This window comes from Mercenaria mercenaria, unplaced genomic scaffold (genome assembly GCF_021730395.1).
Source record: "Mercenaria mercenaria strain notata unplaced genomic scaffold, MADL_Memer_1 contig_927, whole genome shotgun sequence".
Taxonomy (NCBI): domain Eukaryota; kingdom Metazoa; phylum Mollusca; class Bivalvia; order Venerida; family Veneridae; genus Mercenaria; species Mercenaria mercenaria.
In genome coordinates, this window is record NW_026463843.1 from 1 (window position 1) to 63,205 (window position 63,205).

Below are 63,205 nucleotides of genomic sequence, written 5' to 3' on the forward strand. Positions count from 1 at the left end.
GATCAAGCAAAAAATGTGGCCTCTTCAGTGTTACCAAGGCTTATCTATGATTTGACCTAGTTGCCTATTTTTAGACCTTTGTAACTTTGTATTCACCCAATATAGATACATTTCATAGGGATAAATAACATTCTTGGAAAGTTTTTTGAAGGTCAAGGAGAAAGTTAGACCGCTATAGTGTTGACAATGTTTTTCTATGATTTGACATAGTGACCTAGATTTTGACCTCAAATAACCCTGTTTCAAACAATGAATGATAAAAAAACATGGGCAATTACAACAGCTCACCTTGACTGCTTTGTTCTCAGGTGAGCTAATGAACCAAAGACTGAACATGATTAACATTGTAAATTCTTTTTACATCACAGCCACAACTAATACATTCATTCAATATTTTCTCAGCTTCAGCCTAGTCCACAGAACTCCAGTCCCATCAGCTTCTTATATTCATATCATTCCTTAGGCAATATATGGTTATTAAACTTAATACATATGCTAAAATAGCTACCTTGGTTGCAGAGAAAATTAAAAGTGTATATGATCAGTTGTTGAAGGTTCAAACAAATCCATTACTTGACTAAAATCTGATTGACCATCTTGAACAGCTCGTCACCTCAGTGCAAAGTGACAAGCTGCTCATTTCAACTTTTCAAAATTGATTTCTTAAAGGTGTCATGTCGCATAGCAAATTTTACACGAAGAATCCTGATAAATCAAGAACAAAATAAATGTGACTAAAACCATTCCTTCAATTTCATTTTGCTTCAATAATAATGTTATTATAATTTAACATAAGTTATTAAGTACACTATATGAAAGAATAAATATCATGCTAATTAAAAAAATTCCAGGAAATACATCAACACTGATGATTCATTTTTGTACTTGTATTGCATGCATCATTTCTTTCATGTGTGGGTGGTTTTATTCATTCATAATCAAGTGTAATTATCATTTGTTCAAGTGCAGTCATCAATCTTTAAACACACCTAACATGCCTATTCAATTAACAGAAAGTGTATATATAACAAACTCCAACTGAATGTGTAGTAATGAAAAGCAAAACAAGAGTGATTCTCTTCAATTAAGAGCAAGTGTGAAGATATTTGCTTAATCAACAAGTGTTACTGTTTGATCCACATAATCTATAACAAACTTTTTCCTGAAATGCAGCCTCACTTTGCAAGATCCATGTATGCAGATCATTCTATACATCAATGTAAAGACCTCCAGGAGTGATAGTATGATCTGGGTTGTTTTTTAATTTTAAGAAATAATGTCACACCGACACAATTTTTTTTAGGTCATATGGCGACTTTCCAGCTTTGATGGTGGAGGAAGACCCCAGGTGCCCCTCTGTGTATTATTTCATCACCGGCGGGCACCTGGGTAGAACCACCAACCTTACGTAAGCCAGCTGGATGGCTTCCTCACATGAAGAATGCAACGCCCAGAGTAAGGCTCGAACCGGTGAGGGGCAAGTGATTTGAAGTCAGCGACCTTAACCACTAAGCCGTGGAGGCCCCTATACTTATAACGAGTCTCTCATGATTATTAATTCAAGAGCAAGTACAACTTTCAATAAAATATGGCTGCACAATCATCTCCTAACCAACATCAAATTATAAGACTACCAGTTTCTATCCAAAATAGTTTTTTTTACTAAGATGGGAGGAGCATGGGCCTGTTATGGGGGAGGGAAGCAGGGGAACAGCTTTGATCCTGGGCCTGTTATAGGGAAGGAGAGGAGGGGAACAGCTCTGTATTTGGGCAAAAGGGAATAAAGATCATGATGTAAAGTCAATTTTCAGAGAAAACTGCACGATTCGAAAGAGATTTCTGAGGGGATGAGAACAGAGCTTTGCCAATTCTAATGACCTTGCTATATGAATTGACAGGTCTTGTCTTTAGAAGAACACTTAAAAAAAATCTAAACTAACACATGGTGAGCAAATAAAGGCAACAAAAATTATCAACAAAATGCATTAATTAAAACAATTTTTGAGGAAGTTATAGAGCAATTTAATACATGTACATAGGACTAAAAATGACTAAATGACTGAAAATAATATATTATTTCATAACAAATAATCAGCGAAGTTTAGGCTGCAGTGCAGTGGTATTAAATGCAGTTGAGTGTTTTAGCCGACTTCAGTCAAACTAAACCTCCAACAAGTAGCAATCATTCTTAGTACCGTATGTACTGCTGATTGTAAAATTAGAAATTTTCATGAGCGATTTATTTTTTGCTTTATCTGATATTCCCAACTGTATTTGTATTCGCAAAATGAATACTCGTGAAAATGATATCTTTGTTAAAAATAACTCATGTTTAACAAGATGGCCATTTATCGAGCGTATTCTACCATACAAAATAATTCAAATTTCAAATATAGCAAATTTGTCAACCCGCAAAAATATATGATTTTACAGCATGGCAAAACAGGATTTCATTTTCACTCATCATAATGAATATGGCAACAATTTATGTAAACATTCTACCATTTATATATTTATACCAAAATAAGAACTGTCCCACAATGCATCTTCAGCCCAGTGTTATAATTACAATTTATTGCTCAATTTGTTTTTCTAATCCTACTGGGTTGTGATGCTATTTCCAGCTAGAAAACATAACCACAAACAAAATAAAACTTTCAAATAAATAAAACTGTTTGATGCTATAAAATAAATTGATCATCCTTCCCGAATTCAAACTGTACATTTAAGTCTAAATAATTTCAAAATGAAGTTGCAAGTCTGCCCACTGATTTTAGATCAAACAACAGTTAATATATACATGTATGCCAGATACTTAAAGATGTACTATGCCCATTTTTAATAAAAATATTTTCTCATCAGACAGTGATTTAAAGCGTTTAATTAACACATTTTAGGGGGAAAAGTTTCATAATGTGGGTAATACGACAGTCCCAAACTTCATAATCCTAGAAAATAACCAAAAATATTGTGCAGAAGGGAGTAATAGGGAAAATCAACATTTTTCTTGTCATTTTATCGTATCTTTATACTTTTTTTCACTCTCTTTATCATTTTTCAAAGTCATACATGTATATACATTGCCAAACTTGGTGGAAAAATTTCACCCCATACGTGGATGAGCAGCTTTAAATCTCAAAAATCTTCATGAGTATATTTAGTCTGGCTAAATATATAAACTGACTGTGTACCATGGCGTATGTACAGCAGAGCAGCAATCACTATTAAATGTCGCATCTTGTAACAGCCATTTGTTTAAAAAAAAAAAAAACTTCCAGTTTTTTAATAAAGTAAAATATTCATACTAAGTTAACTTATTAGTGTGTAGTATTTTTAACACACAGTACTGCTTATACACACAACTATGTTTACCTAACATCTACATATATATTGTGTAGTTATTGTTTTAGGCATAATATAACTTTAAATCATGAGACACAGTATGTTAATGAGCTATCTTGTAAAGACATTTTCTTCCAAAAAACTTACTTTACAGTAAATTCATGCAATAATTTACTATTTCATACCACTTTATGTACATTCTTATTCATATGTTTAAAGGGTAACTTTTTTTCAAAACATATGAATAGAGTTATTTTATCGAAAATACAAATGAATTATATTTTACAAGCATGCAACGAAATTTAAATCTCTCAACATAATCAAATGATTATTTTTTATGTGGTAACTCCCAGTTGTTTACTCATCTTAATAACTTTTAGACCTTGGAGTACGATAAAATGAGGAGAGTTTATTAAAATATATCAAGAACATGTCACACATTTTTCCTCCGTTTTCCCTGCTTAACTCCCTTTTAAACTCTCCAGACTATTCACATGTAACATGCACAGCTTTGTACAAATGAATTTATCCCTAAAATAACAAACTAGAACATAGTTTTGTTATCGTAACCATAACTTCAGTCTCAAAGCATCCACACCATTTAAATAATAACGGAATAGTCTTTTATCACGTACAAATCCCAAGTTTTCGTAAAGCCTCAGTGCTGCTTGATTTGTGATCTCTGTCTCTAATACAACCTGAAAATAAAGGTATAGAATATTGAAAATGTGGTTACTACTTAGTACTTCTGTAAATTATGTTTGATAGTGTGAAATAATTTGATTTTGTGGGTACTTTAGTCAACAATGAATACTATTACTAATAATTGGCCATTATCAAACTCTTTTATGGGGAAAAAATTTTTTTCCAAAAAAAGATTATTGAAATATACATGTACTATATAGTTTTACTCTAAAATCAGGTTTGATCAGATATCTTCTGCAAACCAGACAGATTTCCTTTCTCAATGGCAAGCTAAGGGACATGTGTTTTAAAGTTAGCTGAATGGCATGTGTTTCAAACTTAGCTGAAGGACATTTGTTTCAAAGTTTCCTGAGGGACCAATTGCATTTCAAGGCTAGCTGTGGGACAGATGTTTCAAAGTTAGCTGTGGGACATGTGTTTCAAAGTTAGCTGAGGGACATGTGTTTCAAAGTTAGCTGAGGGACATGTGTTTCAGTTAGTTGAATTACATGTTTCAAAGTTAGCTGAAGGACATTTGTTTCAAAGTTAGCTGAATGACATGTGTTTCAAAGTTTGCCAAATGACAGGTGTTTCAAAGTTAGCTGAATGACATTTGTTTTAAAGTTAGATGAATGACGGGTGTTTCAAAGTTTGCTGTGGGACATGTGTTTCAAAGCTAGCTGAGGGACAGGTGTTTCAAACTTAGCTGACTGATATGTGTTTCAAAGTTTGCTGAATGACAGGTGTTTTCAAAGTTTGCTGAATGACATTTGTTTCAAAGTTAGCTGACTGACATGTGTTTCAAAGTTTGCTGAATGACAGGTGTTTCAAAGTTTGCTGAATGACATTTGTTTTAAAGTTAGATGAATGATGGGTGTTTCAAAGTTTGCTGTGGGATATGTGTTTCGAAGCTAGCTGAGGGACAGGTGTTTCAAAGTTAGCTGAATTACATGCGTTTCAAAGTGAAGGACATTTGTTTCAAAGTTAGCTGAAGGACATGTGCTTCAAAGTTAGCTGAATGACATGTCTTTTCAAAGTTTGCTGAATGACATGTGTTTCAAAGTTAGCTGAGGGACAGTTTCAAGGTTTGCTGAAGAACATTTGTTTCAAAGTTTCCTAAGGGACCATGCATTTCAACGCTAGCTGAGGGACAGATGTTTCAAAGTTAGCTGAGGGACAGATGTTTCAAAGTTAGCTGAGGGACATGTGTTTCAACGTTAGCTGTATGACATGTGTTTCAAAGTTAGCTGAAGGACATGTGTTTCAAAGTGAAGGACATTTGTTTCAAAGTTTCCTGTGGTATCATAAATTTCAAAGATAGCTGAGGGACAGGTGTTTCAAAGTTAGCTGAGTGACATGTGTTTCAAAGTTAGCTAAATTACATGAGTTTCAAAGTTAGCTGAAGGAAATTTGTTTCAGTTTGCTGAAGGATATCTGGAATGACATGGATGACATTTGTTTCAAAGTTTGCTGAAGGACATTTGTTTCAATGTCAGCTGAAGGACATTTGTTTCAAAGTTAGCTTCAAAGTTAGCTAATGACAGGTTTTATAAAAGTTAGCTAAATGACATGTGTTTCAAAGTTTGCTAAATGACATCTGTTTCAATGTTAGCTATTGGACATTTGTTTCAAAGTTTGATGAAAGACATTTGTTTCAAAGTTAGCTGAAGGACATGTGTTTCAAAGTTAGCTGAATGACGTGTGTTATAAAGTTAGATGAATGACATGTGTTTCAAAATTTGCTGCTGGACATTTGCTTCAAAGTTAGTTGAAGTAACATTGAAGGATATTTGTTTCAAAGTTAGCTGAAGGACACGTGTTTCAAAGTAAGCTGAAGGACACGTGTTTCAAAGTTAACATGTGTTTAAAGTTAGCTATTTATTTCAAAGTTTCCTGAGGGATCATGCATTTCAAAGCTAGCTGAAGGACAGGTGTTTCCAAGTTAGTTAAGGGTCATGTGATTAAAAGTTAGCCAAGGGACTTGAGTTTCAAAGTTTGCCAAGGAACAGGTGTTTCAAAATTAGCAACACTGACTGCTTACCTAAGAAGCTTGTATGAGGTGAAACTCTACAGTTAACCCACAAATATAAATCCTTGAACAGATAAACTTTCAAGATAAACATTTTGTTTCACAATTTTTCCTGCATTTTCAAAAGAACAAGCGAAGTATGTAAAACACATATGCCCCCATGATGATGGCCTGTTGCATATGTAATTGTGAATGCTGTGACCTTGACCTCAGACTCAACAATTTCAACAAAATCTTGGGTCATTTAGTGACTACAGGCAGTCATTCTATGAAGTATTAAGGCCAAAGTGTTCTCCAGATAATGATTAAGGCTCTCACATTTACAGAATTTTGTAAACGTTTACAAGCTCTTTCAAACACAAAAGGATAACATTTAAACGGCCTTCAACCATAGTCTGCAGTCAATACTCTGGACGTTTTTTCCCTCTTCTATAACGGTTGCCCAAAATCGTAAATGCATCAATTTCTCAAATTAAACAGGAAAAAATATCAAGTTCAAGGTAATTTGTGGTAACAATTTTGCAAGTGTAACCTGTTTTGATGATTCCAAGCTATATTTGATGCAATTCCGTTGCATAATGGAACAATTTATTTTAATCAGATCAAATTTGGCATTTTCTAACTGCCTTCTTACACTGTAAAGGTCTGTCCCAATAACAGAATTTAGCCCTTATCAAATAAGTGCTCAAACAAGAGCTGTCCATAAGACAGTGCGCTCCACTATTCGGGAATTTGACAGTAAAATGAATATATGTCTGAATAAGAGACCTCTACTATAAAAGGAAGATACACCAAGTGGCATAAATCCATCAAATACACAAATTAGAGTTATTAGGATTGTTACAACAAATGCAGATGATGATGGTAAAGATATATTTTGAGTTTCAAGTCATTATCTTATATAGTACCAAAGTTATGTCCAGAAAATGAAGTTTGTTAAAAAAATTAAAGTGTAAAAGGGGCATAATTTGGTCAAAAATACAAATCAGAGTTATGGGGATTGTTACCACACATGCAGATGATGGAGATAAAGATACATTTTAAGTTTCAAGTTGTTATCTTATATTGCATTAAAGTAATATCCAGAAAGCAAAGATTGCAAAAAAAATGTAAGTACAAAAGGGGCATAATTCTGTCAAAAATACAATTAGAGTTATGGGGTATGTAACCACACATGCAGATGATGATTATAAACAAATATTTTTAATTTCAAGTCATTATCTTTTAAAGTACCAGAGATATGTCTATTAATAAAGCTTTCGAAAAAAATTTAACATGAAAATAATTCCAAGTATAACTCCTTGGTGACCTTGACCTTGGGTATAATAGGCCCAGCCCCTGCATATACTATGTTTGTACGCTGGACAATGTTTATGAGAACTTACAGTAAGGTATAAGCAAAAGTAACAAAGTTATGACAGAAAAACAAAGGTTGCCGAAAAACTTTAACCTCAAAAATAACCTAAGTATAAGACCTTGGTGACCTTGACCTTGGATAAAATGGGCCCAGTCCCTGTACATACTTTTTTCGCATACTGGACAATGTTTATGTGAAGTTACAGTAAGATATAAGCAATAGTAACAAAGATATGACAGAAAAAGGTTGCCAAAAAACTTTAACCTTAAAAATAACCTTGGGTATAATGGGCTCAACCCCTACACATATTTTGTTTGCATACTAGACAATGTTTATGTGAAGTTACAGTAAGATATAAGCAATATTAACAAAGATATGACAGAAAAACTTTAACCTTAAAAATAACCTAAGTATAACAGTTTGGTGACCTTGACCTTGGGTATAATGGGCTCAGCCCCTACATTGTTTGTATACTGGACAATGTTTATGTGAAGTTACAGTAAGATATAAGCAATAGTAACAAAGATATGACAGAAAAACAAAGGTTGCCGAAAAACTTTAACCAAGATGGGTCACGCCGACGCCGATGCCGGGGTGAGTAGTATAGCCCCCCTATTCTCTGAATAGTGGAGCTAAAAATGACAGCTTACTGTTTACCTTCTAATATATACAGGCAAGAAAGGCTAAAAGAATGATTGTTTTTGTTTAACTGGGGAAACGTTTAACTGTCAAACAAAACACAGACACAGACTCTAAAATTTGGGAGCTTTTAATAATGATCAGAAACTATCTTTAGTCTTGAGGACACTACATCTTTTTTGCTGAGTTTTAACATCACACTGACACAATTATAGGTCATATGGTGACTTTCAAGCTTCTGTTGATGGAGGAAGACCCCTGGTGCCACTCTGGGCATTATTTTCATCACAGGCATGCACCTTTTAAGAACTACTGATTTTCTGTAAGCAAGCTGGATGGCTTTCTCACATGAAAGAATTCAACACCCAAAGTGAGGTTTCAATTCCAAAAGTGACTGGCTCGAGATTCTGTGCCAGTGACCTAAGCTACTCAGCCAAGGAAGCCCCTTGAAGCATTCTCTAGTTATTGAGCGGAATCTGTTTTCATTGTCAAGACCTATGACCAACTGACCCCCAAAGCATTAAAGATCATGTACTGATCACAAGAAACCATCCTAGTTTGAAGGCATTAGGCCTACAGGTTCTTCAGTTATTGAGTGGTAACCATTTTAAATCTTTTGGTCATTCTGATACCAAACTTTGCCTTTCTAACCAAAAAGACAACAGGGGTCACCTAATGACTACTGGCAATCATTCTATAATGTTTGACAAATGTTGGCCAAACCTTTTAAGTTATTGAGTGGAAACCATTTTCAGTCTTTAGGTCACTATGACCTTGACCTACTGACACCCAAAACAATAAAGGTCATGGTTCTGCCCACCACAGGGATGTACCCTGATTCTACTGATCACAGGCAAGCAACCTATCATCTATGACCCTTGATGACTGTAGGCCTAGGCCAAAGCATTTCTAGTTAGAGCAGGAACAATTTTCAGTCTGGCCTTGACCTTAACCTACTCATCCCTTAAATTGTAGGGGTCATCTACTGACCACAAGCAATCATCCTATGATGTTTGACCACTGTAGACAGAAGCATTCTCTAGTTATTGATCAGAAACCAAATGGTCTACCGACCAACCGACAATGAGCAAAACAATATACCCCTTCTTCTGCAAAGTGTGGCACAATAAGTAGAACAAGATAAATATATGTATACCTCATCACAGTCATCAGCTATCATGGCTTTAATGGCTTTCAGAACAAGATGTGAACCTAAAAGAAGGTAAGGTATGTAATATTAACATCAAAATATGTTCGTCCCTTCACTGCATTGTAAATTCACTGTCATAACAGATAATTTGCATAAGAGTTATTGAAATTTTCTACCACAGGCACAGAAGAGAACTAATACCCTTTAATACTTTCTATTGGTAACTTTTTCTTGTTTTTTTTTATTTTCATAACTATCGGTAACTAAGATTTTTACCTTTCAACAATTTGACGTTTTACCGTTTAGTCACAATTTTCTGCAATTTCTATCATACCAGTACTAGTTGAAAACATTGGTACTGTGTCTAAATTATACAGAAATGCTATACAATGTATATTTGTTTCTTGCAAGTTCCCTATCTTCATTTGCATGCAGTATAAATCACTGCAAGTTTTCAAATTACAACCACATGCAATAACTTATCTACAACTTTATTCAATATTGTAACATTCCATCTGACTTTCATCTGGTAAAAATTCCAGCACTTCACCTGAGCTAAATTATCATACATTTTTAAAAAAAGTTCATATGCTTAACTTATTTTTAGTGTTCGTTCTTGTAATCCCTGGTTTATCCAATTAGATTACTGAAGTCAATATTTCTAAATAAAATGACTGACAGCAGGTGTCATACTACTTAAAAGCAAATTCAACTTTTGCTTCCGACTTTCTGTGAAATATAAACATTTATCCTATATCTATTTTATTTATCCAATCGTGAACGTTTATTTGCAACACGTGACAATACAATATATTACCGTATTGGACGCACATGTGTACAAAAAACCTTTATTTTTTCCGTATTTGGACGGTTCAACAGTCCCATGTTAAACATACGATAAAGCCTGAAACGCGTGAAAATGTTCCAAATGTAAATTGGGTGAAGTATGCGCTCTATGTACAGAGTTTGATTATGCGTCTTGAAATCAGAAAAGGCAGAAAAACAATATCCAGTGTATCATCTTTAATTTAAACTAAAATAAAATAGATTTAGAATAAAAAGGTTATTTAACATGGTACTGTACAATACGAGATATATTTGGACTTGTACCCAGCTGGGAAAACCATATTTGACTCGCCTAGCTGCTCGTCCAATATCATTTTTCTCAGCTGGGTACTTGTCCAAATATATCTCGTATTGTACAGAACAATGTTAAATAACCTAATAGTATGCAACCTTTGCCTCCGACTCACGGGTACTAAACAGTGCCTGTGGTACCGCCTGTGCCGACGAGGATTGAAGGCACTTCGCTTCCTGTACCGCAGGTACTTCGTCAATGTTTACAAAACGAGCGAGATCGGTGAGTGATTTTTGTCATTTTTGTCATTTGGTTACTGCATGAAGCATTTTTTCAAAAATCGGGGAATGTAGCGGGGTGTAGATGTATCTTATCTACATATCCATGCTAAAATTTGAGGCAACTGATCAATTTCCTAGAAACGTAAGGACATATAAGTTGGGAATGAAACGTGATTTTTTCACATCAGTGACTGTTTAGACTCATTTCTTTTCGCTGACCCAAACGATGCCGTCTCCGCCGTCGAAAATTGTATTTATAAATGACATGTGATCTGCTAAAACATAAAATGTGTCCAGAAAATTCCGAATTTGAACGTTATGCCAATTTTGGAAAAGTACCGCAGGCATTCCGACGATGCCGCAGTCCCTTTGAGGTGCCGCAGGCACTTTCAAAAAGTATCGGGACATAAATTTGGCCGAAACTATAGACAAACAGACAAATGGAAGAACAGAGAAACAGAAAGGCAAAAACTAAATGCCCCCACGATACTGTAATAAATTGACTTTATAGTATTGTAAAATAAAAGGGACCAAACCTTTGTTAAGCTTTAAATATCCATCCATTATGGTGGCATAGGCTATAAACCAATAAAAAATTTCATATAAAATTCAGCTACTTCAGAACAATTTTGTTACAGTTTCTAGATTTTCACTCCGTCGTAGACCTATTTTCCACAAGATATCCGTACATTTCCTTCGAGAAAACGAAAAGAAACAGGGGTGTTGAATAGTATGCAGTGAAATGCAAGTCAGGTACCCTCATATTGCCGCATTTCAGAAAGCGGTCCGCAGAACAAACACCCTACTTTCGTTTTCACGTAAACAACTTGAAAACATGCGAATATTAGCATGAAAAGTGTCCTATTTTATGTAACAATCATTCCACGAGTGAAATAATGCCCATTTGGCTAGGATCTATTTATTAGGGACATCTTTCGAAAGTCACGGAAGCACATTTCTGACCGAATGACTGCATTATAACCTATATTTCTGCCACGAGATAGGTAGGTAGTTGTCGCGATACCTCAAGAAATTATCGTGATAAAGCGAAGTTTTCTAATAAGAGTCTCAATAGTCAAAAGTTTTCTGTAAATATTATAATCTCGATACCATTTGTGTACGAGCCCATTGTGGACAGCTGACATTTACTACATGTAGCTAGACAGTTATTTCGGTATAAAGTCAGAAACTATATTGATATTTCGAAATTTTCTGTAGTTATTTTAATAGCCTAATGTTTCCTGGAAATATGAAGCATATCTACAAAAAAAAATATTGTGAAAATGTTTTCAGAAAAATGGAGAACTTAAAAAGTATAGCTCATAAACGATCAAACGGGAGAAATGTAATAGTTTTTACATGTGCGTAAAACCTATTTTCTTCCTGCAAACAAAACTTTGAGAACAAAAACATATCGAGCAGCATAGGACGGACAGAGAAGGCAATTTTCAAAAAGCATAATGTTTGGGAAATACAGTTTGCTTCAACTGACCGGAACAATCGCGTACTAGAGTTTAAGATTACCCGCGAAGATAAACCGATTGCTAAACTATTTGATATTAGTGAATATAATATATAATCGTGCGAATGCGAGTTATTGGAGATTTGGTTAGTTATGGGCCAAATTTATGAAACTTTTTGAAGTGCCTGCGGCATCGTCGAAATGCCTGCGGCACTTTTCCAAAATTGGCATAACGTTCAAATTCGGAATTTTCTGGACACATTTTATGTTTTAGCAACTCACATGTCATTTATATATATAATTTACGACGGCAGAGACGACATCGTTTGGGCCAGCGAAAAGAAATGAGTCTAAACAGTCACTGATGTGAAAAAAATCACGTTTCATTCCCAACTTATTTGTCCTTATGTTTCTAGGAAATTGATCATTTGCCACAAATTTTAGCATGGATATGTAGATAAGATACATCTACACCCCGCTACATTCCCTGATTTTTGAAAAAATGCTTCATGCAGTAACCAAATGACAAAAATCACTCACCGATCTCGCTCGTTTTGTAAACATTGACGAAGTACCTGCGGTACAGGAAGCGAAGTGCCTTCAATCCTCGTCGGCACAGGCGGTACCGCAGGCCCTGTTTAGTACCTGTGAACTGTAATGTTTTAGATTTGTAACGTTTTTAATCTGTTTCAGTTGATAGTTATTTTTTCTAAACAATGAACCCAATGAGTTTTATTTCCTCTAGGAAGGAAATATAAGTGTTTACGATCTTGGAATGCAGTAACCTACATTTTTCACGCATGAATGTACAAGTATATATATTCTCACCTATTTTCTTCCGTCTGTATTCAGAATCAACAGCTAACATAGCAATATAGCCTCTTCGTACCATCTTCTTGTGCAAGTCTAACTTGCAGACAATTGCCCCTACACATTTCGCTCCATCCATTGCCTGAAAGGTAATTAATTCAAATATAAAATGTCCCTTTCCTAATTACAGTAGACCTGCAACTGAAAAATATGCTGCATCTGTCAAAACTGCCACATACAGAACAAAATGAAAATAATATTATGTCTGGTACAATTTGTATTTTACAGTTAGGTGTATATCAAGTTAAATATCTGTGATATATTCATACCACATTACTCAGTAAATTAAAGAAACCAAACATGCAGAAAGAGGTTGTTTTATCAAACTAAATCCTGATATAATCATCACCATATGAATTTTGTGTTGCTGCAAAAACATCTGGCAAATTGAAGTTGTCCTAAGAATGCTCTAATTATCTTACTTTGCCTGCGGAAAAAATAATGAGTACCGGAAAGTTTAAACAAGAGGGTCATGATGACCCTGGATCGCTCAACTGAGTTATATGAACTACATGTTTCAAATGTCAAACTGATGCTAAAATATCAAGAAAGTAGGTCAGTAGGTCACATTCATGGTAACTGAAAATCAGTTTTAAGATCGGTGTGCAGAACTGTACATGTATGTCACTCAAATTTCAAGGCTCTATCTTAGAAACAAGAAAGTAGGTCAGTAGGTCAAGAGTCACAGTCAAGTGACCCCTAATTACTTGGGGTCATCAGGTAATTATAATTAAACAGTCTAGGAAATATGATCAGATAATTTTTGAAGTATTTTTTCCTATATACATGTTACTCATATATAAACTAAGTGACCCTCGGGGTGGGGTAGCCTGAATTCCAGTCTGTCAATTTTTCATGTGCTTCTGTTCTGCAAATCGATACCATCAGAAACTAAACGGGCCAGTAACAGTAACTTGCTCATACAATATGAAATAGCGTGTATGTTATGACAAAGCAAAAAATATCAACACCTGAATCCTAGACTAGGGGCGGGCCTCTTTTCAACTCAGGAGCATAATTTGAATAATCTTGTTAGCAAAGCTACATGCCAAATATCAAAAGCCTAGGCCTTGCAATTTCAGACAAGAAGATTTTTATTTTTTTTTCCTATATGCCTATGTAAAACTTGGGACCCCCGGGGCAGGGCCTCTTTTCACCCCAGGGTAATAATTTGGACAATCTTGGTAGAGGACCACAAGGACAAGGAGCGGTCACAAAAGCTCACCTTGGCTCAAAGTGAGATAAAAAGTGGAATATGGTTCATGTATTTTCAGTAACTTTCAGGTGATATCCTTTCCTGGCATGCTCAGGTAAGCGAAGTCATGAAAATTGCACATCTATGCAAGATTTCAAATCTTTTTTCAAATATGTATGTCAGTACAAAGAGAAATACTGTATTACAATAAACAAGGATTTTAATTTTTAATGCACAATTCAACCTGTATTACATTCCTTTGAACATATGTGCTGAACTGCATTTGGATGCATTTGACTCTGGTAAACTAATGAAACAAGAGGCACAAATGGGCCCAAGTCACTTACCTGAGAAAGAACCTTTACCTTCTGACATTGTTTCTGCCCAATTTTATGAACATCCAATTAGCAATCTGTTAAGTCTTTTTAAAAAGGTTTTACATTTTTAACTCTGGCAGTCCCTGTCTCCCCCTATTTTTATGCCTCTTTTGACCCATTTTATCTTTTAAACAAGAGCACCGCCTTGCGGAAGCAGACGCTCATCTGATTTTTTTGTCTCTGTATAATAGAAATAATTCAAATATTGTCCTACCCATGATTTTCTAAATCCAAATGGGGCCATAATATTCAGGGATCATCCTACAAGGCGATTTGAGCGATATCGTCGCTTTAAAGCCGGCCACTTCGCCTAATTATCGGCTCCGGGCGAAATCCAAATCTCCGAGTTTTTCAGCGAGTTATTATCTGTTTACTTAAAGTTGCAAAACTTGATGCATATTCTAGATTAAATTATCGAAAAATCCATAGTCAACTCCACCTACTCGCCTGTCAAACTTCAGCCAATCGTAGCGTTAATATCCCACAGTGTCAATCAATAATATTGTAAGTCGCCGCCATTTTGAAAATTTTCAATCGGCGTGTAAAAAGCCGATAAACTTAACGAGAGCATGACCTTATGCAACAATTGTATATTATTCTTTCATTTTATTAAAGATTACTTCAAAAATTATTTCAATTACCATGATTACGGTCAATTTCTGTAAATGAATTGCTCGGGTACTGTGGATAAAAATGATTTTGCGGACGTCAGAACTGCCGTACAAAATATTGTAAAAAGATCGCCATTATCTACGAGTTTGATATCATTTTCGAAAAAAAAAAATAAAAAAATAAATTAAATGTATAAATCTGAACAAGTTGATGCAAAAATCGGGCATTATAAAAGCACGAGAATCGAAACATGAATGAAAATGTTCACGGCGTTTTGATCGTGCACCTGTTAAAAATACGAGTTTCGGACATGTAAATTTCAGATAAAAATTTAAAGGCGACTTTTTCATTGCTAAATTTATACTTTATTTAGAAATTCATGAAAATGATAATGCAAGAATCAATTTCCTTAAATAATTACTGTTTATAAGTTACAGCTATACCCACAGAAAGTGGATATATATAGGCAGGAAACTATAGATGGGAAACTAAATGCTATGCATATTCTTCTCCTTAAATTCCTCAACTTCTCCCTAAATTCTGTGGAGAAGAAGTCACTTCTCCCTAAAATTTTGACCTAGGATGATCCCTGCGGCCATAATTCTTGCAAAAATCAATGTAGAGTTACGGTACTTGCTGTGCAGAGTAAGCTTTTAATGGTGAATAACTGCTCCAAGTTTTAAAGCAATAACTTTGATTGTTAATGAGAAAAGTAGACCTAAACATAAAACTTAACCAAGAAATCTGATATTTTCTAAGTCCAAAAGGGGCCGTAATTCTTGCAAAAAGCAGGATGGAGTTATGTTTCTTGCTGTACAGAGTCAGCTTTTGGTGGTGAACAAGTGTTGCAAGTTTTACAGCAATAGCTTTGATAGTTCAGGAGAAAACTTGACCTAAACATAGAACTTAACCAAGAAATCAGATATTTTCTAAGTCCAAAAGGGGCCATAATTCTTACAAAAAGCAGGATGGAGTTATGTTTCTTGCTGTACAGAGTCAGCTATTGATGGTAAGATAAGATAAGATAGATAAGATTTATTTAAAGTCGGCAAGATAGCAAACAAGTACAACATAAGCTCATGTGAGCTTTTGAACCGACTACAAGTGTTGTGAACAAGTTGGCGAACAAGTGTTGCAATTTTCAAACCAATAGCTTAAAAAAGTTTGATAATTTAGGAGAAAAGCTGATCTAAACATAAACTTAACCAGGCAACACCAACACCAACGCCGATCAAGTGAGGACAAAAAATCAGATGAGCTAAAAAAGTAAATTCCTAATATCACAAATGGGTATGGATACATGTGAAATGTGCAAAAAGGAAATAAATCGGTCACACATTAAACCGGAATCCACCTAAAAACCGGAATACACCGGAATACACTTTCCATAACCGGAATACACCTGTATTTTTTAAGTTAAAGGTATTTTTGAAGGGTTTTTGATATAATTCAATCATATATATCATAAATAATTAACATACGAAAGGAAAATAAAATACGTTTACGCAAAATGATTTTATACGAGAATGAAGTTCGGCGACCGCGCGGGAAATTTCCATAACCGAAATACACCCGTATTTTATTAATAAATGGTATTTTTGTAGGGTTTATTGCAGAAATCATTCGTGTATAATATAAATAATAAGTTTACAAAAGGAAAATAAAATACTTTAACACAAAACGATTTTATACGAGATTTGGATTTGGCGAGCGCACGGGAAGTTTCCATAACATAAATGCAGTCGTCCTTTTTTAAAAAATAAATAGTATTCTCTTAAATAAACACTTTTTATCATTTTTTTTTTAAGTTGTAGAACCATGTTCAATCAGATTAAATATGAATGAATATTTGAGAGAAGTTTATTAAAAGTTAATTCTGAATACGAGATTATAACTTTACGATCTTACGGAAATGTTTTACGCTTACGTCGCTATGACTAGATACCGGAATGTTGATTATTAAAATTTATTTAATTGTTTCTTCAAATAATAAGAAAATAATTTAAGACAAAAAATATCAATATTCGATTTTAAGTGAATCATAAACAAAATACGGGTCCCGACATAAACCGCGCGGATCGGAAAGGGCATGTCATGTTTATTATTGAAACTTATTTAATTGTTTCTTCATATTTCATTTAACAAATAAAAAAGAAAATAAACTATGAATGATAAAATAGCATTTTTTGATTTTTAAATGAATATAGACAAAATACGAGTGGCATAAACCGCGCTGATCTGAAAGGACATAACAATGTTTTAATATTTTATTTTTAACATGATCGGAAAGGGCATGTCACATGTTTATAATTGGAAATTATTTAATTGTTTCTTCATATTTTAATTAAGAAAAAATATCAATATTCAATTTTTAAATGAATTATACACAAAACACATGTCAGTGCATAAACCGCGCTGATCGGAAAGAACCGGCCGTATGTTTATTATTGGAACTAATTGAATTATTTCTTCATGTTTAATTTGATAATTTAAGAAGAAAATAAATTACAAAAAATCAGATTTCAAAAGAATTATATTATGTTTAATATATAAATATAAAAACGTTTACTGCGCTTATTTCTAAAGCACAATTAAGATCCTTTGAATATATGCAGCGTAACAAACACGTGCCTCTGATTAGTCCTGATAGACTTTGATTGGATTATCACACCTATCGATTATATTGATGTCAATTAATCAGTATAATCAGTATATTTATAAGCACACATATGCGACATGTGACAAATAATGTCTGACAAGGTAAGTGCAGTTAAATATGATAAGCTTTTGTTTAATTTCATACTTGTCGTTATAATTGCAAATTGAAAAATTGAAGAAAAACAGGAACATTCAGTATAATTTTTTATTTTTCATGTACTTTAACGTATCAATACTAATTCAATGTTTTGCTAAAACAGCGATGTATTGTAGATTTAAACATTTTCATTCCTCCTTCCTTCTCTCCAGGATGCACTAAGTCTCGATCATAATGTCTCGGGTATCGTAGTCGTTTTCCTGTATCAACATAGTCTTCCTTTAAATACTTTTTCAGTGTTTCATTTACAGAATTCCTTATTTTGTTAAAATCAGTTTTATTAATTCCAGTCCACTCCGGAAATTTAGGAAAAGTGTTTTTACGTCGTAATTTTACCAAAATTCAGAAATTACGTCGTGAACAAACGTCAACAAACTTATTATTTGGATTGACTGGAATTTACCCGGGAATCGGTAAAGATACAAAACATCATGCCGGTAATTTCCCATTCGACGAGCACGTGCGACCTGTTGTAATATCTAATTTACATCGCTCGACGTTACTTTTGTTAATCAACACGTACAAAAAAACGCGCGTAGTGTATTCATTTTTTAATATTATCGCTTCAAGTTTTCAACACCGCTTAAGAAGTAATACAGTTTGAATTCTATAACGATTTTAATAAGATATCGACAGTAATGTAGGGAAAATTCTATAAAAACGGTCGAATTTTCACATAATTATTTGTAAAACTTCAAACAGCGCGATCTTAATTACTTATTTCTTTCTACAAGTAAATAAATGATACATACTATGGCCATAAAATTCAGACTTTTGACCAGAAAGTACAAAGAACAGAATAAAAAAAGTCTTAAATAATGAAAAAGCGGCAGCAATTTAAATACATTGGAGTAAAACGATTTTTGGCAAACAGATTTCTGTTAGTGTACGTGACCTCGTGAACGTAAATAGAAATGTGGTTTTAAATAAAGCAATACGATGTCGTTGCGGATTTAAATGCATCTTTGTACATGTATATTTTTGTAAATTAATTATTTATTTTAGATATGATTGATTTCTATCATAAACCCTAAAATACGATTTATTTAAAAAATACGGGTGTACATTAGAGAATTTTAGGGCATGGAAATTCATTTACGAATACGCAAATTTCCAGTGCCTTCGCCGATTTTCAATCATGTATAAAACGTAATGCGCAAAAGTATTTTAATTTCATTTTGAAAATTAATTATTTATGATATATATATTTGAATTCAGTCATAAACCACTTCAAAAATAGCATTTGTTGAAGAAATACGGGTGTATTTCGGTTATAGTAATTTCCCGCGCGGTCGCCGAATTTCAATTTCTTATAAAATCGTTTTGTGTGAATATTGTATTTTTCTTTGTTATGTTGATTATTTATGATATATATGATTGAATTATATCAAAAAACCTTCAAAAATACCTTTAATTAAAAAAATACAGGTGTATTCCGGTTATAGAAAGTGTATTCCGGTGTATTCCGGTTTTTAGGTGGATTCCGGTTTAATGTGTGACCCAAATAAATTGTTCAGCAAATTTAAGCTTCGATTCTCCATATTTATTGATACAGTTTAAATAAATTTCACATTATAAACAGCACTTCCCTGGATATATATAGCAAAATTTTTCAAAATTATGTATGTACACAACAAATGATATGCAGAAGACATGCATACTGTTGTTAGTGTTACGTAAAACACAGGATAACTTACTAAGAAGCAAAGTTTTGGCCAGTTGTGGATAAAATATCTGTAAGTATAAATGGAATATGGTTCTGATAAGTCTTTGGTGATAAGTCTCATAATGTCAGGCATTTGCACTTCTGATCTGTAGACAACATATTCAATCCCATTAAAGATATCTGCTTCTTCTGGTTCATTGTCATCCAATATTACACCATGCAAACTTGACGATATGCAGCATATGTCTTTCATATTGGATTTATCACAATCACACAAATTCCCTTCTTCTATTTCTGCAGAATTACACTCTACACTCTCTGGCATGACGGTCTCTCCAACATAACATTGGGCATTACGTGAAAAAATCTGAAACGGTGGTAATGGATCTCTTTTCTGATTAACCAGTCCATTGGCATCTGGTGAAATGTGTGTCATGCCGTTCGGCGGATGTTTTTCTAGTGGAAGCGTCTTTAAACTATTTACGTTTGCATCATCTGGATGCTCAACAGAGTGGGTGGGGCAGGAAATTTTACTCATTTTTTCTGAATCTGAAAGATTCAGACTTTGATCAGGTATTTCACAATCAGTCATTTTGTTCAATATTTCATTTATTGGTTAGGCATTTCATCAGATTAATCTAAACTTGACTGCAGATTAAGTAAAGCGATTTTCAAACTGTTTTTCCTGACATTTTTCGACATGTTGCTGGTGTCAGCCATATTACTTCCGGTTTCAAAAAGTGCGCAATAATTTTTAAAGCCACGCGGAATTTTCAAGAAGGTATGTCAACATTCACACCTCCAGATCATTTGTTCTTTCTTTCACAATTATAAAAAAAATAATAACAAGCTTTTCATTGGGCAATTTTCTTTCGCAGGTTGATCGTATTGGACTACTTTTATCAAGGGTAATAATCATTTAAGGGGTGTTGGTAGGCATTTCCTGTTTTGTTTTTACATGTGTTACTTGAATGTCAAACCAGGTAATAGAAATGACCTGTCAGTAGTTACAGTCGACACTGACACATACTTTAATGCAAAAGTAAATTAAATATATCGATTTATTTGTGAACCTTATAATGTAACACCTGTCTTCCCATTTGCTCACTCTTTAAAAGGTATGCTGTGTTCTCGTAATTCCGTGGCTCTTAATTGCCAAAATTGCACATGCGCATTTGATGTTAGGTATTCACATGTTGTTTTTTAACCAAAAGTAGCTGCAACCTTTCAATATAACCATGCTAAGTCAAAAAATCAACAAGATATGACAGAAGATGAAAAATCTCACCTCATGTATGTTGACTTACATTGGTCTGGATCAGCTGGCAGCTTCTCGTTGAATCCGTGGCTCTGATTGGCTAATTGATGGTCGCTATGGTTAAGGGTACCTTGACAAATTACACTGCTTAGAATTTAGTTAGGGGACTGCTTAATGTGTTGCTACAATTTTGTCATAATCGGTTTGCATGTTTGTATTTTAATTAAAGTTTTTGTATGCCACCATCTTTTTCCTTAGCACTGAAAAGTTTTTTTTCAACATTTCCATATTTTTAAGTAAATAAGCTATACTAACCTGTTTATTGCGCATTTTAGATGCTCACAAATCTTTGTTTACTTTTCTGAGAAACTTGCATGAACTTTGGACATGCGCGGCAGTGGCACAAGTGTAATTTTGAGAGCCACGGAATGAACGAGAAACCACGGAATATCGAGAATTAGGTATACTCTGTCACTCTGGCTAGATTATTTCATCAGCATTAGATTAAATTGAGTAAAACAAATGAATATTTTGTTTATTTGCTTAACTGATTTTGTTCCATAAAACTAAAAATTGAAATTAAACTTGTAAATTTTTAAATTTGGTAAAGTTCCAGCGGTTGTCATCAGTAAGGGGTGTAACTGTTTTAAGTTATGTAACCTATTTCAGTTACTTTTTCAAGCATTTTATAACATTGTATTATAGTTATAAAATATAGTTAACTCGGGTAAGTTATTCAAAAAAAGTATTTTTGCTGTTCTCGCAAAGTAACCTTTAAAGTGAAATTAGTAGCAAACTGTGGCTAATCAAATTCTCTTTTAGTCTGATCATGACCTGATCAGCATAATGGGATGTGAAGAGTTTTTTAGCTTTAAAACCTTTGCGTAAACCTTTATCAGCCTTGCGTAAAAAATTTTACTGCATAGCTAGAAAGATAAAAGTTCAAGGATTCAGGAAATAATTGCATTGGTCTCATTCAAAATGAGGAATTGGCACAGGAGGGCTTTGTAATATTTTATGATAACTGAAACAAGTTATGAAAGTATAAGCAGTAACTCAAATGGGTTATGAACTGCAATAACTTGAAACAGTTACACCCCTGACTGGTCATTGCACACAACAAATAGTTTTGAGAAACTGGACTTGTACGAAAACTGTTCACCAATTTCTGAACCTATTTCCAAGTCCAAAAAGGGTCATAGTTCAGCCAAAATTCTTGACAGAGTTTCTTGCCTGTAAATACAGACTGTTGTAATAAACAAGTGATAGAAGTTTCAAAGCCGTATGTCAAACAGTTACACAAAATATGAACTGGTATGAAAAGCTTAACCAAGAGTTGTAAGTTAAAAGGGGCCATAATTTAGACAAAATCCTTGATGAAGTTATATATTCTTGCCTAAAACTGGATATGGTAATGGTTCACAAGTGTTGAAAGTTTCAAAGCTTTATGTCAAAAGGTTTTGTCAAAATAAGGGCTGGTACAAAACACTTAACCAAGGTGTGATGCAGACGCGGTTGCGAGTAGGATAGCTCTCCTTATTCTTCAAATAGTCGAGCTAAATAATACTAGATTAAGTTTCTTTGAATTTGAAAGCAGAGAAACTATTATGTTTATTAGCTTTCCTCTATAACCTAAAGCAAGTTGTTTATCGTGTTCAATTTAATCAGTTTCAGAAGAGTACAACAAAAAACAGATTTTGATTTTCTCTGCTATTATTTTACTTGGGTTGCATTCTTTGCTACCAAAGATACTTCTTACAGACTTTATTCTTTACAATTAAATTTTTCTATGTAAACAATCTAACTTTGTAACTCTCTATCTGGTACTGTCACACATCTCTTCCCTGGTCTTTCCAGTGTTATGGACACAAATGCTTCCCATGATTTGTGAAGGGAAATATCAAAATTTTACTAGGAAAGTTCCAGCAGATAGTGAGAGAGTGAAGTAAAAGCAGATAGCATCTTAAGTGTAAATAAGGTAGAAGTGAGAAAAAGTTAAAAGGTGTTAAAAACACCCTTTACTGACCTGACCTTTAAATGAGACAGCCTGCTTAAAAAGACTCGAAGCTAGGCATGGCAGCAATGTGATGAGGCATATGATTCCATAGCACTGCAGCATGAAGAAAAAAAGAGAACTTGCAATAATCTGTGCCAAACTGAACTTGGCAGAGACAATAATTTTGCAGGAGGCAAGTAATCCTAACAAGCCTTTGGAGATAAGGGGGAAGTTACATAGTGGAGGTGATATTGTAAATCTCATAAAACATAACAGTGTTTCTGTGGAGGAACCCCAGTGATGCTGTTGTTAATTTTCATGTGTGTGGTTAGAGGAGTTTGTTTGTTTTTTGTTTTTTTGGGTTTAACGCCGTTTTTCAACAGTATTTCAGTCATGTAACGGCGGGCAGTTAACCTAACCAGTGTTCCTTGATTCTGTACCAGTACAAACCTGTTCTCCACAAGTAACTGCCAACTTCCCCACATGAATCAGAGGTGGAGGACTAATGATTTCAGACACAATGTTGTTTATAAAATAGTCACTCACGGAGAACATACGCCCCGCCCGAGGATCGAACTCATGACCCAGCGATCCGTAGACCAACGCTCTTACCTACTGAGCTAAGCGGGCGGGTGGTTAGAGGAGGGAAGGGGGTGTATATGTCTGTGCATTAAATTGTACATACTTCGACAACAGCACTGACATCTTGTTTTTATTCAGCAAGAAACATTTGAATCTAAATAGTAGGGGAAAGGGAAATTATTATGGTAGACTTTCAGGTATTCTCACATTTAATAGAAACCATTCCTTGTGTTCTATGCCTACTTGAATTTTTATATGTCCGTCTGAAAGATGGGACATATTATGGGAATGCCCATGGTGTCCACAAACTTTGTCCGGAGTATTTCTTCTTCATGCATGAAGGGATTTTGATGTAAATTGGCACAAATGTTCATCATCATGAGGCGGAGTGTCTTGGGCAAGAACCAGGTCCCTAGGTTTAAGGTCAAGGTCACATTTAGAAGTCAAATTCAAGAATGACTGTCCGGAGCATTTCTTCTTCATGCTTGGAGGGATTTTGATGTAACTTGGCACAAATGTTCACCACCACAAGACGTAGTGTCATGTGCAAGAACCAGGTCCCTAGGTCTAAGGTCCAGGTCACACTTAGAGGCCAAAAGTCAAATTCAAAAATTACTTTGTCGGGAGCATTTCTTCTTTATGCATGGAGGGATTTTGATGTAACTTGGCACAAATGTTCACCACCATGAGACAGAGTGTCATGCGCAAGAACCAGGTCCAATGTCAAGATCACACTTAAAGGTCAAAGGTCAGATACAAGAATGACAACTTTGTCCGGAGCATGTCTTCTTCATGCATGTAACTTGGCACAAGTGTTCACCATCATGAGATGGAGTGTCATTCACAAGACCTAGGTCTAAGGTCAAGGTTACACTTAGATGTCAAAGGTCAGATACAAGAATGACAACTTAACAAGCTTTTGACGGGCATATTTTGTGACTATGACACCTTTGTTAAATTTATGTGGTTTATGTATGTACAGGTAATAACTAGAGCTATCACTGAAAGTGATGAATGTAAACCCCCCCCCCCCCCCCCCCCCCCCCGCACACACTGACACAGTACATGATTGCAATTTGATGCACACAAGATTGCATAATTATGTGGACTGTATGTATATAGACTATGTAATAGTATAGTAAATTGTGTGCAAGGGTTCGGGAGATTAGGCGTGCACAGGATTGCATATGCAGACTATGTATAATATAGTATATTAACAAAACACAAAGTCCCATAACTGTGCAGAATTTTTTTCTGAAAGAACCTAACATGAACCATGCACAGCTACTGTTGTTACTGATCACTTGTGTGAAGTTTCATTAAATTGTGTCAAGGGGATGAGGAGAGTTGGTGTGCACAAGATTGTGTCTATGGACGGACAACCTGAAATCAGTATACCCCCTTACAACTTCATTGTTCGGGGGGTTAAAACAAATGAACAATCCACTGTTTCATTTATACAACTACATGAATGAGATGATCAAAGACATAGTACTTATTGACAGCAAGTTCTGATCCATTTTTTAGCTCACATGTCACAAAGTGACAATGTGAGCTTTTGTGATCACGCAGCGTCCGTCGTCCGTCCGTGCGTGCGTAAACTTTTGCTTGTGACCACTCTAGAGGTCACATTTTTCATGGGATCTTTATGAAAGTTGGTCAGAATGTTTATCTTGATGATATCTAGATCAAGTTCGAAACTGGGTCAACTGCGATCAAAAACTAGGTCAGTAGGTCAAATAATAAAAAAACCTTGTGACCTCTCTAGAGGCCATATTTTTCATGGGATCTGTATGAAAGTAAGTCAGAATGTTCATCTTGATGATATCTAGGTCAAGTTCGAAACTGGGTCAACTGCGATCAAAAAGTAGGTCAGTAGGTCAAATAATAAACAAGAGGACCATGATGGTCCTGAATCGCTCACCTTTTCCCACATGACCCAGTTTTGAGTATGACGTTGTTTTTTCTACTATTTGACATAGTGACCTAGTTTTTGAGCTCATGTGATCCAGTTTTGAACTTGACCTAGATATTATCAAGATAAAAATTCTGACAAATTTTCATGAAGATCCATTGAAAAATATGGCCTCTAGAGAGGTCACAAGGTTTTTCTATTATTTGACCTATTGACCTAGTTTTCGAAGGTACGTGACCCTGTTTTGAACTTTACCTAGATATTATCAAGGTAAACAGTCTCACTAATTTTCATGAAGATCTCATGAAAAATATGGCCTCTAGAGAAGTCACAAGGTTTTTCTATTTTTATACCTACTGGCCTAGTTTTTGACCGCATGTGACCCAGTTTTGAAACTGACCTAGATATCATCAAGGTGAACATTCAGATCAATTTTCATGAAGATCCATTGAAAAATATGGCCTCTAGAGAGGTCAAAATATTTTAATAATTTTAGACCTACTGACCTAGTTTTTGACCGCAGTTGACCCAGTTTCAAACTTGACCTAAATATCATCAAGATGAACATTCAGACCAATTTTCATACAGATCCCATGAAAAATATGGCCTCTAGGGAGGTCGCAAGGTTTTTTTATTATTTGACCTACTGACCTAGTTTTTTAAGGCATGAGACCCAGTTTCAAACTTGACCTAGATATCATCAAGGTGAACATTCTGACCAATTTTCATGAAGATCCATTCAAGGGTATGGCCTCTAGAGAGGTCACGTTTTTTCATTATTTGACCTACTGACCTACTTTTTGAAGGCACGTGACCCACTTTCGAACTTGACCTAGATATCATCAAGATGAACATTCTGACCAATTTTTATGGAGATCCATTCACAAGTATGGCCTCTAGAGAGGTCACAAGGTTTTTCTATTTTTAGACCTACTGACCTAGTTTTTGACTGCACATGACCCTGTTTCGAACTTGACCTAGATATCATCAAGATGAACATTCAGATCAATTTTCATACAGATCCCATGAAAAATATGACCTTTAGAGAGGTCACAAGGTTTTTCTATTATTTGACCTACTGACCTAGTTTTTGATGGCACGTGACCCACTTTCGAACTTGACCTAGACATCATCAAGATGAACATTCAGACCAACTTTCATACAGATCCCATGAAAAATATGGCCTCTAGAGAGGTCACAAGGTTTTTCTATTATTTGACCTACTGACCTAGTTTTTGAAGGCACGTGACCCACTTTCGAACTTGACCTAGATATCATCAAGGTGAACATTCTGACTAACTTTCATGAAGATCTCATGAAATATATGGCCTCTAGAGAGGTCACAAGGTTTTTCTATTTTTAGACCTACTGACCTAGTTTTTGACCGCACGTGACCCAGTTTCGAACTTGACCTAGATATCATCAAGATGAACATTCAGACCAACTTTCATACAGATCCCATGAAAAATATGGCCTTTAGAGAGGTTACAAGGTTTTTCTATTATTTGACCTACTGACCTAGTTTTTGATGGCACGTGACCCAGTTTCGAACTTGACCTAGATATCATCAATGTGAACGTTCTGACCAATTTTCATGAAGAAATTTTGAAATATATGGCCTCTAGAGGTCACAAGGTTTTTCTATTTTTAGACCTACTGACCTAGTTTTTGACCGCACGTGACCCAGTTTCGAACTTGACCTAGATATCATCAAGGTGAACATTCTGACCAATTTTCATGAAGATCTTGTGAAATATATGGCCTCTAGAGAGGTCACAAGGTTTTTCTATTTTTAGACCTACTGACCTAGTTTTTGAAGGCACGTGACCCAGTTTCGAACTTGACCTAGATATCATCAAGGTGAACATTCTGACCAATTTTCATAAAGATCCCACAAAAAATGTGATCTCTAGAGTGGTCACAAGCAAAAGTTTACGGACGGACGGACGCACGCACGAACGGACGGACGACGGACGACGGACGCTGCGTGATCACAAAAGCTCACCTTGTCACTATGTGACAGGTGAGCTAAAAAACCTTGTGACCTCTCTAGAGGCCATATTTTTCATGGGATCTGTATGAAAGTTGGTCAGAATGTTTATCTTGATGATATCTAGGTCAAGTTTGAAACTGGGTCAACTGCAGTCAAAAACTAGGTCAGTAGGTCTAAAAATAGAAAAACCTTGTGACCTCTGTAGAGGCCATACTTGTGAATGGATCTTCATGAAAATTGGTCAGAATGTTCACCTTGATGATATCTAGGTCAAGTTCGAAACTGGGTCACATGCCATCAATAACTAGGTCAGTAGGTCAAATAACAAAAAAACCTTGTGACCTCTCTAGAGGCCATATTTTTCATGGGATCTGTATGAAAATTGGTCAGAATTTTTATCTTGATGATATCTAGGTCAAGTTCGAAACTGGTTCAACTGCGGTCAAAAACTAGGTCAGTAGGTCTAAAAATAGAAAAACCTTGTGACCTCTCTAGAGGCCATACTTTTCAATGGATCTTCATGAAAGTAAGTCAGAATGTTCACCTTGATGATATCTAGGTCTTGTTCGAAACTTGGTCACGTGTTTTTAATAACTAGGTCAGTAGGTCTAATAACAAAAAAGCCTTGTGACCTCTCTAGAGGCCATATTTTTCATGGGAACTATATGAAAATTGGTCTGAATGTTCATCTTGATGAAATCTAGGTCAGGTTTGAAACTGGGTCAACTTCAGTCAAAAACTAGGTCAGTAGGTCTAAAAATAGAAAAACCTTGTGACCTCTCTAGAGGCCATACTTTTGAATGGATCTTCATGAAAATTGGTCAGAATGTTCACCTTGATGATATCTAGGTCAGTTTCGAAACTGGGTCACGTGCCTTCAGTAACTAGGTCAGTAGGTCAAATAATAAAAAATCGTGTGACCTCTCTAGAGGCCATATTTTTCAGTGGATCTTCATGAAAATTGGTTAGAATTTTTATCTTGATGATATCTAGGTCAGATTCAACACTGGGTCACATGAGCTCAAAAACTAGGTCACAATGTCAAATAATAGAAAAAAACAACATCATACTCGGTTTAAAACTGGGTCATGTGGGGACAGGTGAGCGATTCAGGACCATCATGGGCCTCTTGTTTTATGGAGACAGGACCCTGGTATACAATATCAATACATGTATATTCTCAATGATTGAAATCCTATTGAAGCCTTCAGTGTCATTCTTGGACTTAGGATACCGTTGACTGTCTATCATTCCACAGCTGCTTTACAAGACGGAAAAACTGGACATTTACTCAGTAAGTTTGTTTTTTGAATTTTCAGATCTGAAGAGGCCCAAGTTTCAACCATGTCTGCACCACCAAACAAACAAGAACGACAAAAATGTTACGTAGCCAGGGACGCTCATTTCAAGTGTCTGGAAGAACACAATGATGATATATATAAATGTACAGCTACGTTAGCAGAGTTTGAGAAAAATTGTCCTAAAATGTGGGTTAGTAACTTGATCCATTCATTTAATATCTCCCCAAAACTCTATTTTGACATTCCATAAAATTTACCTAATCTCTTTTAGAAGTCCTACAAAAACTTTTGTTATGTGATTTACCTTTGTTCTTGCAAAACATCTCCATCTAATGACGTAAATGAAAATGTTTTTTTTTTTTTTTTTTTTGTTATGGTTCTTCCAAATAACTTCTGAACCTCATGCCATATTCTGAGTAATCTCGAAATACATGGGTTTTCTTTTCCTTCTAAACTTGCAAGGCATTTTCCATTTTTTGTTTACTCAGTGGCCTAGAAATTAGTGAAAAATTACAGCTTTCCAGCTTGTAAAATGAACAGTAAATGCATTTGTACCTCAGATTCTTATATCTGTCCTAATGTTCATTTTTGTTCTCTTGACTCATTTACAGGTAAAGCACTTTGAACGGACTCGGGAGCGACTGCTGTTAGACAAATTAAGACAACAGGGAAGGGCAGCTTCGAATTCATGATATTTATTAAATTAGACAATCATCTTTGCTCTACTTCTTACATCATAGAAAACGTTTTACACAGAAAAGGATCTTCAGTATGTGAGGGACCTTAGAATTAACTGGTTGTGTTGAAGTATGACAACACACCTAATATAAGTCAAATTGCGAAAATGAAGGAAAGCAGTTATTCTTTAGCATTGAAAACAAAACATTGCCTATGGACCTAAAATCAGAGCATGCTGAATATACTGTGAGATTCTTACCCATTTCCTCATCTTGGACTGCGAACTTGAAGCTGGATTTTGTTGACATTACAAAGAGGGTCATGTGTCTAAAAACATGATTTCCAAGGAAAGTTGACACAAATAAATGTGTTTGTACATGTATATGTTTTAAAAATAATTTTTTCAACTCTTTCATTAGAGGCCCATCTAGCACAAGGTCTAGAAATATTGTCAAAGAAGGGTACTGTAAAATCGTACATTTTTGTGAGGCTAAAAGTTAGCTATCATTTAAAGTGGAATTGATTTATGTGGTAAAGTATTTGATACATATCCAACGTCTTAAATAAAAGAATTTGATAACACTTCCATCACAAGTATTCAATATACTGACAATAGGTGAAAATAAATCCCTCACAAAAATGTACGATTTTACAATATTCTTAAGGATGTGATACATAAATGAAGAAAAGTATTATAAAAACAAGAAGAATGTTTCATAATTATATTTACAATTATTATTTACATGATGTAAAACATTAACAAATACTTTGCAGTGATACATTTTATAAATAACGATACCTCTTGAACATTTCATCTTTTGCATAAATTAAATTTTTTATAATAAAATGCAATGTATACATTGTTTTCATTGTTCGCTCCATAATAAGTGAAGTCCATGTGCTGGTATTCATAGAATTTTCCTGATATAGGGTAGAGGCAATAAAATGAAATCTTCAGTGTAAAGAAACAGAAAAGGAGGGAGTTTAGTGACTGACCATGGTTTCTCAATGCTGAAAATTTCTCTCCATAGCCTCTGTCCAAGTTTAAGTGTTTTCCTTACTTTTACTATGCAGCTCTAAAACACTCAGCCTCTTACTACCATTAGAGGGTACTACAGAAGAATAAATACTGAAAAAAAATTAAAATGTCTGGCATGTGATTAGTTGAAAAAGTTGGGTTAATATTACTTAAGTTAATTAAATAGATAATACCCATATTTCTCTGTAACAAACAAAACATTACGTAACAAGAGCTCGGCCAAGCGGGGCATTATACGCCCAAAGGGTTACATCAGATGGGAGCAAAATTTAAAGAACTTAAAGAGTGTGAAACCCAAAGGACTGGAACAACAAAGGGAAGAAATTCCAAAAAAATTCCAAGTCCACAAAAAAATCATTATCTGGTAAAGGTATGTCAAAATACACCTAAAAATTGGAGGTATCATCCGTGATGTACCACAGAAAAGTGGTCTCGTTTTTTCCCTACGGCCAATAATAAAAAAAGTTTCAAAGCTATTTATAGTAACATAAAAGGGAAGTAATTCAAAACAAGAGGACCATGATGGTCCTGAATCGCTCACCTCTTCCCACATGATCCAGTTTCGAGTATGACGTCGTTTTTTCTATTATTTGACATAGTGACCTAGTTTTTGAGCTCATGTGACCCAGTTTTGAGCTTGACCTAGATATTATCAAGATAAAAAAAATTCTGACCAATTTTCATGAAGATCCATTGAAAAATATGGTCTCTAGAGAGGTCACAAGGTTTTTCTATTATTTGACCTATTGACCTAGTTTTTTAAGGCACGTGACCCAGTTTCAAACTTGACCTAGATATCATCAAGGTGAACATTCTGACCAATTTTCTTGAAGATCCATTCAAGGGAATGGCCTCTAGAGAGGTCACAAGGTTTTTCTATTTCAAGACCTACTGACCTAGTTTTTGATCGCAGTTGACCCAGTTTCAAACTTGACCTAAATATCATCAAGATAAACATTCAGACCAACTTTCATACAGATCCCATGAATAATATGGCTTCTAGAGAGGTCACAATGTTTTTTCATTATTTGACCTACTGACCTACTTTTTGATGGCACGTGACCCACTTTCGAACCTAACCTAGATATCATCAAGATGAACATTCTGACCAACTTTTATGGATATCCATTCACAAGTATGGCCTCTAGAGAGGTCACAAGGTTTTTCTATTTTTAGACCTACTGACCTAGTTTTTGATCGCACATGACCCTGTTTCGAACTTGACCTAGATATCATCAAGATGAACATTCAGACCAATTTTCATGAAGATCCATTGAAAAATATGGCCTTTAGAGAGGTCACAAGGTTTTTCTATTATTTGACCTACTGACCTAGTTTTTGATGGCACGTGACCCACTTTCGAACTTGACCTAGATATCATCAAGATGAACATTCAGACCAACTATCATACAGATCCCATGGAAAATATGGCCTCTAGAGAGGTCACAAGGTTTTTCTATTATTTGACCTACTGACCTAGTTTTTGAGGGCACGTGATCCACTTTCGAACCTGACTTAGATATCATCAAGATGAACATTCTGACCAATTTTCATGAAGATTTTATGAAATATATGGCCTCTAGAGAGGTCACAAGGTTTTTCTATTTTTAGAACTACTGACCTAGTTTTTGACCACACGTGACCCAGTTTCGAACTTGACCTAGATATCATCAAGATGAACATTCAGACCAATTTTCATGAAGATCCATTGAAAAATATGGCCTTTAGAGAGGTCACAAGGTTTTTCTATTATTTGACCTACTGACCTAGTTGTTGATGGCACGTGACCCAGTTTTGAACTTGACCTAGATATCATCAAGGTAAACGTTCTGACCAATTTTCATGAAGATCTTATGAAATATATGGCCTCTAGAAAGGTCACAAGGTTTTTCTATTTTTAGACCTACTGACCTAGTTTTTGAACGCACGTGACCCAGTTTCGAACCTGACCTAGATATCATCAAGGTGAACATTCTGACCAATTTTCATGAAGATCTTTTGAAATATATGGCCTCTAGAGAGGTCACAAGGTTTTTCTATTTTTAGACCTCCTGACCTAGTTTTTGAAGGCACATCACCCAGTTTCGAACTTGACCTAAATATCATCAAGGTAAACATTCTGACCAATTTTCATGAAGATTTTATGAAATATATGGCCTCTAGAGAGGTCACAAGGTTTTTCTATTTTTAGACCTACTGACCTAGTTTTAGACCACACGTGACCCAGTTTCGAACTTGACTTAGATATCATCAAGGTGAACATTCTGACCAATTTTCATGAAGATCCATTGAAAATTATGGCCTCTAGAGAGGTCACAAGGTTTTTCTATTTTTAGACCTACTGACCTAGTTTTTGATGGCATGTGACCCAGTTTCGAATTCGACCTAGAATTTACCAAGATGAACATTCTGACCCATTTTCATAAAGATCCCATGAAAAATGTGACCTCTAGAGATGTCACAAGGAAAAGTTTACGCACGCACGCACGACAGACACCGCGCGATCACAAAAGCTCACCTTGTCACTTTGTGACAGGTGAGCTAACAAGAGCCGTCACTAATGGTGACAAATGCCCCCGCAGCACCTTGACCTTTGACCCCAAAGTCAGTAGGGGTCGTGTACTCAATAAGTACTATCAGCATGTGACGTTTTGAAGGTCCTGGGTGCAGTGGTTCGCGAGTAAAGTGCCTTCATGCAAGAAGTTAACGTTGTGACGAACGAATGAATGAACGGACGGACAGTTGAAAACTAATATGCCTCCCTTCGGGGGCATAAAAAATTTACTGTAAGTGAACAAAAGAGGGATCTGCCAAATAAAAACAAGAGCACTGCAATGCAGAGCAATAAACACAAAGCAGTCATATATGACCTTTGACCCGTAAGTGTGACGCTGACCTTGAAGCAAGTCATCCGGAACACGTGCTCTGCACGTCGTCTCATTTGTGCCAAGTTTCTTTGAAATCCTTCAAGCAGTTCAACAGTTACAGAGCAGACACGAAATTGCTAACGAACGGACGGACATCAGCGGCATTACATAATACGTCCCTTTAGGCATATTAAAATCAAGATGTACCAAATAATGTTATTCATAATTTCTTCTGTTTTTATTAAATGTTGGTATAAGTTATAAAGGGGCATGCATTCAGGTGAACATCACAACTTTTCTTTCCACAGAGCATTATCTATGAAATACTGGTACCAAATTTCTCATAAAATATATATATTATTTTAGTTAAAGGAGGTTAATCTTATTTTCATCAAGGATCATATTTATTTGAAACTTTAACATTTACACTATGTTGTATTCACAGAGTGCTAGCTTCAAGTTAGATTTTCACTGGAGGTTTAACCGTTTTTTTTAAACATCTGATTCTTCCTATCCCAGTTGCTAAACCAAGTTTGAGATATTTAGCGCAAGTATAAATTTAATAAACATACATTCCTTAGGAATGATATGGATATACAAAGTGTCAATGAATTGCATTTACAGTTATATATTTATATTCATTTGAAATGTAAGTGTATATTATTATCATTAGCTCCTTCTGCCTATCTTGGTTTCGCAACCAAGAAAGACTGAAAATAAAATCAAATTCTGAAGCTACATGCCATTTGAAAACTTGGCTTTTCATTCATATGGTTGAAATATCCCAATATCTAAGAAATGCAACTGTAAAACTAGAAATTATAGTGAAATCAAAAGAAATAGTCAGCTTGTTAAATACTTTCATAGTAAGGGGAGGTAATTACAAAATTTCATAAAACATTTCTAATAGGGCTTTAAAACTCTATGTAATGGGTATTACTGTTAAATACTTCTACAACAGAAATGTTGCTTAATTAAGACTGACTACTTTTAAGGCACTGGCCTCCAGATCGTATGACAACAAAAAAAGAAAAATTTTAGGTTATAGGCGTCATGAAATTAATGCTATATTTCTTAATAAAGCTTTGAAACTTAATTACTGACAGACTATATGTTGTGGAAACACATGAAAATTAGTTGTTACAGTAACTTTTACACTGAAAATTGAAATGAGTTTGAAACGCTGTACTCGAGGTAAACTGCCTTGATTGTAAACATCTACATATAATGATCATTAAATACATATTCCTCTGTGGTGTATTGGTAAAGACAGCGGGAATGTTTTTATTTTTGCGGCAGCCTGGGTTTCGATTCCTGACACAGCTATTTTTTTCATGATCTGAAATTTTTAAGATAGTTTAGAAACAAAAACTCGCACTGTAATGTTGATAATATGACCGAACTTCAATTTTAAAACAAGAGGACCATGATGGTCCTGAATCGCTCACCTCTTCCCACATGACCCAGTTTTGAGTATGACGTCGTTTTTTTCTATTATTTGACATAGTGACCTAGTTTCTGAGCTCATGTGACCCAGTTTTGAACTTGACCTAGATATTATCAAGATAAAAATTCTGACCAATTTTCATGAAGATCCACTGAAAAATATGGTCTCTAGAGAGGTCACAAGGTTTTTCTATTATTTGACCTATTGACCTAGTTTTTGAAGGTACGTGACCCTGTTTTGAACTTTACCTAGATATCATCAAGGTAAACATTCTCACTAATTTTCATGAAGATCTCATGAAAAATATGGCCTCTAGAGAGGTCAAAAGATTTTTCTAATTTTAGACCTACTGACCTAGTTTTTGACCGCAGCTGACCCAGTTTCAAACCTGACCTAGATATCATCAAGATGAACATTCAGACCAACTTTCATACAGATCCCATGAAAAGTATGGCCTCTAGGGAGGACACAAGGTTTTTTTATTATTTGACCTACTGACCTAGTTTTTTAAGGCACGTGACCCCGTTTCAAACTTGACCTAGATATCATCAAGGTGAACATTCTGACCAATTTTCATCAAGATCCATTCAAGGGTATGGCCTCTAGAGAGGTCACAAGGTTTTTCTATTTCAAGACCTACTGACCTAGTTTTTGATCGCAGTTGACCCAGTTTCAAATTTGACCTATATATCATCAAGATAAACATTCAGACCACATTTCATACAGATCCCATGAAAAATATGGCCTCTAGAGAGGTCACTACGTTTTTTCATTATTTGATCTACTGACCTACTTTTTGACCCAGTTTCAAACTTGACCTAGATATCATCAAGATGAACATTCTGACCAATTTTTATGGAGATCCATTCAAAAGTATGGCCTCTAGAGAGGTCACAAGGTTTTTCTATTTTTAGACCTACTGACCTAGTTTTTGACTGCACATGACCATGTTTCGAATTTGACCTAGATATCATCAAGATGAAAATTCAGACCAACTTTCATACAGATACCATGAAAAATATGGCCTTTAGAAAGTCACAAGGTTTTTCTATTATCTGACTTACTGACCTAGTTTTTGAAGGCACGTGAACCACTTTCGAACTTGACCTAGATATCATCAAGATGAACATTCAGACCAACTTTCATACAGATCCCATGAAAAATATGGCCTCTAGAGAGGTCACAAGGTTTTTTATTATTTGACCTACTGACCTAGTTTTTGAAGGCACGTGACCCACTTTCAAACTTGACCTACAAATCATCAAGGTGAACATTCTGACCAATTTTCATGAAGATCTCATGAAATATATGGCCTCTAGAGAGGTCACAAGGTTTTTCTATTTTTAGACCTACTGACCTAGTTTTTGACCGCACGTGACCCAGTTTCGAACTTGACCTAGATATCATCAAGATGAACATTCAGACCAACATTCATACAGATCCCATGAAAATATGGCCTTAAGAGAGGTCACAAGGTTTTTCTATTATTTGACCTACTGACCTAGTTTTTGACGGCACGTGACCCAGATTCGAACTTGAACTAGACATCATCAAGGTGAACGTTCTGACCAATTTTCATGAAGATCTCATGAAATATATGGCCTCTAGAGAGGTCACAAGGTTTTTCTATTTTTAGACCTACTGACCTAGTTTTTGATGGCACGTGACCCAGTTTCGAACTTGACCTAGATATCATCAAGGTAAACATTCTGACCAATTTTCATGAAGATCTTGTGAAATATATGGCCTCTAGAGAGGTCACAAGGTTTTTCTATTTTTAGACCTACTGACCTAGTTTTTGATGGCACGTAACCCAGTTTCGAACTTGACCTAGATATCATCAAGATGAACATTCTGACTAACTTTCATAAAGATCCCACAAAAAATGTGACCTCTAGAATGGTCACAAGCAAAAGTTTACGGACGGACTGACGGACGCACCCACGCACGGACGACGGACGACGGACGCTGCGTGATCACAAAAGCTCACCTTGTCACTATGTGACAGGTGAGCTAAAAAGATCATTTTTAGTCAAAATCTTGAGGTCAGTGCCTTAAGAAGTAATCTGTAACAATTGTAAGTCTTTTTTCTAAAACATAAATCTGAAGGTGTGCCCCTTTAAAACTTCACATTTAAGGTAGTTCTGCATGTTTTATTAACCAGAAGTGACAGTCCTGAAACCTTGAATAATGCCCAGTAGCTGTTACACGTGTAGCATAAATATTGCTGAGAATCTGTTATACATGTATCTTTTAAGTATCAAATAGTCGGCACAACCATCTTTCTTAAGGTTAATTTTGACAATAGATAAAATAATTCAAAATAATACAAAGTACAGTATTAAACATTTATAAAATTATAAAATAAGTAGCACAGTTCGTTATGAAAACTGATCAAAGGACCAAAGTTTTCAAATTAATTTAACAAAAAATTAAGCAAACAGCCCTATCCTTTTTATTAGCTGGATTTCCACTGGATAAAATGGTGCTTTGAAAACGTATGATTAAATTGAAACTTCTATGTCGTAAAATAATATTTCAAACATGCAACCTACCATAACAGCTAATTTCACAATTAAAAATTCTTATCCTGTCTATGCTTTGAGATGAAGTCACATAATACAATTATTAAAATAATAATAAAGATACATTTAAGGAAGTGACAACTGCCACTGATACACAATGCACCAAAATCTACTTTCTGTTAATATGAAAAGATTCATTACAAATACCATTTCTTTATTCACACTTGATAAATGTTTCTAAAAAAAATCCTTTTAATGGTGCAACTGACCAAAGGTTTCTAGAAACCAAGATTTACATTTTTTAACAAAATAAGAACGGCTGTCAGATTTACAAACTATTGTTAACTCGGATAATTTGAATACTGCCTTTTCCTCGTATTAATTGTCAAGTCTCAGCAAAATCCCTGTATAATGTTAACTGTTGGATCGCTGGAACTAATGATACCTTGAACAAACTTTACCGTACCCGTCAAGTTCGAGTCAAGTAAGTTTGACTGTAATTACAAACATTTGGATACAATTGAAACAAAATATAATGAAGTGAATGTAGTTTCTTCTTGTGATATTTTTGAGTTAGAATAAGGTGACACGTCACAGGGTGGCAAAATGTGCATCAAGATCGAAACTTGAACCAAGGGCCTCGAGATACCATTCTGAAGTTTCTAGGCTACTTCACACAAAATCTCCCCAATGTCATAAAAGTTCTACACAATGACATATCAAGATAGTATAAATATTCGCCAGTTTTCAATCTATAACAGCCCAATTCTAAATCCAGAATGTATCTCAACTAATTTCATGTTCATATAACACACTGTGTCACTGTGAGTGTTACAAAATCTCACTACTTTTTTATATCAGTTTTGTAGGTTAGTCACTGCCTACAACTCTTGTCTGTCATTTCATGGAAATGTCATGTACTCCTTAACACACTGATCATTCATCACACACGAAGAACACATTGACATCTATAGCACCTGCAATTAAAACAAACATATCCATTTGATTTCTGACCTCTATGTTGCTCATTCGTCATTATATTTGTACTAATAACAGAATAAAACCACCATATTAGTTTACACTACCATGTTTAGTTGCGATTTACCACGGATGTTAAAATTTGGTTATTTTTATAACCAGTTAACTGAATAAAATGTGCTGCATATTTTAAAGTTTTTACAAAAGATCCATGCTTTTTGTGCCTTACTTGTAATCTATGAACACTTTATAGTAAAACTGGATATCATTCAAATAATGCCAATGCAGTTTAAAGGCACTGTATTGCATGCAACTATGTACATGACTTCATAAACCACCATTTAGGGTTTGTTCTATACCGCTTATCTATATTGAGCACAATTCCTGCGTTTTATGAAGATCAAGCCTCAAGAGTGATATGATCTGTCCTTTTGACCTAGTTTAAGACCTTTGGTAACCTAGTTTTGATCTTGATCTAGATTTAAGAGAGACAAACATAGTGTTAACAAGTTCTGGTCATGATCTGAGCTAGTGACCTAGTTTGAATTTGACCAAGATTTCACAGAGACAAACATCCTGACACAATTTCATGAATATCAAACGGAAAATGTTGCCTCCAGAATGTTAACAAGTTTTTCCTAAGATTTAACACAGTGTCCTAAGTTTTGATCTTAGGTAACCCAATTTTTAGCATGACCTAGATTTCATTGAGACGAACATACTGAGAAAGTTTTAAAACCATAAAACAGAAAATGTGGCGTAGTGACCTAGTTTACCACCTCAGGTAACCTACCTTTGTACTTGCCCCAGATTTCCTAGAGACAAATATTCTGACAATGTTTCATAAAAATGAGGTAGAAAATGTGACCTCAAAGAATGCTAACAAGGTTTTCCTATTAAATGACATAGTAACCCAGTTATTGACCCCAGTGATAGTCATTTAAGATTTTACAGTGGGTAATATTCTGAGTTTCATTAAGATTGGACTAAAACTATGACTTCTAGAGTGTTAACATCAAATTGTTGACGGCAGATGGTGGACATCATTGTGACCACAATAGCTCATCTTGAGCACTTTGTGCTTGGGTGAGCTAAAAATAAACATTTTGGGGACTGGTCCAATACAAATCACATAAGGAATTGTCATAAAACATGAAATGTGGGTAAAAATTAGTTATGAAAGTACACAGATTGGGGAAAAGTGAGTCATTAAAACATAGTTTGAGAACTTTGGTAGATTATGGTGATAAGAAACTTGTCCTTTCATAGGACCCATTCAAAGAAGTGAAAAAACACTGAAGGGGTGACTACTGTGATGAAAACTGAAAACTTGCATCAAGCAATAATGACTATTACCTTTTAGCTTCCCCTCATCTTACTTGTATCGTCTGTTTATCTGCAAAAATAACAAATAGCAGTATATAATCATGCAGCATGAGCAACAAGAGCTTAAGGCATGTAATCTAGAATTCAAGGGAGTGAATACGAAAATAGTTCTAGATCTTTCAAGCCAGTTGACATCATTTTACAATATACCATGTGAAATACCTTGAGTAACCTGACTAAAAGAAGAAGGCCATGATGGCCTTAGATGGCTCACCTTAGTTTAAATGCTTGCCTGAATTTTCTGGTAAAGTGTAAAGTAAGGAAAATAGCTGTGAAATTATTTTGAAACTGGCTAGCATTTTCTGACCTGAATATTGTAAGAGAGGCCAGTTTAAAGAAAACATGGCCTCAATGAAATTTGTAAAAGGTCACCACAGAGACATTTCAGTGACATTATTTGGAATAGAGCAAGTGGTTACAGGAAATTAAAACATGATATACTTACATTCTGGTCTTCTCTTTTGTAAATGTTGCTGTTGCTGCTGTTGTTTTAAAGCCTGAAAACACAATTGGTGCTTTTATTAAAACATTTTTATGTTTGTTTGATATGGGGTTTACAGCATATTTTTCAACAGCATTTAAGCAATCAGTTATCCTAATCAGTCTTCCTGGAATTCAAACCAGTCTCAACTTGTTCTCCATAAATAAAATTTTATTAATGACAACTTGCAGTTATAAACTAAAACTGGAGTGAGAATCATGAACAAAGCTCTAAATTCTTTTACATGTACAACTGACTATTTGTATTTGTTTATCTTCTAATATACTTTGTTAGAATCAAACCTTGTGTTCAGAAACTTCAAACTTCATACGAGCCGCACCGTGAGAAAACCAATATAGTGCATTTGCGACCAGGATGGATCCAGACCAGACTGCACATCCGTGCAGTCTGGTTAGGATCCATACTGTTCACTTTCAAAGCCTATTGCAACTAGAGCTATCACTGAAGGTGATGAATGTACCCCCCGCATGCACTGACACAGTACATTGAAATTTGACGCACACAAGACGGCATAATGATGTGGACTGTAAGTATAAAGACTCTATGTATATAGTATAGTAACAAAAATCAAAGTCCCATAACTCTGCAGAATATTTATCTAAAAGAATGTAACATGCACCATGCACAAGTAGGATTGGTACTGATCACTTGTGTGAAGTTTAATTAAACTGTGTGCAAAGGTTCGGGAGATTAGGTGCGCACAGGATTGCATATGCAGACTGTATGTATATAGTATATTAACAAAAAACGAAGTCCCATAACTGTGCAGAATATTTTTCTGAAAAAACCTAACATGCACCATGCACAACTAGGGTTACTACTGATCACTTGTGTTAAGTTTCATAAAATTGTGTGCATGGGTTCAGGAGATTATGCGCGCACAAGATTGCATATGAAGACTGTATATATATAGTATAGTAACAAAAATCAAAGTCCCGTAATTCTGCAAAAAAAAATTCTGAAAGAACCTAACGTGCACCATGCACAACTACTGTTGTTACTGATCACTTGTGTGAAGTTTCATTAAATTGTGTCAAGGGGATGAGGAGAGTTGGTGTGCACAAGATTGTGTCTATGTATATAGTATAGTAACAAAAAACAAAGTCCCATAACTCTGCAATTTTTTTTCTGAAAGAACCGAACGTGCATCATGCACAACTACTGTTGTTACTGATCACTTTTGTGAAGTTTCATTAAATTGTGTCACGGGGATGAGGAGAGTTGGTGCGCACAAGATTGCATATGCAGACTGTATGTATATAGTATAGTAACAAAAATCAAAGTCCCGTAACTCTGCAATTTTTTTTCTGAAAGAACCTAACATGCACCATGCACAACTACTGTTGTTACTGAACACTTGTGTGAAGTTTCATTAAATTGTGTAAGGGGGATGAGGAGAGTTGGTGCGCACAAGATTGTGTCTATGCATATAGTATAGTAACAAACAAGAGCTGTCGGAGGACAGCAACGCTCGACTATTCAACAGCCTTGTCGCTTGAATGAATACGAGTCGAAAAAGAGGCATAATTTAGTAAAAAAGTAAAATAGGGTTATGGAACCTGCATAGTGCTTATCAGCTCATGACAGTGGACAAGTGTATGAAGTTTCAATCCATTCCCATTAGTGGGTACTGAGATACCAGGTTACATATAAGAATTTAACCCAATACACCAAAAAAAGTTGAACAAGAGGGCCATCATGGCCCTATATCGCTCACCTGTTATCATTGCACTTGAGGACAAGAAGGTCCTCAGAAAAAATATCTAAGTCCAAAGGATAGGAACAACAAAGCGAAGAAATTTAACCAAAAATTTTTTTACAAGGTATAGATCTGTCAAAATACACCTAAAAATTGGAGGTACCATCCATGTTGTACCACATGTTGTACGGTTTTTCCCTATGGCCAATAATAAAAAAGTTACTAAAAATAAACTATTTATAGTAACGTAAAAGGGAAGTAATTAAAAAAAAATGATTGTAAGTTAACAAAAGAAAGTAAATTAAAAAAGTAATTAAAAACAAGAGGGCCATGATGGCCCTATATCACTCACCTGTTATCATTGCACTTGAGGACAAGAAGGTCCTCAGAAAAAATATCCAAAGGACAGGTACAACAAAGGGAAGAAATATTACCAAAAAGAAAAAAAAAATTCTTACAAGGTACAGATATGTCAAAATACACCTAAAAATTGGAGGTACCTTCCATGTTGTACCACAGAAAAGTGGTCTCGGTTTTTCCCTACGGCCAATAATAAAAAAGTTACTAAAAACAAGCTATTTATAGTAACGTAAAAGAGAAGTAATTAAAAAAAAATGATTGTAAGTTAACAAAAGAAGGATCTGCCAAATAAATCTATTGACATACGTCATTAGTTACGGAGATATACCCATTTTAATTTGAAATAAAGGGAGGTAATTTGACATAAAATCAGTCCATAGTTATCTACCCTCATTGGCTCAGTCCAACTAATGACAATAATGAAATTTCAAATAAGTCCTATAAGTACTTACTGATATAAATCCATTTTGATTACAATCAGGGGAGGTAATCAGATATAAAATAACTCTGGAACCTAGGAATGGATCTGATTTGTCATGGAATCCAAGATTTAGTGTTGTTGAAGACATTTTGGAAGTTTGTATCAAATAAAACCATAAATGAAGTCTCTATATGGCTGCAAAAGCCAAAATAGCCAATTTTGGACCTTTAAGGGGCCATAACTCTGGAACCCATGAAGGAATCTGGCCAGTTCAAGAAAGGAACCAAGATCTTGTGGTGATACAAGTTTTGTGCAAGTTTGATTAAAATCAAATCATAAATGAAGCTGCTATTGTGCAGACAAGGTCAAAATAGCTAATTTTGGCCTTTTCAGGGGCCATAACTCTGGAACCAATAATGAGAACTGGCCAGTTCAAGAAAGGAACCGTGATCTTATGGTGATACAAGTTGTGTGCAAGTTTGGTTAAAATAAAATCATAAATGAAACCGCTATCGTGCAGACAAGAAATTGTTGACGGATGCACGCACGGACTGACGACGGACGAAGGGTGATCACAAAAGCTCACCTTGTCACTATGTGACAGGTGAGCTAAAAAGGGGCATAATTTTGTAAAATGCGAAGTTGAGTTATTGACCCTTTGCACTGCATGTCATATCAAGACAGTGAACTAGCGTGTAGGTTTCAATCCTTTCCCATTAGTGGGTACTAAGATACCAGCTTACATAATAGGAATTTAACCAAAAACTCCTAAGTCGAAAAAGGGGCATAATTTTGTAAAATGCGAAGTTGAGTTATTGACCCTTTGCACTGCAAGTCAGATCATGACAGTGAAAAAGTGTGTGAAGTTTCAATCCATTCCAATTAGTGAGTACTGAGATACCAGCTTACATACAAAACCTTAACCAAAAAATTCTAAGTCGAAAAAGGGGCATAATTTTGTAAAAAAGCAAAATAGAGTTATGGAACCTGTGCAATGTAAGTCAGTTTATCACAGTGAATAAGAGTGTGAAGTTTCAATCCATTCCCACAAGTGGTTACTGAGATACCAGCTTACATACAAAACCTTAACCAAAAATTTCTAAGTAGAAAAAAGGGCATAATTTTGAAAAAAAAGCAAAATAAAGTTATGGGACCTGCTTTGTGCATGTCAGATCATAACAGTGAACAAGTGTGTGAAGTTTCAATTCATTCCAATTGAGTGAGTACTGAGATACCAGCTTACATACAAAACCTTAACCAAAAAATTCTAAGTCGAAAAAGGGGCATAATTTTGTAAAAAAACAAAATAGAGTTATGGAACCTGTGCAATGTAAGTCAGTTTATCACAGTGAATAAGTGTGTGAAGTTTCAATCCATTCCCACAAGTGGTTACTGAGATACCAGCTTACATACAAAACCTTAACCAAAAATTTCTAAGTCGAAAAAGGGGCATAATTTTGTAAAAAACAAAACAGAGTTATGGAACCTGTAAAATGTAGGTCAGTTTATCACAGTGAATAAGAGTGTGAAGTTTCAATCCATTCCCACAAGTGGTTGCTGAGATACCAGCTTACATACAAAACCTTAACCAAATCAGGACGCGGACGCCGACAAGGACGCCGACGCATGGGCGAGTCCAATAGCTCTACTATTCTATGAATAGTCGAGCTAAAAACAAAGTCCCATATCTCTGCCAAAAAAATTTTGAAAGAACCTAACATGCATCATGCACAACTACTGTTGTTACTGATCACTTTTGTGAAGTTCATTAAATTGTGTCAAGGGGATGAGGAGAGTTGGTGCGCACAAGATTGTGTCTACGGACAGACAGAAAGACAACCTGAAACCAGTATACCCCCCTTACAACTTTGTTGTCGGGGGGTACAATTAGAGAAACCGTTAGCAAACAGCATGGATCCTGACCAGACTGCACGGATGGTCACAAATGCACTATGTTGGTTTTCTCATGGTGCAGCTCAATTATGTATCAGTTTCGTCCAATCAATGAAGACAGTTCCTGGCGGTTTTTGCAAACACATAGTAAAAGAAATCATTTTCACACTGATATGTAACCAATAAACAGGTAAATTCATTATATTGTATCTGCAAATATTTCATCTTCATGTATAATATAACTGTTCTAGTAACGATAAAACATGCTATACATTACTGCATCAGCCATAAAATTAATGCAGCATAGTAAAAGTGATGTCTTGACAGAAATCTCTTTTAGGCCTTTATGGTAGGTCTTACAAAACATTTACCTTTTTAATAGCCGTCCAGTCATCTATAATATCTACATCTTTCAACATATATACAAGGTAAGGTCCAGTCACCGTGACAGGTTTTCGTCGACGATCTGGGTTGAAAGGATCTGTTTTTCTTTTATTCTTCTTTTGTGACTGACTTTCATTCCATAAATCTGTAATTTTAGATTTAAAACAAAAACTGAACTTAAAAATATCTTTTGCAAAGAAGTTTATCGATATAGGTTGTACTACTAAAAATAGTTAAGTACCACATAGGAAACAATGACATATAGTTAAACCGGTCTATAAAGATGACATTTTGAAAGAGTCAAAAGTCTTTATTTTCAGATGGTCTTTATTCAGAAGTTAAAATATAAATGTTGATATCGGTCAGGTGGTCACTATTCACAGGCAGAGTTTAGCACATGACCTGACTGTATTCAAAGTCATTGGTTTCAGTAGGTTTAATGTAATTAAAAACATCCAAAATTAAAAAGCAATTACTAAATGCAATATTGGTCAAATAATATATCTATAAAACTGATCCATTGCAACAGTGCTGAATATCTCTCAAAACCAGAGATCCTTGACTTATATAATAGTTTTGAGGAGTGTACACTGGAAACAATCTTATCTTCCCCACAAGTCTATTACTAATTACAGACATACTCTACTACCGCATGATAAACATATATATAAATGGTGGAACAGATATTAATTGTCTAACATTAAAATTAAAGTTACCTGATGAAATATCTATATTATGCCTGTCTTCCTCTAACCTTCTTATTTTCTCTTCTAGTTCAGACTTGATTGAGTCAAACAACAACATCTTTTCACTCTGAAAATTTAAAACACTGTTTCATTGGGATAATCTAACAAACGAAATCATTTAAGAAAAAGCGTTTAATCAAACTGTCATCATCAGAGCTATACCACTTATCAATATCAACATACCCAACAACTATACTGACTGTCTCACTGCAACCCTACAAGAAACACAACTGACTGAAACAGTGAAAGCTTTTAAATCCATGACTTACTTATTTGCAAAATTTTTTACTAAAGTTTCTGTTGTCTTAAGACATCAAGTGAAAATATTTACCCTCATGTGCTGATTAGCTGCTAACTCTTCACTTTCATGTTTGGTCTGACATGCTTTGATACGCAGTTCTCTCAAAATACCTGAAAAAAAATATCAGATTACAATAACTGCACTGAACTTTTAAGCAATGGTGTAAGAAGGACCAACAAACTGAGTTTTACTTTGGTTCCAGTAGGATGATATAAAGTGGAGATATGGCCCTTGCACTTATAGTATCCTGTTTTGTTTTCCATGGTTTTTGGTATGCATAGAAACACTGATTTGAATCTTTGGTGTAAGTGGCAAAATTGTGATCTATATATCTAGATTTGCTTTGGTTCCTGTTGAATATTTTAGTGGAGTTATGGCCAATGTATTAATTTTCTTTTAGTTTTTGGCACTTTACATTTCGGAACAAATTTTACCTTGACCTTAGCTGGATGACTTTCAGCAGAGATATGACCTTTGCACTTACCATCTTACCATTAGTAATACTTCTCTTTTCTGCACTTCCTTCACCAAGCATTTACAGCTGAAACTTGGTATCTCAAATTCCAAGGGATCAAGCGTTTTATTTAAAGACAACCGAAACTCTACTTAAAACGATATTTTATACACGGGTTTTCCGGACAGGACATACTTGAAAATGTCTTCGAGATAGTTGGAATTTTGAGATAAGTTCCAGAAACTGAGTTTCAAGTGCACATATCAAGATGACTCTGGCTCTGTAGATGGGTAATGAGGATCTACAGAATGAGTTTTGCTTTTGGACAGCTTTCAAGACAGTTATGGCCCTTGCAACTTGTAATATTTGGTTTCCGTTGTTTAGGGTTTTTTATGCCATGAATGCAAATACTGAGTTTACTTTTTAGTGTGTTTTGTAATGAGAATCGACAGGTTAAATATTACTACTCCTCTGGTAGAATGATTTTTAATGGAGTTATGGCATTTGCACCTACATGTAGCTTTAACTACATGTATCTAGGTTTTGTAATGTATAAGCATGTTTTATGCTCCACAGTTTAAGAAAATGTACAACAAGTACACACCCAGGAAATAGTTTATAAAGACACACATGAACACTCCAAGTAAATTTTATACACTATTCACGAACACAATTTGAATTGCCTTATCAAACTCCAAAACTATAGATTTCACTGTAAATCAATTGATGAAATCTCTATTTTTGTACCAAAACTGTGCTGATGTTTAAGAAACTGTAAATGCCATGCCATACCTGCTACTTGTGTGCGAACATGCATTTGTTCCTGTAACTGTCTTAGTGGCTCCAAATATTCTACAGCTCTCCCAGCATGCAATTCTTCAAGCTTTGACTCTATCTGGTTTAACCTTTCCTTGTATAGTCTGGTAATTCAAAATGTAAAATTCTTCATTTTATACATGTAAATTTTCAATTAATTCTAAAGATCAGTAAAATTGTTGTGTCATTACCTTCACGGCTTCAGACATAAATAATCAAGTACATTTGTATTGCCCTTCTGTCATATAATTCAGTCAGTAGCAGTGAGCTATTCAACAATGTTTTAAGTCTGAAACTTACAGTCACATATTGACATATCTTCTTCAGTTATTGCATGAAAGGTTAAAATCTGGCACAGATTCTCATGAAACTCATGAGGCTGGCAAAACAACAACAATGTATTATGTAAAGTCCATGCAAAAACTGTAACAGCAACTTGAATTTTCAGAGGTGTAAATTTATGGCTTAGAATATTGATAAATACTACCCAACTTTGATATTAAAGATGTTTTTCACAATTATTTCTAGCGGACAGAATTTTTTGTAACTTTGCATATTTATAGATTGATGTATGACAAGTTAAAATAAAAAATAAAAATAATAGGTACCCGTGCTTGTTTCTTCAATATTCAAAGTTTATTAAGAACACCAAATCGGTATTTTTGTCTGAAGAAACAGTACATACATGTCATAATAAAACTACTGCAAACAATTATTTATTCGAAGTTTCACTCTGATGTTACTGTTTATGCATCCGAATTATTAACACCACTATAACTATGCATAAAATGTCAACATATAGATATATTAACTCAGCAAAAATTACTCTTGACAGATGTCGAAAGTATTTGAAACGGAGAAAAACACGAAGTATTTCTTAATGATATAAAAAATCTAGCGGACAGAATTTTTCCAAATTTTACATTATGTAAGCTAGAACTAAGACAAAAAAATCTAAACCAAAAAAATAATACCAACCCGTGCTCGTTTTCAAGAAAAATTAAAAAATATTCACTCCACCCACAAAAGTATTTTTTCATTACCCCACCCACCTAAAAATTATGAACATTTTTTTTTTTTTACAAAACAAATTGCACAATGTTATTATCAGTTCCTTAACCAATATTCTTACTCACATGCGGAATAATGCTCCTTTAAGGTTGCAAGCCTCTAGGTCAAATACTTCTTGAGATACGTGCTACACAAACTTTCACATCCAATTTACGTATATATTTGACCACGTTAAGGGACATAAATCTGTTTTTATTGAGTGAAACCTCAAATAAAAGCACTGGTGCACAACTTTGCACGCTGAATTTAATTCTTGTATGGTTTCATGACTCTTGGCGCATATAATTTTGAGGTACATGCGACACAAATGTTTAGACCCTTTATGTACAATTTGACTATCAGGGGCCATAACTCTGGTCTTACTACGTGAAATGCGGGATGGGGCACAAAAAGTATAACAACATTTTTAGGAAGTCACATTTGAACTTGAAGGAGATATATCTACGTTAAGATTTTCTGGAATTTTATTTGACTTAGAGTCGGCTGCATCATTACTGGACGAAATAGTTTACTTTCAAATTGGCTGTCCACAATGTATTCGATTCGAGCACTTCCTACAACTACTCCTCCAATAAAACACCATCACTTTTAAAGGTAAAATGTGGATGCACGACCTATATTGTCAGTACATACGATATACTTTGCGCGAGTGCGCTGCATATCCGACAATTATGCACTTTCGGCGGCAAATTCTGAACTTTACAGTGGATATCGCTTGCTGCGCGATTGAGCTGCGCACAAAATATTGTGATGAACTCCTTTAAGGTAGTGGAATTGTAATGATGCTCGGAAATATCTGTGTTACCACTTATATGGTATATAATACCTGTTACACAATTTGACATTCTTTGGGCATAAATATACATGTAAATTAACGCGTACTTTCCTTTCTGTAAAAACCAGTGAATGCAAAAAAAAAATCATACAGACTGAGCGAACATATAAATTGCTGTGATTCAGGATCCACTAACTAAATAATGATATCATAATGCATTTTCATTTATTTTTCAACCTAGCAGGCACTATCATAATCTCTGGACAACAGCACCAGATAAAACTTCAGGTGAAGGAGTTTTTATGCACTGAAGGCATATATACAGACGGTAATAGATATTATGTCTTCAACATATGCTTGTCCTCATTTCATACTTTAGAATACCCAATGGAATTTCTTAACAATACTGACCATGAATATTGCCATCAAACCCATAGTATACCAACTTTTAGTTGATTAGGATAGAACTGTAAACAAACTTGAATTTGGAGCTCTAGATTTTTTCATTCAAAAATACAAGCAGAAGATGAATGCACTGAATAAATGCTTTTAGAATATTTACAAAACTGACTTTATGTCCTTCAAATAATTTAATCTAACAGTATGTTAAAACAGAAAATAATGTATTTTTATTGAAACTGAAAACTTACTGTTCACGAATGTCTGAAAATTGTCTTTCAAGTTCAATCATATCATCTAAGCATTCATTTCTTCTGCGTGAACATTCTTCTTCATCTACCAACTCTGTAGCAGAAAAAACAAGACAAGTATAATTACATGATAAACAGAATATGTTCACTTTTTTGTTTTTATTCACTTTATACTATAAAGGAAAAAAGTCCTGATTATATGCAATGCCTAAGCACTTTTACACATATTGGTAATTTTAAGGAGTATAAACATACGATGAAATTTAATTTTTTCCATGGCACATATATCTACCTATCTAACTTCCAAACAGCCAAAGCCTTTGCGAGATAATTCATTATAATACTTGTCACTTTGACAAGGGTCGATCAACAGACAAATAATCAATTAGAAGAAAAGCACAAAAGCAAGAGTTAATACAGACTGCACTAAAACTGGCTGAAAACTGCAAGTTTCTAGTGGGACAAATGTTCAACCTTGCAGAACAGATCAGCTGCAAGCCAAGAAAGAGTCAGACAAGATTCTCTGAGAGAATGTTCCAGTGAGTAATACTAATAGACTCAAGGAAAATGAACATATTAAGTCAAACAATGTTAGGATTTATCTGTAGGCGGCGTGTGTGACAGACAACCTGTTCTCACTTAATTTTTTCGGTGATGTTAAAAAGCATTGATAATCAAGCAACACAGCTCTGCACAGATTCAAATTGTCCATGAGTCATGAATGTTGTATGGTGACTGGAGTACAGGAATGAAAGTTACATCTGGTAAAAATTCACTTGAGACAATGTTCTGAAGACATAATTGCTTTGGTGCGATTAGAAAGAACTAAGTAAGCGAATTATTGAAATAAAACACACAAATACCATGACAAAATAAAATAATGAATTATCCGAATGTTTCATCTATCCGAATTTAAGTACACTTAGCAACATTAGAAACGAAAGTTAATAGACTCCGGATAAAAAAATGGTGTTATATGGAAAATGAAACGGACAATGTTCAAACGTTCACAAGAAAACACTTCAAATAAACTGAGTTTTACCAATATCGCTGCTTTCCGCCGCCGAACCTTCGCCATCCGACTCGTCATCAGAGCTGTTCAACTCCGGCGAATCCTGCTCCATTTCTTCCTCTTCCGTCTCTGGGTTCTCGTTTTCAATGGTTGGCATGGTTCTTGCGATCGATTCAGAACAAAAATAAAAACCTAAAATATGCAGAAATGTGTAAATTTGGAGAAAATATTCAAACACGAAGTATGCGCCGATTTCAGCGGAATCCCCGGGAGCAAGTAAACAATAAATGCGCATGCGCATCGGGAAACTCCGTACCATGTCCAATCAAACGTGTACTAGAGCATTACAGAAAATAAGCCGCTAACCTCAAATCAAACATGAAAAGTGCACTAACAAAATTCACATTCATTTGTTATCTATTAATTTTTTCATGTGAAAGAAGTACCTGTCACTTTTGGGCTCCCCCACGGCTCGATCTGTTCTTGGCATTTTCATTTATATTAATCAGCTTCCTTGCCTAGTGTGGTCTCTAAATCTCAATCTCGACTCTTTGCCAGTGATACTGTACATTACTATTAACTCACTCTTGGAATCCCAGTCCTTGCAGCAAGACTTTGGCAAGATGTAGATCTTGGAGAAGCAATGGGTATGAATCAATTAACCCTTCAAAATGCCAAGTCTTACACATCACGAAAAATAAAAATGCCGCTATGTTCATGACCAAGACTTAGAGCCAGATGAGTGTCCCTCACGCAAAATATCCTGGTCTAGTTCTTTCTTCGTACTTAAACTATAACACCCACATCTCAAGAAACACATCAAATGCTAATAAAACTTGGATTCCTTTGGCATCAACCTTGAAAAGTAAAAGAACCGTGACATAAAATGCCTGTCCGGCCACAGCTGGAATATGCCTCTACCATCCAAAGAAGTCTTTTTTTATATGAATCGTGACATAAAATACCTCAGTCCGGCCCCAGCTGGTATATGCCTCTACCATCCAAAGAAGTTTTTTTTATGAACCGGGACATAAAATACCTCAGTCCGGCCCCAGCTGGAATATGCCTCTACCATCCAAAGATTTTTTTTTATATAGCTCTTTGTACCATCTAGAGTCCCAATACAAAGACAAATATAATTATAGTTGAAATGGCGTGTCATATGTTAGGCGAGGCGTGATTATTCCACTCTGTCGAGTGTTGCAGCCATGCAAGATGAACTGGGGTCCAATGGCGGTTTCTAGAACACCGGAGATTAGACTTCAGACTCATTATGTTCTACAAAATCTACCACAGTATTGTAGCAATTAGCCTCCCATCTTACATACAAACACCAGTCCTATCAGAGTGCAGGCATAATTATGCTTCCGCTATAATTTAGAAAGCTACAAGTTACCTCTTATCACAGGAATACTCGTTTTCCCACATAGTAATACTATCACCCTTTGGAACCAACTTCCTTAGTTCCTAGTAACATCGCAACTCTACTCGACTTCAAAATGACCGGTTCAAGCAGGCGGTGGTAAAGATTCAATATAATATTATGCCCGGTGTTCAATGTTTTATCCTGTTCTCATTTATTATCTAACATTTTTTAGAACTGCCTGGAATACTTTCATTCAAGTCTCATTGTTCCTGACAATATATATTGATTACTAAGTTCTTTTCTTTTACTCCCAGTCTCTATACTAACATTTTCGACGTGCGCTTTGTGCTGCCTGTAACACTCGTAAGAAAAGTTGGAAGTATAGAGAGATAGAGAGATAAGAACCTTCCATCTGTCCGTCATTTTACAGTTCTCGAACCATAGCTTAAGAAGCATAATACTTAAAAGTATATTTATGAAATAAACATAATACTTAAAAGTATATATATGAAATAAGTCTTATTTATATTTCTGGTTTTGGTGTCTGTTTTGTATAAAATTGCATATGGTCAAGTAATACGAACTCCAAATCTGACGTAAGCATATGTCTATTACAGGTAAAATGGACGGAGCTTGCGCACAATGCACTGTACATGTTCTGAGAAGGCATTTTATTGCATGGAATTTAATTTGTTGCATCTAGCAGATAACTAGTTTTGCCAACGACATAAAATATTTTTGTTTCTTTTTCGAAGTTGTACGTGCTGTTGGCGTTATTAATCTCTTGTAGAAACTGTGAAATAAATACCGGATCCCATTCCATTCTGAAAAATTCACTCACTGTTAGGATTGATTTGAATAATGTAATTTATATCTGATGTTACGAAAAGGTGAAAACCTGTGTTAAATATTACTTATAAAATCTGTGAAAAGATCCTTTGTTAGCATAGAACGCAACAAAGCAACACGCTAGCAGACTCGCTTTGATTGAGTCTGTTCAAGAGAGACAATGAAATGTGTACCCCACAACCACCACCATCACCCACGCCCCAAGCTCCGGCTTTAGCGGAATTCTATTATTGTAAAAATGAATGTACTCCATGATCCCAAAAGGACCGGAAAATATAACAACACTGAGTTCAAGTAAGGAGAGACTTCTTACAACCGCCACAAAGAACAAATCTGTGAAAAGATCATTTGCAAGCATAGACATACCAGCTCGGTATGATTGAGTTTGTTCGAGAGAGGCAATGAAATGTGCAACAACCCCCCCCCCCCCCCCCCCCCCCACCCAACACACATACACACCGAAGCACCACTTGAAGGACTTTACTGGGAATAGCGGGTAATCGTTTACATGGAAATAAGGTAATGTTACGTCCGTTCTGATTGGCCAGTAATGTAAACAAACCCAAGAAGTGATTTTATTTTCAAAATTGAACCTTTTTACTGCGTTTGCAGTATTTCATCATACTTTTCGACAATACTTTCTACATTTAATACGTACCAAAACAAAACACTTTTGTCAGTTATCGCGGCGAATTGTAAAATAGCTAATAAGATACCAGTATACAAATTTCAGTTTATGGAAAGCCGTACACGCCATAATGTTGTAATTGAAGTCTGTTAGAAAACAACTGATGGCCTGTTATCTGATTGTCGTCGCCGCTCCGGTGCCAAGTCTTGAGAACGTCATGACGTCGCTTTTTCATTCCTGCGATCCCATTGGCCCATGCAAGGTCAAAAGGTCAGTTTCACTGTTAACAACGTTTGAGCCTTAGTTACTGCGTCAAGATGGCACTGAATAAGTCGCCGTAAGTATTTCTCTTGTTTAAATTTGTTAAACAAATGAGCTATGCCGTATTTGTTTAATATTTTTATCGTAGAATACAACCAGAAATCATACATCCGTATTCAGATATGATTTATAAACAATAATTATGACGGATTAGTTTTCTTCTGTAAGTAAAATGTTCACAGCAAGATAAGTACCAATTTCATGTTAGTAATCTGGACATGGTAGGCTGTCTATACTAAAGGAATCACCCTAGGAGCGTAATTGCGGACTGCCACGGGGGTCTAAATCAAAGCTGATTTTTGTTTAAATTTCATTGTCGATATATTTTTGACATTTTGGTAGATAAACGGTAAATCTAGAGAAAATTGTATTTGGTAAAGTGAAAGTCAATTTTGGTATGAGTAATATTTCCAGGTCACAGCAGTTGATGTGATTTCACAGTATGTAACAAGTATGTGAAAAGAGAATTCTGTCTTAGAAGATACTTGACCTTTCTCTTCATTTTATGTCAGTTTTATCATAATTCTTCAGAATGATGTAAGGATTTGTCTACAATGGGTCTAGCTATGTTTAAATCATTTGCATGCATCCCTTGCCAAAATGGAAACGTTTACTTGTATAAAACAAAACAAATATTTTAGACAGTATGTCTGACGTTTTAACTGCCAAAGATACTTTGCATTCGGTCACTCAAACTCAAAAACGAATTTGTGAGCTGTTGAAATTGAACAACTGCTCCACATCTTCGTTATAACGAATATGCAAAGAATCAGAAAAAAATGTTAAGAAAAAAGAGAATTTTATACTTTTGATTTTTCTTTATACATTCGATTTAGCAGTTAATGTCTGCTTTTGGAGAAATCGCCAAAATGTCATTATATTCAAAGCAGCGCGTAGGGTCATATAGATCTAAGTGAACAACGCTAGTCTACTTGGTTAGGGGAAGTGTCACATGTCTGTACTTTGAATCGTTGGTTTGGTTCAAGTTCCGAACAAACCATGATTAAAATAATAGACTACACAACGGCCTCACAGATTAGTGATGTTTTTCAAACGTCGCGACGTCGTTTATCGTGTTACTTACTCTATTTGATTGGCCAATCTAAGGTCAAAAGGTTATCTTTACAATTGACGACGTCCTTCCCTTAGCTACTGCGTCAAGATGGCACTGAATAAGTCGCCGTAAGTATTTGTTCCGTTTTAATTTCCAAATATAATCAAACTGTGTGTTTTTTCAATAGATATTTTGATCGCAGAGTAGAATGAAATGTCATATCTGATATTAATTACGGACATGATGGTTGCAGGAATAATTTTAAACCTTCCAAAACGGCTTTTATTGTGATATCCAAAATCGACGTTCGCCCTACCAGACAGCTAAATTTCTTAACGATTTGAGTATATAACAGCTGCTTTTCCATTTACCCTGTTTGAAGCGAATATGATCATTGATCAGTGAAAAAGCTTTTCCCCAGGCGAATGATCCACTATGATATGATCAAATATTTACTAATAAATGGCAAAGAAAAATTATTAAAAGTATATATTAATAAGTCTTGGAAAGAATGTACTACCAAGAAAGCTTTAAGAATGCTCATTTGAGGCATGAAGTTATTTGGAAGAAGAAGAAGAATCTGGGACGAAGCCGTATGGGTATCAATACCAACAAGCATGCCCAATAAATAAAAAAACTATAATAATTATAATAATAATAATAATAACTTTATTTAAAGAGGAAAACATAATTGGATATAGCTAGTCGAACATTATTATGGTCCTCTAACATAATAATGTAAAAAACCATCCAATTTAAATATAGAAAGTCAAGTAAAAGACATGAATCGTGCACAAATTAATTCTTAGTTTAGTGGCATAAACAGTATATAGTGCAATGAACATAAATCAAAATAAGATAAAATTGTGTACAAGTGGTGAAAGAATAAATGTTATTTCTAATCCGCGCACTAAACCCCTAAAAACTCAGTTTTGTTTGTGTGCGCTTGATGGGTGTATTTATGTATGTATGATATACTGTGCTAATTTATATGATAGCTGTTAGCGTTATCGTTAGCACAATGTCTTATACCAAATTCTTTTGTTAGGAGGCTATGCGTTTATTGTAGGGGTTCGGCAGGGCGGGATAGGGTTTATTTTGATGGTGTTGTTCTTAAATGTTTCACTAGATTCGTTGCAGAGGATTTTGGATTTGAACCCTCAGTTAGTGATTATCCATACAGGGGGGAACGATTTTGATCGTGGGTCTAGCCCCACGAGTGTTTTTGATCATTTAAGGGATATTGTGTTATTTCTAAGTGGGGGAGGGATTCGAGTTAAGGTGTGTGACATTACGCGAAGGGTTCGCAGCCCTGCAACATACGAGCATGGCCACAGGGCATTGAATCACATGTTGCAGCGATTCCTTGGTATTGATTACGTACGCCTAGTTAGGGTATCGTATCCAATTGTTTTTCCTTTGGATTGAGTGTACCTTAACAGATGGGACATGGGATAAATGTGCGTGCGTTATCTTGTTAACCTCCGGGTGGGAAGAAGAAGAGAAAAAAAATACAACAGTCCCGTCGCTGCTACATGTTTCTTGGTTTATTTCAGTTTCTGTTCCATTTGTTTATATTCTATCTACGGATCGCGGGGTCGTGAATTCGATCCTCTGGCGGGGCGAATGTTCTCCGTGACGATTTGATAAACGACATTGTGTCTGATATCATTCGTCCCCACCTCTGATGAATGTGGGAAGTTGGCAGTTACTTGCGAAGAACAGGTTTGTACTGGTACAGAATCCAGGAACACTGGTTTGCTAACTGTCCGTCGTTACACAACTTAAATACGGTTGAAAAACGGCGTTAAACAAACAAACAAATTAATGTACATGTACTAGTATAATATTTTTTGTTATGAATTGTGATAGTAGGCTGTAGACTTGTTGCTCGACGTCTTTTGGAGGGAAAAGGAGATACAGACCAATCCGAGTTTCAGCAGGCCGCATTCGAGTTCTGCTCTGTGGTCGGCATTTCGTGTACACTTTTTATGTATGTCAAAGAATACATGATTGAATATATCGTATTCTGGGCAGTGTGGGCATAGATTATTGTATTAAAAGTTACACATAGATTTTTAAAAATTAGGAGACAAATCCTGGCACCCATTTTACATTTCGGCAAGGATGGCTCTGATTTTATCAAATTTTATCAAAATATATTTTATCTCTGTATGAGAACATCCTTCTCAACTAAAAAACATACTTTCAATACAATAAATTGTCACTAACAGGAATAAGCAGAAACAATTAAGCCAGCTTTTGTATATTATATAAGTAAGTACAGGGGCTACGGTTGTATACACAGAAATGCCTGAGACCGTAATAAATAGATGCTATGGAGGAAAATGCCGCCGAATAATTTACCAGTAGAATAGATAGAACAGAAAGTAAGTGGACAGACATAACAGGACAGGATAATGCCATGCAAAAACACGATAATTAAAAGGAGTGTAGTAAAAACACTACACAGAGAGCTTTGTGGACAAACACTCGATATTTAGCGGCAGCGCGGGGCGAACTTAAAAGGCGAACTTGAAAAAGGGATGCAAAGAGAGCATTTCGCCCCGCTCGTGTGCCACCCTGTTTAGCGAATTTTCTCGACATTCGCCCCGCGCTTCTTATAGGTAAGCTCAACATCTCAAAGGACTTTGAATAGTAACAAACACCAATTTCCTCATTTTATCGAAAGACGAAGATGACGAAGAAAAAAAACTATTATTAATAATTGGTTATTCTCTTGTTTTCAGATCGACGACGCATCCTAGCTGTTCACAGTATCTAGCGTGGATAAACTCGCAATGCCTACAAAGTGAGTAATCTACATGTAACATGTACGATATATAAGCAGTCTGACAGAAAAGAGTCAAAAGTTTGTTGTTGTTTTTTTAAAGAAGAAATACCGCTGATTCCAAAGGGAATCGACATAACATATAGATTTCACTCTGACGGTTAAATATGTGATAGTCACATCCAGCAAATATACGTTTGTCGTAGCGATACATGTTATGATAGCAACATCTTACCGCTATCTTTCGAAAACAATATCGGATTTGTATTTCGTGATCATTGAAAAACCAATACCAGGCCGATATTGAAAATTATATGGGCCCGATATGGTAGGGCAACAATTACGCTATTCAAACAATTTAACCTGAACCCAATTTTTAACAAGGCAAGTTATATACCAAAATGTTCGTAAAGGTCTGAATTTTATCAGGCTGCCGGCATAAATTGGCATAAATGGTGGCGATCTGAGAAATCTAAGATGGCGTCCAAGATGGCCGCCACAAAAGTAATGATGACTACAATGTTTAAACACACCATCATGTCTACATTTGCATATACATTTTAATTATTTTACTGTTTAATATTTTACTACGATATGTCAGATTTTATGAGTATCTTTTTAACATAAATTGCCTAAAATTATTATGCAGATTAAAAATGTCAAAAGGTCAAATAATCATAAAACTCAAATATCGGATACATAAAAGTATATATTTTGCATATGATTTCAAGAAAATTTTCAGATTTCAAAAGTATTTATGCAAAAACTTGTCCTTAAGTTCATTCTCGGTGAACAATACTCGGAGTATCGTGAATGCTACTCATTGAGCTGTACTTACGGTAATGTGAACACTATTCAATGAGCAGTATTGACAGTGCCGTGCAGTACTCATGGTAATATCACACTGGCCATAGCTTTATCAGATCAAGTGGTTCCAACGTTGTTTGAGCGGTGAATTTTACGCCGATCAGATGGAGAAATATGGCCGATACTACAAATTTCCGGTCTTGTAAGTATGATTTTAAGGAATTTCTACCTGTTTTATAACTAATCAAATGAAAACGATGGGTGCACCGGGAGCGCAAATATGTCTATGTTTTAGCACATATGTCCATTTAGCTGAGATGTGTGCCGTTTATTCAAACACTTCTGTACAGTTCGGCGGGGAAAGGAGATTTTTGACAGTTTTTGACAATATCGTATGAAATACAGTGTTAATCGGGAATAAGTAACTGTTAAAACACTTTTTATGTAAAGGGCTATCTCTTTAAACAAAACGTGTGTATTTTCATAGAATTATTCAGCGTTATTTCTGAAAAATCGGCTGAAAACCTAATGCAACGCCGTTTCGAGTGGGTCGTTATGCAACGCAATCAAGTGGATACCGTTCTATGTCTTAACTTGCGAAGTATTATCCGTCTTAAAAACAGTCATTCAAGCCTAACAATGAATACATTTAGTGAGATTTATAGCATTTTAATATCCCGCCATTTCTAATATATTGTACATCGAACAATATCGTTAAGTAAATAATAGTAATAGTTCGTAAAAACAAGAACCAGTTCACGGATATCTATCTTCTCCGCGAATGGTACTGAACAGCATACCAAAATCGGGTTGACTCTTTAAATCAGTATAGTTAAAGTTGGTTACTTTTTACTCCCTTAAAACCAATACATTGAGATTTCGTTACTAATTTGTTGTGCATTTAAGCTGTTCATTCAAAATAAATAAACTTTGGTCCTTGATATAAGTATTGATCAGTTGTTTGTACATATTTCATTCATATTGCTGTGGTAGTTTTCGTTTATTTTCAGAGAAATTAATCACAGAGAACGTTAAAATTGGCCTGGGAAAAGACAAGATTTTATTAATTTTGTCCTCCATAAAACAGAAACGACGTAATAAACATCTATGGTCGCCGTTCAAAAATGAAAATACAAATGAAATACAGACACCAATGAAAGAAAATAAACCGGATTAGCAATACTAATAGAGATGTACCACAGTTGTACTATTTAACTTTCTGTAACCAAAGAAGAAAAGCCAATAGGTACTAATTCGATTTGATAACAGTTAGAAATATTGCAAAATAATGTGTCTTTTGCTTTATTCACTTTGACTGAAGACCAGAGGCCACCATTTCATACCTGTATTTCAAAATTTTCCAGGGGGAGAACCCCTTGCCCCCCCCCCCCCCCACCCCACGATCAAGAGGGGAATATTGTCCCCTCCAATATCTCCAAATTTAGACCTAAAATGCACCAGAGGCCACCATTTTATGCCTATATTAAAAAATTTCCAGGGGAGTTAACCGTACCCGCCCCTGACCCCCTACCTAACATGGGCAAAGGCGCCCCCTCTAAAATATTGCGCCTCGGCGTTGATGTCTTTGTTCAAGACTGGTGAACAAAGACTGGTGCCCCCCCCCCCCCCCAGTCAAAAATGTCTGGATCCGGCCCTGCATTGGTGTCTGTATTTCATTTGTATTTTCATTTTTGAACGGCGACCATAGAGGTTTATTACGTTGTTTCTGTTTTATGGAGGCCAAATAAAATCTTGTCTTTTCCCTGGCCAGTTTTAAGGTTCTCTGTGATTTATCTCTCTGAAAATAAATGAACGCTACACCAACAATATGAATGAAAATATATACAAACAACTGAATAATACTTTTATCATGGATCAACATTTTTTTTATTTTGTATGACTGGCTTAAATGCACAGTAAATCAGTGGAAATCGCAATGTATTGGTTTTAAGGGACTAAAAAGTTACCAACTGTAACTATACTGATTTAAAGAGTCAACCCGCTTTTGGTATGCAGTTCAGTACCATTCGTGGAGGAGAAAAATATCCGTGAAATGGTACTTGTTTTTACGAACTATTACTATTGTTTACTTAATGATATTGTTTGATGTTCGTCCTTGCATTATGTTTTTGTGTTGATGTGTTTTGACAATGTCCACAAAAATATGTTAAATGTTAAGCTAACATAAAAATGTAAAAGTACAATATATTAGAAATGGCGGGATATTATAATGCTGTATAACTCACTAATTTTATTCATTGTTAGGCTTGAATGACTGTTTTTGAGACGGATAATACTTCGCAAGTAAGACACAGAACGGTATCCACTTGATCGCGTTGCATGGCGACCCACTCGAAACGGCGTTGCATTAGGTTTTCGGCCAATTTTTCAGAAATAACCCTAAATAATTCTATGAAAATACATATACTCTGTTTTAAGAGGTAGCCCTTTACATAAAAAGTGTTTTTTCAGTTACTTGTTCCCGATTAATACTATACTTTATGCGATATTGTCAAAAACTGTCAAAAATCTCCTACCCCCGCCGAACTGTACAGAAGTGTTTGAATAAACGGCACATATCTCAGCTAAACGGACACATGTGCTAAAACAAAGACACATTTGCGCTCCAGGTGCACCCATCGTTTTCATTTTATTAGTTATTAAACAGGTAGAAATTCCTTTAAATCACACTTACAATACCGGAAACTTGTAGTATCAGCCATATTTCTCCATCTGATCGGCGTAAAATTCACCGCTCAAACAACGTTGGAACCACTTGATCTGATAAAGCTATGGCCAGTGTGAATATGAGTAGTAATTACTATGCTGTGAACACTACTCAGTCAACAGTACTCACAGTTCCGTGAATACTACTCAGTGAGCAGTACTCACAGTGCCATGAACACTACTCAGTGAGCGGTACTCTTGGCGCCGTGAACACTACTCAGTGAGCGGTACTCTTGGCGCCGTGAACACTACTCAGTGAGCAGTACTCACGGTGCCGTGAACATTACTCAGGGTGCCTTGATTACTACTCAGTGAGCAGTACTCACGGTACCGTGAACACTACCGAGTGAGCGGTACTCTTGGCGCCGTGACCACTACTCAGTGAGCAGTACTCACGGTGCCGTGAATACTACTCAGTAAACACTACTCAGTGAGCAGTACTCACGGTGCCGTGAACACTACTCAGTGACATGGCGCCGTGAATACTACCAAGTGAGCAATACTCATAGTACAGTACCATGAACACTACCCAGTAAGTAGTTCTCACAGTGCCGTGAACACTACTAGATGATCAATGTTCTATGAAAAGTACTCAGAGCTATTATCACTCCACACTGATCATTAGATATGATCACTGAGAAATTGTAACCCCAGCACACTTAGAGTCCTTCCCACTGAACATTTCTCACCACACTAAAAAGGGACACCGTTATAAAAAAAATGTGACCGTGCGACCACATACATGCATCACAGGGCCAATGCCCCTTTCTCTAACGAAAAAGGGGCGACAATTTTGTCAACTTACCGTATCCCCTTTTGGGATAGGTTATCAGTCAACTATTAGACAAGGGGTTTGAAAAAATAGTTTATATATGGCATCTTTCTTACGTTTAAGCAGAGTAATAGTGTCAATTTGTTTTCAGTTTTGACATTTAAAACCGAACATGATTATATAGTTTTTTGGAAAATATGACGATGTTTATTTTTTTTCAGCTCCTGTAAAACTGATTTATTAGACTCTTTATTATTTCAGTGACATCGTCAAAACGTTTTAAAAACGTTTTATAATGTTCTTTCGAGGTGCAAATATTTCAAGTTATGCAAAAAATATACTCTATTTTTGGATGCAAATCTTTGCTTGAGGCAATACGCGCACAATAATTGAATAACATTGAAAACCTGTCTATGGATAATACGACATTATCCGTCTCCATGATAACAAATATAAATAAATGTACTAATATACAGAATTTAGAACAATAACCGTAAATAAACTAAATATGTAGCTATTCTGATGTTCTGACCTCATAATGGATAAAAAAAATCCCTATCCTTGTGGGAATACAAAACATTAAATAGAACTAGAAACTGAACACAACATCTGTTTTTCATACCTGCATAACTTGAGGAAGAAAATTAGACCCATGTATCCATATGTATCAACTTCTTCAAGTCTGTTTACCTGTTTGTAATGCGCATATAAAGTCACATTAGTATGAGTACCTTTTACAACAGTTTTACTGTAAAACATCAATACTTGTCATTCTTGGTATCAGATAATCCTTTTGTGAAATTCTTTGAACTCTTTCAAAAGGACTTATAAGTTATAATTTTCAAAACTAAGAATTAGTGATAATGAATGGGTAAAGTTTGTATTTTTAGCAGGAATTTGACCTTTTGACATATTTGTTTTGCCTTTAGATGTAACAACTTAAATGTTTTACAATTCATGAAAGGTGTGTTGCAATAATTCTACAAGCCAGCAGTTTATTTAATCGAAAGTGAATGAAAAAAACCTTGGTTAAAAGCACCATCATTTTATAGCGGCCATCTTGGACGCCATCTTGGATTTCTCAGTTCGCCACCATTTATGCCAATTTATACCGGCACTTTCAGAATCTACAAACTTTTACAAACATTTCGGTATATAACATGCCTTGTTAAAAATTGGGTCCTAGAGGACATACTAGTAATTGCTATTTGTAAATTATAGCATCTCTTCTTTTTTTTTCATCGAAAATTTTAAATATAATACTCTAAGATATATTTTACTCAT

At 35.3% G+C, this 63,205-nt stretch overlaps 3 protein-coding genes across 4 annotated transcripts; 1 reads left to right on the forward strand and 2 right to left on the reverse strand.

Annotated features, from left to right (window-relative positions):
• Positions 1 to 6: 6 nt before the first annotated feature.
• LOC128554994 (N-alpha-acetyltransferase 30-like) lies at positions 7 to 20,403 on the reverse strand. The gene is made up of 4 exons (XM_053536336.1): positions 19,589 to 20,403; positions 12,851 to 12,974; positions 9,208 to 9,263; positions 7 to 4,040 (listed from the first exon to the last, which is right to left on the reverse strand). Exons 1-4 carry the CDS (start codon positions 20,147 to 20,149, stop codon positions 3,903 to 3,905), a joined length of 879 nt encoding a protein of 292 aa, XP_053392311.1. The 5' UTR covers positions 20,150 to 20,403; the 3' UTR covers positions 7 to 3,902.
• Positions 20,404 to 20,490: 87 nt separating this feature from the next.
• LOC128554996 (cytochrome c oxidase assembly factor 6 homolog) lies at positions 20,491 to 30,081 on the forward strand. Its single transcript, XM_053536339.1, has 3 exons — positions 20,491 to 20,599; positions 28,621 to 28,792; positions 29,214 to 30,081. The coding sequence occupies exons 1-3, from the start codon at positions 20,592 to 20,594 to the stop codon at positions 29,292 to 29,294; spliced, it is 261 nt and encodes an 86-aa protein (XP_053392314.1). The 5' UTR covers positions 20,491 to 20,591; the 3' UTR covers positions 29,295 to 30,081.
• LOC128554995 (breast cancer metastasis-suppressor 1-like protein-A) lies at positions 29,989 to 50,871 on the reverse strand. Of its 2 annotated transcripts, XR_008369752.1 has the most exons (10): positions 50,637 to 50,871; positions 49,595 to 49,688; positions 47,075 to 47,202; positions 45,859 to 45,938; positions 45,498 to 45,594; positions 44,769 to 44,926; positions 39,968 to 40,019; positions 39,493 to 39,532; positions 34,843 to 38,135; positions 29,989 to 31,062 (listed from the first exon to the last, which is right to left on the reverse strand). XR_008369752.1 is itself a non-coding variant. In XM_053536337.1 (9 exons), exons 1-8 carry the CDS (start codon positions 50,761 to 50,763, stop codon positions 39,507 to 39,509), a joined length of 762 nt encoding a protein of 253 aa, XP_053392312.1. In that variant the 5' UTR covers positions 50,764 to 50,871; the 3' UTR covers positions 29,989 to 38,135; positions 39,493 to 39,506. The 2 variants fall into 2 exon arrangements, 1 of the variants encoding a protein (XP_053392312.1); XM_053536337.1 differs by having other exon boundaries at positions 29,989 to 38,135.
• Positions 50,872 to 63,205: the final 12,334 nt, after the last annotated feature.

Excerpts from the sequence above, each read along its gene's own strand:
- LOC128554996 (XM_053536339.1), top strand. Across the intron at positions 28,793-29,213 it reads AAAATTGTCCTAAAATGTGG|GTAAAGCACTTTGAACGGAC; the intron begins GTTAGTAACTTG and ends ACTCATTTACAG.
- LOC128554995 (XM_053536337.1), bottom strand. The coding sequence starts at position 50,763 with ATGCCAACCATTGAAAACGAGAACCCAGAGACGGAAGAGGAAGAAATG. Across the intron at positions 45,939-47,074 it reads TGTTCGCACACAAGTAGCAG|GTATTTTGAGAGAACTGCGT; the intron begins GTATGGCATGGC and ends ATTTTTTTTCAG. Across the intron at positions 44,927-45,497 it reads TAATATAGATATTTCATCAG|ATTTATGGAATGAAAGTCAG; the intron begins GTAACTTTAATT and ends CTAAAATTACAG.
- LOC128554994 (XM_053536336.1), bottom strand. The coding sequence starts at position 20,149 with ATGACTGATTGTGAAATACCTGATCAAAGTCTGAATCTTTCAGATTCA. Across the intron at positions 12,975-19,588 it reads GGCCAAAACTTTGCTTCTTA|GCAATGGATGGAGCGAAATG; the intron begins GTAAGTTATCCT and ends ATTACCTTTCAG. Across the intron at positions 9,264-12,850 it reads ATACAGACGGAAGAAAATAG|GTTCACATCTTGTTCTGAAA; the intron begins GTGAGAATATAT and ends ACCTTCTTTTAG.